General features: G+C 47.0%; 3 protein-coding genes across 3 annotated transcripts; all 3 read left to right on the top strand.

Annotated features, from left to right (window-relative positions):
• The first annotated feature begins 53,533 nt into the window (after positions 1–53,533).
• LOC123049981 (phenolic glucoside malonyltransferase 1-like) lies at positions 53,534–55,320 on the top strand. The gene has a single exon (XM_044472831.1). It carries the CDS (start codon positions 53,671–53,673, stop codon positions 55,222–55,224), a length of 1,554 nt encoding a protein of 517 aa, XP_044328766.1. The 5' UTR covers positions 53,534–53,670; the 3' UTR covers positions 55,225–55,320.
• A 2,090-nt stretch (positions 55,321–57,410) lies between these two features.
• LOC123054523 (phenolic glucoside malonyltransferase 1) lies at positions 57,411–59,219 on the top strand. Its single transcript, XM_044478308.1, has one exon. The coding sequence runs from the start codon at positions 57,709–57,711 to the stop codon at positions 59,047–59,049; it is 1,341 nt and encodes a 446-aa protein (XP_044334243.1). The 5' UTR covers positions 57,411–57,708; the 3' UTR covers positions 59,050–59,219.
• A 4,707-nt stretch (positions 59,220–63,926) lies between these two features.
• Positions 63,927–65,484, top strand: LOC123049980 (anthocyanin 5-aromatic acyltransferase-like). The gene has a single exon (XM_044472830.1). The coding sequence runs from the start codon at positions 64,013–64,015 to the stop codon at positions 65,366–65,368; it is 1,356 nt and encodes a 451-aa protein (XP_044328765.1). The 5' UTR covers positions 63,927–64,012; the 3' UTR covers positions 65,369–65,484.
• Positions 65,485–72,089: the final 6,605 nt, after the last annotated feature.

Raw genomic sequence — 72,089 nt, 5'->3', positions numbered from 1 at the left:
CCGGTCTCTTCCTCGGCCCGCTCCAGGTTCTGCTTCAGTCCGGAGACCTCTGCAGTATGAGCGGCAGCAGCCAGCAGCGATGCCTGCTTATTCACATAGACATCTTATATTAGACTCCTGCGAAAATTATTTTGATCCTCTGTTCGGCTTTTTCTTTCCGAACACCGAACAGAGCATCAGGGGCTACTGTCTACACTGTGATATTCTTTCTACAATTACATTACTTACCTCAAAGCTTGTTAGAAGGCTAGCGCAGGCTTCGGTCAGTCCGCTTTTGGCGGACTGAACCTTCTCGATCACCATACCCATAAGGATACGGTGTTCATCCACAATGGAAGCGCCTCGAAGCGCTTCTAGCAGATTATTCGGTGCCTCTGATTGGATAGAGGTCACTGGCGGAACATGCACACCTCCTCCTTTCGGGGAAGGCTGCTCGCTTGACTCCGGAGCCGTGTAGGTCTCCGGAATGGTATCCGGCTGGGGGCCGAATTGAACCTGGCCCCCATCACCAGTCCCCATGGGAGCCTTTTCCCCTTGTGTCCGGCGGCCGAGGAGTCATCCTTTGGTGCCACCCCGATGGCCTCCGGAACCTCTCCTTGACCTGGGAAGGTCCTTTGGGACACCACCTCGTCATCACCCTTGGCCAAGGGAGAGTGAGCGGGCGGCGGTGACACGCTGGCCATCTCCTTTGAATCTAGCGAACCTCCTGTTGAGGATCGCGGGGAGCTGTCGTGGGCCGGACTGCAATGGCATAATTTAAACATATTAATATTACAAAGCGGAAAGTCCAGACATTTAGACGTGCATAAGGTTTTTGGTACTTACGAGGCGGCACGAGGCTTGGTCCGGGGGGGTCGCTCCAGACTGCTATCGACATCCCACGCGGAGTTATCCGTGAGGGATCCCTTCCCCATCTTGGGCGCCTTCACCTCCAGATTTGTGGAGGCCCCCCTTTTCTTCCTTCCCCCCTCAGGGGGAGTCGCTTTCTTCCTCCTCCTCATCGTTGTCTTCGGTGGCCGAAGAGTGAGTCTCGTCTTCGGACGTCATGTTCGAAGCACCTTTTCGGCGAGGGCCACTCCTGGCCCCCTTGGTCGTTTTCTTGGCCTTCTTCTCCGGCACCACATAAGGCGCCGGAAACAGCATCTTCGTCAGAAGTGGGGTTTCTTGGTCTTCGGGTAGCGGAGCCAGACAGCTAATCCGCCCCGCTATATCGATCCAGGCCTGAAAAAATTGATGGGAAGGCTTAGACCCCTTCCTTAAAATATGCTAGTAAAGGGTATACCTTGAAAACATGAAAGTACTTACCGAATTAGCCTGGCGTTTTAAGCTAAGCCCGCGATCCTCGGTCGTGGGCGGTGGTGTCTCGCCGGCCTTGAAGAGCACTTTCTAGATGTCTTCGTGCGTCGTGCCGAAGAGCTCTAGTAGTGTCTGGTGCTTGGCCGGATCAAACTCCCACAAATAGCAAGTCCGGCGTTGGCACAGAAGGATCCGGCGAATGAGCATAACCTGGATCACGTTGATAAGCTTGATTCTCTTGGTTAATATGTTCTGGACTCACATCTGGAGCCCAATCAGCTCGTTCGAGGAACCCCAGGTTAGGCCCTTCTTTTGCCAGGAGGTGAGCCGCATCGGAACTCCGGATCGGAATTCGGGGGCCGCCGCCCAGCTGGTGTCGCGCGGCTCGGTGATGTAGAACCACCCTGACTGCCACCCCTTCACCGTCTCCACAAAGGAGCCTTCGAGCCAGGTGACATTGGGCATCTTGCCCACCATGGCGCCTCTGCACTCTGCTTGTTGGCCGCTCACCACCTTCGGCTTCACATTGAAGGTCTTCAGCCATAGGCCGAAGTGAGGTGGGATGCGGAGAACACTACAAAAAAATACACTTCCGTGATGATACGTGTTTGTCACAGTAGGTCACGTTTTCTGTCATGCATGTACATCCATGACAAATTTATGAAGAATGAAGATAGTCATACCTGTGCTGTCGTAGAAGTGTTCCATGACATTACCAAAATTATCATCACGGAAGTGTCCACTTCCATGACGATAAATCGCGCGTCATAGAAGTGCTTTCGTCAAGAGTGACCGACACGTGGCATCCACCGTAACGGAACACCGTTAAGCTATCGGGTCCGGTTTTGGATCCGATAACCCGTTAACAGCCCGGACCAATGGGGATTTTCCACGTGTAAAATTCTGATTGGCTGACGGAAACACGTGTCAGCTCCGCGTTGGCACAAGTGTCACTCTTCCAATGGGCGAGATGCGCCTATGATATGTTGACACGTGGACCGGCCCAAAAGTGGCCCATAAAGTTTAAATGGGCCAGCCCAACTAAAGGCCCACAAGATTTTGCGGTCCATAATGGGCCAGCCCAGCAAAAGGCCCGTGAGATTTTGCGGGCCATAATGGGCCGGCCTAGCTAAAGGCCCGTGAGATTTTGCGGGCCATAATGGGCCGGCCCAGCTAAAGGCCCGTGAGATTTTGCGGACCATAATGGGCCGGCCCAGCTAAAGGCCCAACATTCTCAGTTAAGGCCCGTACGGCTAGTGTGAAATTGGCCCGTCAACGGCCTGTCCTAAACTTGTCATCATCGTGGCCCATGGTCACTTCTGGCCCGTTAACAGTCCGCTAAGTGTATGGGCCGAATTACGACCCGGTGTATTTTCGGCCTGTTAAAGGTCCTGCTTCATTTGGGCCCATTTATAGGCCATTGAAACTTTTGGCCCATAAATGACCGTGAAGGATTTGGGTCCTATTCGGCCATATCTGACATTCGGCCTGTTAGAGGCCCACTATAGATTTGGGCCACTTTCGGCCTGTTGTGATTTTCGGCCTGTTGTGATTTTCGGCCTGTTAACGTCGGACGAAATCCATGGGCCATATGTGGCCCAACGTCACATCGGGCCCATTAACGGCCCATATAAAAATGATGATAATCTAGCCCGACCAAACTTCCGGCCTGTTAAAGGCCCGTGTATTAGGTCGGCGCATTTACGGCCCGTCCGAATTTCGGCCTGTGAAAGATCCGCATCGTAAATGGGCCCAATCTCACTTTCGGTCTTTTAAAGGCCCATGTTTTTATGGGCTCGATATATTTACACCTGTAAACGGCCTATTGTTACTGAGGGCCCAAATTATGTTTAGGCCTGTTAAAGGCCCACTATGGGCACAGGCCTACCAGAAAATATGAAATCTTATGCTGATTTAGGCCCAGATATTTTTAGTGGGCTACATGCAAATTTCGGCCCATAATCGTTTTTTGCCCAAATGGAATGGGCCCGACGAATGTTGGCATGTTGGGCTCCTACGAAGCTTTCGGCCAAATACATTACTAAGATAAACCTACACTATACAAAAATAGCGTCGTAATTATTGCAGCCTTTGGCAGCATCATAAATGCTGTAGCACAACAAAAGGCCTGTTGGCATAAAGTTTACAGTCCTTGCAGATAAAAGCACCATCAGATGTATAGAAGCACAGATCATTTGACCTGAGTGCTAATGTTTCAGGATGTAGAATCTGATGGAGCAGCACGATCTTCACCTTTTTCTGCCATTGCTCTTGAACAACGAAGCGAATGTCTGATAGTCAGGTTTCAAAACCATTCATATCTTGACGACATTTGTCAACCACTATTCTTGTTTCCAAAACGACATCCATCAGGGATTGGACTTGTGTCTGGAGCACAGATATATCACTCTGTCTAGCAAGAACATTTTTTTCAGTAGGCGATTTGGACAAGGTTACCTTGACAACCAACCTAGAATTACGCAGGAAGGTGCTTTTTGCACTGTTAGTGGAGAGATACTGACGCACTGCAGCAAGAGGTGACATTGTGCCTGATGCAGCCTCGTCACCTTCAGGTGGTTGTGGTTGTTCAATCATTTTTTCCATAGCTTCCTGAAAGTTTGAACTTGTAGATTACTGTACCATATAAGTTACTAATGAGACAAAAACAAACAAAGTAGGTTACATGTTTATACATAACTTATTTTGGTGAACTACTGTAATACATTAGCACGTATTGTAGTGCCAACTACATAATAAAATCACTTTCAAAAAATATGTCCATGTAGCATGCCTACTGTATTTTCTATTTCCTCACATTCGTTGACATCTAAGGATAAAGAGACATGGTTTAAAGTAGGATGAACATAGTATGACATCATTCATATCATGGGCAAATAGATATAAAACAAACATGCTATTTTATCATTGTGTGCGCACGTGAACATAACAACTAGAATACAGATCAAGACCAAAAGAATATCATTCATCTCTTTTAAACCATGTAAGGTGAAATGATACGTTAAGACAACTGTGTATAAAAGTGAACAGAGTAACTGACATTGGCTGCAAACCAAGTAGTTAAATGAACACATCACAGTACCAATCAGTTCAAAGGTAGGAGGAGTAAGGACTTACAACAACGGCTTGAACTGGTGTGCTCATGCCCTTCATCTTGCTGGTGTGGCAATCCTTGAAGATTTGCACTTCATTCGGTTCAGGTTCTTTTTGGTCCGCACAAGCTTTCCTCTGTATTTGGAACAAGTCAATATAGATACGATAATATGGCACAAAAAAGAAGAAGGAAGTAGCAGCTATTTACAAGAGCCTCGCAGTGTGCAATATAGCTACGAGATCCTGTTGTCTGTTGGAATTTCACTTTGGAACGGTTGGTCTTGTTCTTCAAACAGTTAGCCTAGAAGAAGATACACTTGTAAGGCACATACATAAATACAAGTTCAATATGTGGTCTGATCAAATACATATAGCCTACCTGATACTTTGGATCAGACTAGTGTTTAACGAGGGCTGTCCAGTCTTCATCTGTAATATATTCCACTGGAGATGTTTGGGCGATTTCATTGTTAGCCTTGCCTTCAAAGTGAGATTTTCTAAGGTGGTACCGATACTGTCGCAGAGCAGACTGAAAAACATGAGTGCATGCTTGTTTAGTTGTATCATCTTTCAGATCCAACTTGAACCTCATCTATTGAAAAAAGAATGTGAGTCTTACTAGGAGGAAGCTAGAAAGTATGGGATAGAGCAAGACAATATTACTAATTGCGATGAATAACATTACTTACGGATAAATTGTCAATGAAGGTGTTAAACTGGGTATTGTCTTTCTCATTCCTGTACTGGATCCACGTTGGGAGGATACGTGCATGACACCTAACGGCAACGGGTGCCTCTGATACTAATTTGGATGACTCTGTAGCATCACGTGGCCTTTTTAAACCTGCCTCAAAATAGATCTCCATTCTTCCTCCTTTAGATTTTATTAATCTGTCAAGCATTATCCCTGATGTTTGTTTCTGCTTGCGTCGTGGTGCTAGTTCAACAACGAATATGGAAAGTGTTAGTGTACATCAAACTGTGAGAGTACATATAAAGGAGCATGCAACTGCAACTTTATTAATCTGTCAAGCATTATCCCTGATGTTTGTTTCTGCTTGCGTCGTGGTGCTAGTTCAACAACGAATATGGAAAGTGTTAGTGTACATCAAACTGTGAGAGTACATATAAAGGAGCATGCAACTGCAACTTGACTCGGTCAGGTACCGTCTTGGTGTTGATGCTCATGAGGTTCATCTGATCTTGCCAAGTCCTGTTGTGTCAGCAGTGCTTTGGAAGTAGTGTTAGGTGTGTTAGGTGTTGAGGTTCATCTGGCCAGTTCCGGAGCAAACGAACGAGTAACTCGTTGAGATGCTGGTACAGTTGAAGCGGAGCTGCAGCTCGTGGAGCAGGTGATACTGTGTTTGTAGATTTAGCCGGTGGACTTGGACCTTCTACTGCACTATAAGTACCAGCAGAATCTGGATGGCAGGTCCTTTTCCGTTTCACCCGACGAGTAACACCACTCCCTACTATATTAGTTCCCTTGCTCTTTTTTGACTTTGCCATGTCAAGCCGTACCCACAACACAAAAGAATAAAATCGCTCTTCAGAACTCATTGATGCATGATACAGACAAGCAATATTTTGATGTAAGACAACCATATGAGGATGGAATATGTAAGAAAAACGGGACGACATGACATATTCACAGCTACGATGTGTAAACCAAGTAGAAGGATTTTTAAGAAAATAGAAGTAATGCAAGCTAGACACCATATGAAAGATGCAACCAATATTACTCTGCCAAGTTAAAAGTGTCTTGTCATACGTGGCAATTCGAAAAATTAGAAGCAGTACAACGTAGAAATCAATGCAAGATGCAACCATTATCAAACTGCCATGTTAAAAGTGTCCAATCATGAGTGACTGATGCGGGATGCACACCGGTAGTACTTTGATGTAAGAACATGGTATGATAGATAGATGCAGTGTATTCTAGACACAGAACGCCATGTCATATGCACATGTATAACGTATGAACTCAGCAGGTGCAATTTAATCAAAATAGAAGAAATACAGGCTAGACAACATATGCAACATGAAACCAATTATCACACTGTCAACTTAGAGCAAGCACCTGCGATGGTGGAGTACGGGAGATGAACTCATCATGTAGACTTGGGACTTCAACTTCATTAGCAATAGCAGTGGCAAATCTAGAGGCTCTCTGTTTGCGTCGGTGTGGAGTGCTACCTCTTGAGCACTGCGTTGGTTTTCCCTTGAAGAGAAAGGGTGATGCAGTAAAGCAGCATAAGTATTTCCCTCAGTTTTTGAGAACCAAGGTATCAATCCAGTTGGAGGCCACGCACGAGTCCCTCGCACCAACACAAACGAATAAAATCCTCGCAACCAACACAATAAAGGGGTTGTCAATCCCTGCACGGTCACTTACGAAAGTGAGATCTGATAGATATGATAAGATAATTTTTTTGGTATTTTTATGATAAAGGTGCAAAGTAAAATAGAAGGCAATAAAAATAGCTAAGTGTTGGAAGATTAATATGATGGAAAATAGACTCGGGGGCCATAGGTTTCACTAGTGGCTTCTCTCGAGAGCATAAGTATTACGGTGGGTAAACAAATTACTGTTGAGCAATTGACAGAATTGAGCATAGTTATGAGAATATCTAGGTATGATCATGTATATAGGCATCACGTCCGCGACAAGTAGACCGACTCCTGCCTGCATCTACTACTATTACTCCACACATCGACCTCTATCCAGCATGCATCTAGAGTATTAAGTTCAAAAGAACAGAGTAACGCTTTAAGTAAGATGACATGATGTAGAGGGATAAACTCATGCAATATGATATAAACCCCATCTTGTTATCCTCGATGGCAACAATACAATACGTGCCTTGCTGCCCCTACTGTCACTAGGAAAGAACACCGCAAGATTGAACCCAAAGCTAAGCACTTCTCTCATTGCAAGAAAGATCAATCTAGTAGGCCAAACCAAACTGATAATTCGAAGAAACTTGCAAAGATAACCAATCATATATAAAAGAATTCAGAGAAGATTCAAATATTGTTCATAGATAAACTTGATCATAAACCCACAATTCATCGGTCTCAACAAACACACCGCAAAAGAAGATTACATCGAATAGATCTCCACAAGAGAGGGGGAGAACATTGTATTGAGATTCAAAGAGAGAGAAGAAGCCATCTAGATAATAACTATGGACCCAAAGGTCTGAGGTAAACTACTCACACATCATCGGAGAGGCTATGGTGTTGATGTAGAAGCCCTCCATGATCGATGCCCCCTCCGGCGGAGCTCCGGAAAAGGCCCCAAGATGGGATCTCACGGGTACAGAAGGTTGCGGCGGTGGATTAAGGTTTATGGCTCCGTATCTGGTAGTTTGGGGGTACGTAGGTATATATAGGAGGAAGAAGTACGTCGGTGGAGGGGGGGGGGGGGTAGGCGCGCCCCCTACATCGTGCCTTCCTGGTTGCTTTCTTGACGTAGGGTCCAAGTCCTTTGGATCACGTTCATTCCAAAAATCACGTTTCCGAAGGTTTCATTCCGTTTAGACTCCGTTTGATATTCTTTTTCTGCGGAACTCTGAAATAGGCAAAAAAACAGCAATTCTGGGCTGGGCCTCCGGTTAATAGGTTAGTCCCAAAAATAATATAAAAGTATATAATAAAGCCCAATAATGTCCAAAAAAGGATATAATATAGCATGGAACAATAAAAAATTATAGATACGTTGGAGACGTATCAAGCATCCCCAAGCTTAATTCCTGCTCGTCCTCGAGTAGGTAAATGATAAAACCATAATTTTTGATGTGGAATGCTACTTAGCATAATTTCAATGTAATTCTCTTAATTGTGGTATGAATATTCAGACCCGAAAGATTCAAGACAAAAGTTTAATATTGACATAAAAATAATAATACTTCAAGCATACTAACTAAGCAATTATGTCTTCTCAAAATAACATGGCCAAAGGAAGTTATCCCTACAAAATCATATAGTCTGGCCATGCTCTATCTTCACCACACAAAGTATTTAAATCATGCACAACCCCGATGACAAGCCAAGCAATTTTTTCATACTTTTGATGTTCTCAAACTTTTTCAATCTTCACGCAATACATGAGCGTGAGCCATGGACATAGCACTATATGTGGAATAGAATAGTGGTTGTGGAGAAGACAAAAAGAGGGAGAAGATAGTCTCACATCAACTAGGCGTATCAACGGGCTATGGAGATGCCCATTAATAGATATCAATGTGAGTGACTAGGGATTGCCATGCAACGGATGCACTAGAGCTATAAGTATATGAAAGCTCAACAAAAGAAACTAAGTGGGTGTGCATCCAACTCGCTTGCTCACAAAGACCTAGGGCATTTTGAGGAAGCCCATCATTGGAATATACAAGCCAAGTCCTATAATGAAAAATTCCCACTAGTATATGAAAGTGATATCATAGGAGACTCTCTATCATGAAGATCATGGTGCTACTTTCAAGCACAAGTGTGGTAAAAGGATAGTAACATTGTCCCTTACCTCTTTTTCTCTCATTTTTTGGGCCTTTTCTCTTCTTTTATGGCCTCTTTTTTTTAGTCCGGAGTCTCATCCCAACTTATGGGGGAATAATAGTCTCCATCATCCTTTCCTCACTTGGGTCAATGCTCTAAAAAATGATGATCATCACACTTTTATTTACTTACAACTCAACAATTACAACTCAATACTTAGAACAAATATGACTCTATGTGAATGCCTCCAGCGGTGTACCGGGATATGCAATGAATCAAGAGTGACATGTATGAAAGAATTATGAACAGTGGCTTTACCACAAATACGATGTCAACTACATGATCATGCGAGGCAATATGACAATGATGGAGCGCGTCATAGTAAATGGAACGGTGGTAAGTTGCATGGCAATATATCTCGGAATGGCTATGGAAATGCCATGATAGGTAGGTATGGTGGCTGTTTTGAGAAAGGTATATGGTGGGTGTATGATACTGGCGAAAAGTGCACGGTATTAGAGAGGCTAGCAATGGTGGAAGGAAGAAAAGTGCGTATAATCCATGGACTCAACATTAGTCATAAAGAACTCATATATTTATTGCAAAGATCTACAAGTTATCAAAGCAAAGTATTACGCGCATGCTCCTAGGGGGATAGATTGGTAGGAAAAGACCATCGCTCGTCCCCGACCGCCACTCATACGGAAGACAATCAATAAATAAATCATGCTCCGACTTCATCACATAACGGTTCACCATACGTGCATGCTACGGGAATCACAAACTTTGACACAAGTATTTCTCAAGTCCACAACTACTCAACTAGCATGACTCTAATATCACCATCTCCATATCTCAAAACAATTATCAAGCATCAAACTTCTCATAGTATTCAACACACTCATAAGAATTTTTTTATTAATCTTGAATGCCTATCATAATTAAAGCAAATTACCATGCTGCTTTGTAGGACTCTATAAAATATATAAGTGAAGCATGAGAGAACAATAGTTTCTATAAAACAAAACCACCACCATGCTCTAAAATATATAAGTGAAGCACTAGATCAAAAACTATATAACTTAAAAGATATAAGTGAAGCACATAGAGTATTCTAACAATTTCCGAATCATGTGTGTCTCTCTCAAAAGGTGTGTACATCAAGGATGATTGTGGCAAACTAAAAAATAAAGACTCAAATAATACAAGACGCTCCAAGCAAAACACATATCATGTGGTGAATAAAAATATAGCTCCAAGTAAAGTTACCGATGGAAGTAGACGAAAGAGGGGATGCCTTCCGGGGCATCCCCAAGCTTTGGCTTTTTGGTGTCCTTAGATTATCTTGGGGTGCCATGGGAATCCCCAAGCTTAGGCTCTTGCCACTCCTTGTTCCATAATCCATCAAATCTTTCACCCAAAACTTGAAAACTTCACAACACAAAACTCAGCAGAAAATCTCGTGAGCTCCGTTAGCGAAAGAAAACAAAACACCACTTCAAGGTACTTTAATGAACTCATTATTTATTTATATTGGTGTTAAACCTACTGTATTCCAAATTCTCTATGGTTTATAAACTATTTTAGTAGCCATAGATTCATCAAAATAAGCAAACGACACACAAAAACAGAATCTGTCAAAAACAGAACAGTCTGTAGTAATCTGTAACTAACACAAACTTCTGGAACTCCGAAAATTCAGCCAAAATAGGACGACCTAGAATTTTTTTATTGATCAGAAGCAATTGGAATCAATATTTTATCACGTTCTGGTGATTTTAACAATTATTTTTGTAAGCAGAAAGTTTTTGGAATTTTCAGCAAGATCAAATAACTATCATCCAAGAAGATCCTATAGGTTAAACTTGGCACAAACACTAATTGAAACATAAAAACACATCTAACCAGAGGCTAGATCAAATATTTATTCCTAACAAAAGCAAAAAGCAAAAAACTAAAAAATAAAATTGGGTTGGCTCCCAACAAGCGCTATCGTTTAACGCCCCTAGCTAGGCATAACAGCAAGGATAGATCTAGGTATTGCCATCTTTGGTAGGCAATCCATAAGTGGCTCTCATAATAGATTCATAAGGTAATTTTATTTTCTTTCTAGGGAAGTGTTCCATGCCTTTCCTTAATGGAAATTGGAATCTAATATTCCCTTCCTTCATATCAATAATTGCACCAATCGTTCTGAGGAAAGGTCTACCTAGAATAATAGGACTTGAAGGATTGCAATCTATATCAAGAACAATAAAATATACGGGCACATAATTCCTATTTGCAACAATAAGAACATCATTAATTCTTCCCATAGGTTTCTTAATGGTGGAATCCGCAAGGTGCAAGTTTAAAGAGCAATCATCAAAATCACGGAAACCTAGCAAATCACACAAAGTCTTTGGAATCGTGGAAACACTAGCACCCAAATCACACAAAGCATAGCATTCATGATCTTTAATTTTAATTTTAATAGTAGGTTCCCACTCATCATAAAGTTTTCTAGGGATAGAAACTTCCAACTCAAGTTTTTCTTCATAAGATTGCATCAAAGCATCAACGATATGTTTGGTAAAGGCTTTATTTTGACTATAAGCATGTGGAGAATTAAGCACGGATTGCAACAAGGAAATACAATCTATCAAAGAGCAATTATCATAATTAAATTCCTTGAAATACAAAATAGTGGGTTCATTAATATCTAGAGTTTTGATCTCTTCAATCCCACTTTTACCAATTTTTGCATCAAGATCTAAAAACTCCGAATTTTTGGAACGCCTTCTAGGTAAAGGTGGATCATATTCAGTCCCATCATTATCAAGATTCATATTGCAAAACAAAGATTTAATAGGGGACACATCAATAACTTTTAGATCTTCATCTTTATTTTCCATAAAAATTTCCGGCTTAGCGGCCATCTTATTAACTAAGGTGGCCTGCTTATCCGAAACTTCAGCTATTAACTTCTCAAGCTGAGCAATCTGAGATTTCAAACCATCAAATTCTTTAGACATATCATCGAGCTCTTTATTCATATAACCCATAAAGCTTTTTTGTTCCTTAAGCTTGTTTCTAAAGAAATTATTATGCTCAAATTGTAAGACCATAAAACTCCTAACGTTGCTTTCGATCTCTTCTAACCTTTTAAGGTGAAGATCACCAAATCTAGGTAGAGCCATCATGACAAGCAAGCGATCCAACACACGAGCAAACAAGAAGCACGCGAAAAAGAGGTGAACGGAAAAAAAGAGGGCGAATAAAACGGAAAGGGTGAAGTGGGGGAGAGGAAAACGAGAGGCAAATGGCAAATAATGTAATGCGGGAGATAAGGGTTTGTGATGGGTACTTGGTATGTTGACTTTTGCGTAGACTCCCCGGCAACAGCGCCAGAAATCCTTCTTGCTACCTCTTGAGCACTGCGTTGGTTTTCCCTTGAAGAGGAAAGGGTGATGCAGTAAAGCAGCGTAAGTATTTCCCTCAGTTTTTGAGAACCAAGGTATCAATCCAGTAGGAGGCCACGCACGAGTCCCTCGCACCTACACAAACAATAAAATCCTCGCAACCAACGCAATAAAGGGGTTGTCAATCCCTTCACGGTCACTTACGAAAGTGAGATCTGATAGATATGATAAGATAATATTTTTGGTATTTTTATGATAAAGATGCAAAGTAAAATAAAAGGCAATAAAAATAGCTAAGTGTTAGGAAGATTAATATGATGGAAAATAGACCCGGGGGCCATAGGTTTCACTAGTGGCTTCTCTCGAGAGCATAAGTATTACGGTGGGTAAACAAATTACTGTTGAGCAATTGACAGAATTGAGCATAGTTATGAGAATATCTAGGTATGATCATGTATATAGGCATCACGTCCGCGACAAGTAGACCGACTCCTGCCTGCATCTACTACTATTACTCCACACATCGACCGCTATCCAGCATGCATCTAGAGTATTAAGTTCAAAAGAACAGAGTAACGCTTTAAGTAAGATGACATGATGTAGAGGGATAAACTCATGCAATATGATATAAACCCCATCTTGTTATCCTCGATGGCAACAATACAATACGTGCCTTGCTGCCCCTACTGTCACTGGAAAGGACACCGCAAGATTGAACCCAAAGCTAAGCACTTCTCCCATTGCAAGAAAGATCAATCTAGTAGGCCAACCAAACTGATAATTCGAAGAGACTTGCAAAGATAACCAATCATACATAAAAGAATTCAGAGAAGATTCAAATATTGTTCATAGATAAACTTGATCATAAACCCACAATTCATCGGTCTCAACAAACACACCGCAAAAGAAGATTACATCGAATAGATCTCCACAAGAGAGGGGGAGAACATTGTATTGAGATCCAAAGAGAGAGAAGAAGCCATCTAGATAATAACTATGGACCCAAAGGTCTGAGGTAAACTACTCACACATCATCGGAGAGGCTATGGTGTTGATGTAGAAGCCCTCCGTGATCGATGCCCCCTCCGGCGGAGCTACGGAAAAGGCCCCAAGATGGGATCTCACGGGTACAGAAGGTTGCGGTGGTGGAATTAGGTTTTTGGCTCCGTATCTGGTAGTTTGGGGGTACGTAGGTATATATAGGAGGAAGAAGTACGTTGGTGGAGCAACGTGGGCCCCACGAGGGTGGAGGGCGTGCCTGGGGAGGTAGGCGCGCCCCCCTACCTTGTGCCTTCCTGGTTGCTTTCTTGACGTAGGGTCCAAGTCCTCTGGATCACGTTCGTTCCAAAAATCACGTTCCCGAAGGTTTCATTCCGTTTGGACTCCGTTTGATATTCTTTTTCTGCGAAACTCTGAAATAGGCAAAAAACAGCAATTCTGGGTTGTGCCTCCGGTTAATAGGTTAGTCCCAAAAATAATATAAAAGTATATAATAAAGCCCAATAATGTCCAAAACAGAATATAATATAGCATGGAACAATAAAAAATTATAGATACGTTGGAGACGTATCACGGAGGACCATCAACATCCCCTAACTTACTCTTTTCCTTCCTATTTTCTGATATTGCCTTATGAAGTCAAAACCACAAGAAGATGAATAAAATTAGCTCTGCATAACTGGTTGATGCATGATACAGACGAACACTACTTTGATGTAAGGCAAGCGCAGGATAGGAGGATGGAATATATACAAAAAAAGACAGCGTTTCATATTCACACGTACGATAGGAGGATGGAATATGTATGAAAAACAGTAAGCGGAAGGCATTTCAACAAAATTAGAAGAAATGAAAGCTAGGCACCATATGGACATGCAACCAATATCACTCTATCCGGTAAAAAGTGTCTCGTCGTAAGTGCCATTTCAAGAAATTAGAAGCAGTACAAGCTAGAAGACAATGCAAGATGCAACCTACATCACAGTCCCAAGTTAAATGTGTCTTATGGGTAAGTGATCGTTGCAGGTATAAGTTGTAAGCTACGCAGATGCAATTCAACATAATCAGAAGCAATACAAACTAGACATCATATGGAAAACGCAACCACATATAACAGTTCCAAGTTAGAGCAAGCACCTGTGATGGTGGAGTAGGGGAGATGTGCTCATCATGTACACGTATGTTCTAGAAACAGGAACACGTGTCATATTCACAGGCATTATGTGTAAAGTAAGCAGATGCAATTCAACAAAGTTAGAAGCAATACAAGCTAGACATCATACGCAAGATGCAACCACATATAATAGTGCCAAGTTAGAGCAAGCACCTGTGATGGTGGAGTAGGGGAGATGTGCTCATCATGTACACGTATGTTCTAGAAACAGGAACACGTGTCATATTCACAGGCATTATGTGTAAAATAAGCAGATGCAATTCAACAAAGTTAGAAGCAATACAAGCTAGACATCATACGCAAGATGCAACCACATATAATAGTGCCAAGTTAGAGCAAGCACCTGTGATGGTGGAGTAGGGGAGATGTGCTCATCATCTACACAGCTACGTTGACTGTCTAGCCTTGCATTGTCTTGCGAATCTTGTTGGGAGGATGGCGGAGTAGAATCTGTAGAGAACCTCCGTTTCAGTTGCTCGGAAGGAGCACCATCATCCAATGCCTTGCCAATTTCCTTCAGCTTGATTGATTTTGCATTGTGAGGTCAAACCGACAAGAAAAAGGAATATAATTCGCTCTTCAGAACTCATTCATGCATGATATTGACGAACACTACTCTGATGAAAGGCAAAGACATGATATGAGGATGGAATATGTACGAAAAAATGGACGGCTTGACATATTCACACCTATGATGTGGTAACTAAGCAGAAGGCACTTCAACAAATTAGAAGCACTGCAAACTAGACACCATATGAAAGGTGCAATCAATATCACTCTGCCAAGTTAAAACTGTCTCGTCATAGGTGGCGTTCATCAAACTAGAAGCAATACATGCTAGAAATCATATTCAAGACGCAAACCATTATCACACTGCCAACTTAAAGGTGTTCCATCATAAGTGACTGATGCAGGATACACAAGAAGAGTAGTTTCATGTAAGAACATGGTGTGATAGATAGCTATAGTATGTACCAAAAACAGGAAAGCGTGTCATATTCACACGTATCATGTGTAAGCTAAGCAGATGCAGTTTACACTAATTAGGAGCAATACAAGCTAGACACCATATGCAACATGCAACCAGATATCACACTGCCAAGTTAGAGCAAGCACCTTGGATGGTGGAGTAGGGGAGCGGAGACTTGGACCTTGTAATGCACTATCAGTACAAGGAGAATCGGTACAGATGCTCCGTTTACGTTGCTGCAGAGGACCACCATCATCGCCTTCCTTACTCTTTTCCTTCCTCTTTCTTGATTTTGCCTTGTCAAGTCAAACCCACAAGAAAAAGGAATAAAATTTGCTCTTCAGAACTCATTGATGCATGATACTGACGAACACTACTTTCATGTAAGGCAGCCGCATGATAGGAGGATGGAATATGTATGAAAAACAGGACGGCGTGACATATTGACATGTATGGTGTATAAAGTGTAAACTAAGCACAAGGTGCTTGAACTTGTTAGAATCAATGCAAGCTAGAAACCATATGAAAGATGAAACCAATATCACTCTGCGAAATTAAAAGGGTGCCCTAACAAATGTATTTGACCAAATTAGAAGCAATACATGGCAACAGGCTAGAAATAATATGCAATACGCAACGAATAAAGGTGACTCATCGTAAGTGATTGATGCAGGATACAGAAGAGAGGTAGTTTCATGTAAGAACAAGGTTAACACATAGATGTAGTGTGTACCAAAAATAGGAAGGCATGTCATATTCACAAGTATAATGTGTAAACTAAGCAGATGCAATTTACCCTAATTAGAAGCATTACAAGCTAGACACCGTATGCAACATGCAACCACATATCACACTGCGAAGTTAGAGCAAGCACCTGTGATGGTGGTGTGGGGGAATTGCGGTCATCAACTAGAGAGCTACGTTGACTATCTTCATTTAGCCTTGCTGTTTCTTGAGAATCATGTGGGGAGGATGACACTGCACTCTTTAAACGAGTATAGCGTCTCTCAGTAACCCACCCGGGTGACTGTCTCATCATAAGTGATTGACAAGGGATACAAAAGAGCATTAGTTTGATGTACGAACATGGTTAATAGACATATGTAGTACTCCCTCCGTTCGGAATTACTTGTCACAAAAATGGATGTATCTACAACTAAAATACATCTAGATACATTCATTTCTTGGACGAGTAATTCCGAATGGAGGGAGTATGTATCAAAAACAGGAAGGCATGTCATTATCAAAGGTATAATGTGTAAAGTAGGCAGATACAATTTAACCAAATTGGAAGCAATACAAGCTAGACACCATATGCAACATGCAACCAAATTTGACAGCACGAAGTTAAAGCAAGCACCTGGGATGGTTGTGTGTGGCAATTGAGATCATCAACTACAGAGCTACATTTACTGTCTCCAACTGCTGACACTGCATCCTTTAGAGCGCTGAAACGCTTAGTGCTTATCTTTGAATTACACTGGAGCGACTTCTGTCTTTTCTTTTCAGCATTCATCAACACTGCGCCAGAGTCTGAAATACCCATGCATAAAAAACAATAGTGTGAGTATGGGTGAAGTGTGTGCACAATTAGTACAGTGTAAAGGTAGCAGATAGCAGGTCGGTGAGAAATAAATGACGGGAGACATATGATAGCTCTACAACATGCACGGCACACTAAATTACTACAGGATTCTATGAAAATAACATTCAACTGAAAACAAATAGGTCAGTCCATTTTTTCTACATCGTCCGGTGTACAAAGAACAGGGAGATCGCCTTCATCTACCTCCAGCCAGTCAGTGTTGACGATCTTCCTCGAAATGGCAGCAACCACCGGCCCAGTCCCCTGCCTGCGCCCTTCCCTCGACCTCACCGCACCGCCGTGCTTGGCACCGCCCCTGGCAATCCATTCAAGCCCCGCCGACCTCCAGATCGGGCGCAAGCAGCTCCTGCGGCCCACACCCCTATGATAGACACCAATGCGCCGCTTCCCCGGCGAACAGGCAGACTAGGTGCTCCGTGCGCCTAAGCGGGTGCTGCTTCTTTTAATTGCGGTTCGACTGACCCTGAATTGAAATCCATGTGGGCTACTGACCTCTAGCAAAGGTGAAATAGTAAAGGGAGGAAACCTTGTGCATTTAGTATCACGAAGAAGATGCAGTAAGAAGCGCTCAACTAGTTTCTTTCGTGGGATGAATACGGTGTGAGCAGAGACGTAAGGTTTGCACGAATAAGGGAAGAGGAGTACCTCTTTCTGCTGGCAGTGATGTGTCCTCCTTCTGTGTTTCCAACGATCTTCTTGTGGTTCGCCGGAAACGAGAAGTTGTGGAGGACGGTGCAGCCTTGGACGAACCCATGGCCAAGTTGTTTAGTGTGGTGCGGTGGCCGTCTGTCGGTGGCGGGGAAGCAGATCCGAGGCGGCGAACGACGGCGTTGCGGGAACAGCTCCGGTGCGGTGGACGGTTGCGACAGTGGAGCGGCAGCAGTGAGGCGCAGAACGGCGTGGTCAGAGTGGTTCTGGTACGGCGCACGTCGGCGTCGGCGTCGTGGAGGCAGCTCTACCTCGTCTTCAGCTGCTAAGTCCTTGAGGGCGTTGCGGTTGCGGTTGCGTTGGACGACGACGTCGGGGTACCGGCTCCGGCGTGATGGAGTTGGGCGGCGGTGGATTGGGCGCTATGGGTGAAGGACGGAGGAGGCTGGGGTTTCGCGGCTGGTGGAGAGGGCGTTTTGGTGCCCACGGAGTATGAATGGGGAAACGGAGGGAGGCAGGGAACTAAGGGGGAACAATGTTTCGGTTTGGGACGCGCTTGTTTGAAATTTGGGGAAAGTTACAAACTTTGCCCCCATCTAAAATTTCGGACATATTGCGGGTTGGGGGTAGGACAGTAATATCAGGTGTCCCAAATGTGGGCGGGATAGATTTCGGCCGAGCGCATGGGTGTTTAGGCGCCCACGGCATATGAATGCTTCTCGGAGGCGGTTGAGACTGGCGTCTTGGTGAAGTTACAAACCTACCCCGGTGGACATCGGGCCGATAGGCTACACGGGCCAGAGTCAGGACAGTAATTTCCTACCACCAAACATTAGTCTCGCGTAGTATCGGGTGACCAGAGGCCTATTTGGCGCTTCGTTCAATATTCAGGAGCAGAAGCATTAACGTTTTTGGTTCTCTTGAATTGAATATTCAGGATTTGTCAAACTTCACAAATCTTTACTCTTGAAAATCCTAAAGCTACGATTATTTTGGAATGGAGGTGGTACATTTGAATATACATTGTACACGAGTATATATTAAAAAATATGCAACTTACCTCGGTTCATGCATGGTTCCAGATATAATCTCCTTGGTTGCAAAAAAAAGTTCATCGTATGAATATATATAGCATGTTCAAACGCACAACAAAGATTGATGCCCCCTTTTACATCTGATTTACAAATGCCATTATCTCGGGTTCAAATAGATGAATGCACTTCCTATGAATTCGAATCTTCGAAACCCCCTTTATGTTGAATTCGACATGTATTCTTTTTTGTAGCTAGCAATTTGGAATGTATCCATGCAAGTGACAAATGTATAAAGTGCTTCACACTAACAACATGGAGTGCACTAATTAATGTTTATATATGAATTGCAAAAGCATCCATTGCCTGTATTTCAAACCGCTCTCACTCTATTGATCGATAACATGAAATAAACACATGCACATGCTAGAATTCAATAGAGTATGGGTGTCTGATAGACCGATTTTCGTCCATACGCAATTTGCAAAATTCATGATCTCATCCAAAAATAATAATGCCATTTATATTTTAATTTAATGCATAGAACCGCCTTTTACACATAGATGCACTATGCCTCGGCCCGTTCTCACAAACACGCTATATATCTCTCTATCTACCGCATAAGTGCACACACTTTATATGCATCGGCATTTCTCTTTCACACATGCTCACAATCTCTCTCGGGGTGTCAGGGAGTCTCACACACATGCTCTCTCTGTATCTCTCTCTCTTTCTAACTACTATGTACCACTCTTTTCACTAATCTTAGTTGGAAAACACTATTTCTCTCACATGCATATATACACATGCACGGTCTCTACTAGCCCTCTATAAGCACATATATGTGCCTACGTGTATCCCACACGCACATTATCTTTAGGCCTCTCTTGCACACATTGCCCCCCCCCCCCCAGACACACCTTTCTCTTAGTAGTTGGCAGATATGATTCCATCATATCATTCGGTAGGATATCCCTGACTGTTAGGCTGGATGGTAATACGAGGCAAAGTTTTACCCTAGTTCGGACCCTTGCAGTTGAGGAAAAAGCCTACTCCTGGTACTGTATATTAGTGATAGGGGTGTGTACAAAGTACACGTGAATACCAGGCATTGTGCGTGTGTGTATACTATCGATGAACTAGCCCCCAAGCTTCTATAAAATACTCGAGGCCTAGGGTTACAAATCATATATAGTTGGCTTATCACCAGTGGGGATAGAGTCCTCCGCGACTCTGGTAGCTACCTTCGTGTTGTACGCCGAGTCCTCCACATGGGTCTTCATATAACGCGTCTCGATCCAACCTATGTGCCGCTGGATGGAACCAACCCATGAGTCCTCATGTTGACCCACCACAACTAAAAATGATGTGCCCACCACATCACACACGCAATCGGCCACTAAGAAAATAAGCATATACAATAGTACAATGTTATACATGAAAGTTAATTGCATGGTGCATCCAAAAATATTTGTTCTGCATTATGAATGCTTATATATTCTCCTAAAATATTAGTCACGGGAAAGAGAAAGGAAGGGCATATCTCTCCTTGTCTCCACTGGACATCCCCTCTTTCTACACCACTTTCACGTACGCAACCTCTAAAAGTATGCATGCCCACGACACATTCACGCATGACGGTCACTATATTTCAAGCTAAAGCACTATACAATCACTGGAGTTCAGAATATGCTCATTACGGTCACCGTATACATTCTCGTGGTGATCATACGGTATCTAGCTTACGATACGTCTCCGTATTTTCTTGATGACACTGACAGACTTTGCATTTGATGCGTGCTCCGTATTTTGTTGACGACACTTACGGTCATTGTATTTGAAGCGAAAGCACGATATGGTCACTAGACTTCAGAATAAGCTCATCACGATCACCACATACATTTTGTCGTGCTAACCAACATGTGGTTGGATGGTTAGGAGGATAGTGGTTTCTCGAGCCCACCAAGGTTAAAGTCCCGGTGCTCGCATTTATCCTGGGTTAATTTCAGTATTTTCCGGCGATGTGCGTTCAGTGGGAGGAGACGTTCCACTCGACTACGAGGCACCTATGGTGACTTCATAAAATCTCAAGATCATATGCTGGCCCACTCTCTCGAAGGTGCTCATAGGGGTAGGGTCTGCATGTGTGCGCTTATAGCGGTGAGTGCTTGCGTGTATATATGAGCCCTTGCGTCTGTACCGTGTTAAAAAATACATGTCATGATTATACGGTCACTGGCTCACCCGTACAACTCCGTATTTTGTTGATGACACAATCAATTGACCAGTCAAACGTTCCACGTGGCGCAACTAGTGTTGCACCATCGGGGCGCGTAACCGTGGGGCCCACCTGTCAGCCCGTATATGAAAGAAAGAAATGGTAGTTTGAGTCTGTACTGTGTTAATAAAATACATTTTAGGGTGATCATACGGTCACTGGCTCACCATACAGCTCCGTAATTTGTTGATGACATGATCAATTGACCAGTCAAACGGTCCACATTTAGCAGCGCACATTACCATAGGGCCCACCCGTCAGCGCGTATATGAAGGACAGAAATGGTAATAAATTAGTGGTCGGTGGGTACTTGAAGTCGTGAGACCTCTGGTTGGCAGTCGCCGGCGATCGAGGGGCCGTTGATTGGGCGGTGGGGTGGGGATCGCCGGAGAAAAAGCTCGGTGCGGGGGGGGGCCTAGAGGGATGGCCGGTCCGGCAGCGGACCGGCGGTGAGGAGTGGTTTCGGGGCGAGTGGGGGCCGGCGGTTCGGCCGGTGGTGGCTGGCGGCTCGGGGGGTGGAGTTTGATGATAAACTGCAGGCCCTTGATTTCGTATCCAACGGCTGGAAAATCTAATGACCAGAGATGAAAAAGTCAGTCGACTAACGTGTAGCCTCACCCCGCACGTACACATGCACGTACGCAAGACACACACGCATGCAACACTGACACGGATGCCGGAAAAGGCCCCAAGATGGGATCTCACGGGTACAGAAGGTTGCGGTGGTGGAATTAGGTTTTCGTGGATGCTTCTGTTGGTTTGGGGGTACGTAGGTATATATAGGAGGAAGAAGTACGTCGGTGGAGCAACGTGGGCCCCACGAGGGTGGAGGGCACGCCCAGGGGGGTAGGCGCGCCCCCCTACCTCGTGCTTTCCTGGTTGCTTTCTTGACGTAGGTTCCAAGTCCTCTGGATCACGTTCGTTCCGAAAATCACGTTCCCGAAGGTTTCATTTCGTTTGATATTCTTTTTCTACGAATCACTGAAATAGGCAAAAAACAGTAATTTGGGTTGGGCCTCCGGTTAATAGGTTAGTCCCAAAAATGATATAAAAGTGTATAATAAAGCCCGTTAAACATCCAAAACAGAATATAATATAGCATGAAGCAATAAAAAATTATAGATACGTTGGAGACGTATCAGCTAACACTCACGTGGAAGATTTGTGTGTAGGAGGAGTGGCTGTTATGTTAAATGACTTGGCAAAACTGACACTGTCGGATGCCGATCTAACGGTTCTTACGGCGTTCGTCGGGAAAAGGCTTGTGGCGAACATTTGTCGGATAATGATTTACGGACACATGCATTTCAATGATACGTGCCCCCCTCTCTCTCACGCACACGCACCCTCCCAAGTCCTCTCGCACCCACCATCTATCTGCAGGTAGACGTCACACACATATGTGCTCTTCACACCCTACCCTCAGAACTTCTAAAAAACAAAAGACGTCGCGCACATTTTATGTTAGCTCACACGTCACACACTTATACTATTACTCTTGTCGCGAACGTTCTTTGGGCATAGTATATTGTACTCTCACGAAGAGAAGCGGTGCACGCACGCACTAGTTCTCTCACACCCACTCGCGGGTACACGTAGGAGCGCATTTTTTTGAAGCTGGTACAATAAAATCACTCCACTATATATATAAGCAGGAGCCTTAGCGCTTGCTTTACTAGGGTTCCTCTCGTTCACTCTCTCATGCTCTCCAGATCTAAGCAAGACATAGGTGGCCACACTCTCTCTCAACTCACGGCTGGTCACAAATTCGGCCGGACAACCTCGACCGGGGCAGGGGTGTAGGTGCATCGTTCACGCTGTCGTCGGCGGCGAGGGAGGAGACCAATGGCTGCCCGCGCGTCCCGATCGGCGGCAGTGTCGTTCTCTCCGAGAGAGCGCCGGCTCCGGAGGGCCTCCGACCCCTTCTTCCTCCCTGCGGTATTGTGGCCAAGATGCGGCCTCCCGATGCCGTCTTTGCCACATGCCGACGACCCTCAGGTATATATTCCTTCGAAACCTGCCTTGCTCTACTGCCCCAGCTCCCCACTTGGCTTCGTGTGGATCTTTTTCTACTTCCGTTCGCTGTTCCAAAGCCACCTAGACTTTTACTATTATTAGAGGTAAAGTTAGTTCATACAGTCGACTCTAAGAGTTGGTTCAAACATGGAAGAAAGTGGGAAAGCTGTAGCATGAATCTAGGACTTGGTTCTAAGAGGAAACGGGGGAAAGTAGTAGATACTGGCTACCCAACCGGTCTTTTGGTTGAAAGGACGAAGAAAGCATGGTGGATGGCGAAGGGTGGGGGGAAGTGGACCTATCTGTTGGTTGAAAAAGGAAAGAAAGTGACGGGTGTTGGGGGACAACGCAAATGAGAATGAGCAGGCCTAGATTTCCTGTGCTCACATAGGAAAATGTCACCGAGGAGATAAAAAATGGGACAAATGCAGACATGCTGCCTGAGTATTTGCCGCTCTCGCAACGACATCTGCCTCACCACTTAAATCTCACACCGCTAACATTGCTTCATCCCAGTGGAACTGCACAAATTTGATTGCACATTTACTGACCATGTGCTACTCTCATGACAGTAATACTAATGCTATTGTTCTGCATGTTAATCTAGTGGCAGTGTTGATGTGATGTGATGTGATGCTACTTACGTAAGGACACTTTCATACTGTCAATCTAGTGCCAATTATAACACAATAGATGCTGTTGTTAATCATATGCCACTGCAAATATCTGTCACTGTTTAAATAACCGTATTTCGTATTTGCGCAAACAGGGATGTATGTCTCCATATCGTTTCGGGATGTCTGTCTCCGTATCGTTTCTATCCGCGCAATCAAAAGCACACACCTCAGTTTTCGTAGAACTGCGCAAAATGAGATGGCTATCCCTCGTTGCCATCGTCTAACCACCCGTCTTCCAGGTATTCCTACATTGGTAGTTACTAGGTAGAATGACCAACGCAATATAAAAGAAGTTGATTCGTATGTTTTACTTCCTGATTGCAGTGCAGGGACGAGCAAAAACAACTGCATCCTAGTCCGGAATGCACTTTCTACCAGTTCATCCATGGACCTAGGACTAGCTGGCACGGCTGCACGGCGGGTTTTTGGACAGGTGCGCGGACAAGAGGCATTGTGGCCTGCTTATTTCTGCAAATAGCAGTGCTTAAATTTAGTGGAATGCACAAGAATTTCAGCTGGTCAGTACACTACATGGTTCAGTTCAGCATTCCAGCTGAGAACACAATTATAATTGGTTATTCTGGAATGAGAGAACCTAACCCTGGATGGTGGCAACAAGAAAAAACCAGAGTGAAATCCAGGAAATTTAAGCCTGCCGGGAGGCCCTTTGCTCAGAGAAACCTTGCTTGTTTTTTCCTGATTTGTAAACCTTCTCACAACTTTGTCTTTTGCTGTGAACTAGTATATGTTTGTTATGTTCTATGAATCATTGAGATGTATAAAATTGCTTAACTTATGCCTTTCAAGTTTTTTATGAAGCCGAGTTTAATGTGAGTGTTCCACATGAACGCTGGACTAGCGTGTGAACGTTTGGAATTTACATTGTGGCCTCAGTTAACTGCATGAACCACTGTAACAAGATACATGGTTGCTTATATGTCAGACAACAGATTGTTGATTGTTAGCTGGTCGATAGCCTAGTGTTGAAGCGAGCTGAGCCAATGTGCCGTGTTTTGCACAACTGCTTACAAGTGGGGTAGCACCAACAGTGTTTACAAGTACTTATGTATACGTCAGCGCACAGTTCTCAAACGAGTACTCTATTTCATCAAAACACACACTGCTCGTATGATAAAACTAGTGAGGACGCATCTATTTCGGCAACAAATACGATGATTCACAGGCACATAAAAGTAGCAGCAGTTCCCATAGACGGATTCAAATAGTGTACCAGCCCCAGAGGGCTCGATAATAGGCAAGGTTCGGATAATTAGACAGAATCCAAACTACTATTAAACTCTAGGTGGGGCAAGTATTTCATGCCTCGATCTAATCTGGGCTGGACACAAGACGGACCTTGCCATGAACATCATCAAGGACGTACAGCAGTGATGACTCACAAGTATAGGGGATCTATCGTAGTCCTTTCGATAAGTAAGAGTGTCGAACCGAAAGAGGAGCAGAAGGAAATGATAAGCGGTTTTCAGCAAGGTATTCTCTGCAAGCACTGAAATTATAGGTAACAGATAGTTTTGTGATAAGATAATTTGTAACGAGCAACACGTAACAAAAGTAAATAAAGTGCAGCAAGGTGGCCCAATCCTTTTTGTAGCAAAGGACAAGCCTGGACAAACTCTTATATAAAGGAAAGCGCTCCCGAGGACACATTGGAATTATCGTCAAGCTAGTTTTCATCACGTTCATATGATTCGCGTTCGGTACTTTGATAATTTGATATGTGGGTGGACCGGTGCTTGGGTGTTGTCCTTACTTGGACAAGCATCCCACTTATGATTAACTCCTATTGCAAGCATTCGCAACTACAAAAGAAGTATTAAGGTAAACCTAACCATAGCATGAAACATATGGATCCAAATCAGCCCCTTACAAAGCAACGCATAAACTAGGGTTTAAGCTTCTGTCACTCTAGCAACCCATCATCTACTTATTACTTCCCAATGCCTTCCTCTAGGCCCAAATAATGGTGAAGTGTCATGTAGTCGACGTTCACATAACACCACTAGAGGATAGACAACATACATCTCATCAAAATATCGAACGATACCAAATTCACATGACTACTAATAGCAAGACTTCTCCCATGTCCTCAGGAAAAAACGTAACTACTCACAAAGCATATTCATGTTCATAATCAGAAGAGTATTAATATGCATATAGGATCTGAACATATGATCTTCCACCAAATAAACCAACTAGCATCAACTACAAGGAGTAATCAACACTACTAGCAACCTACAGGTACCAATCCCAGACTTAGAGACAAGAATTGGATACAAGAGATGAACTAGGGTTTGAGAGGAGATGGTGCTGGTGAAGATGTTGATGGAGATTGGCCCCCTCCTGATGAGAGGAGCGGTGGTGATGACGATGGCGATGATTTCCCCCTCCCGGAGGGAAGTTTCCCCGGCAGAACAGCTCCGCCGGAGCCCTAGATTGGTTCTGCCAAGGTTCCTCCTCGTGGTGGCGGAGTCTCGTCCCGAAAGCTTGCTTATGATTTTTTCTCGGACAAAAGACTTCATATAGCAGAAGATGGGCACCGGAGGGCCACCAGGGGGCCCACGAGGCAGGGAGGCGCGCCCAGGTGGGTAGGGCACGCCCCCACCCTCGTGGCCAGGGTGTGGGCCCCCTCTGGTATTTTCTTCGCTCAGTATTTTTTATTATTTCCAAAAACAACTTCCGTGGATTTCCAGGACTTTTGGAGTTGTGCAGAATAGGTCTCTAATATTTGCTCCTTTTCCAGCCCAGAATTCCAGCTGTCGGCATTCTCCCTCTTTATGTAAACCTTGTAAAATAAGAGAGAATAGGCATAAGTATTGTGACATAATGTGTAATAACAACCCATAATGCAATAAATATTGATATAAAAGCATGATGCAAAATGGACATATCAACTCCCCCAAGCTTAGACGTCGCTTGTCCTCAAGCGGAAGCCGATAACGATAAATATGTCCACATGTTTAGAGTTAGAGGTGTCGATAAAATAAAATACGGACATGAGGGCATCATGATCATTCTTATAACAGCAACATATATGGATATTGTCATATGATTTCTTATGCTCAAGTAATAATCTATTCACAATGTCAAGTATGAATCAGAAACTTCATTGAGAACCAACAAACTTATAATCTCAGTCATTGAAGCAATTGCAATTTATCATAACATTAGAAAGAGTCTATGTCAGAGCTTTTCAGCAAGTCCACATACTCAACTATCATTTAGTCTTTCATAATTGCTAACACTCACGCAATACTTGTGGTTATGGAGTTTACAGAGAAAGATAGGGGCTTAGTTTCGCCTCCCAACCTCTTACCTCAAGGGTAATGTCAACAATAATAGTTCATGCTAACTTAAATCCAATTAGATATATATATCAGGATCTTTCCAACACACTGTGCTTGCCAACGGATAAAATGTAAAAAGGAAAGGTGAAAATCACCATGACTCTTGCATAAGGTAGAAGATAAAAGTAAAAGATAGGCCCTTCGCAGAGGGGAGCAGAGGTTGTCATGCGCTTTCAGGGTTGGATGCACAAAATCTTAATGCGAAAGAACGTCACTTTATATTGCCACTTGTGGTATGGACCTTTATTATGCAGTCTGTCGCTTTTATTTCTTCCACATCACAAGATCGTATAAAGCATATTTCCTCCACACTAATCAATCATACATATTTAGAGAGCAATTTTTATTGCTTGCACCGATGACAACTTACTTGAAGGATCTTACTCAATCCATAGGTAGATATGGTGGACTCTCATGGCAAAACTGGGTTTAAGGATATTTGGAAGCACAAGTAGTATCTCTACTTGGTGCAAAGAATTTGGCCAGCATGAGGGGGGAAGGCAAGCTCAACATGTTGGATGATCCATGACAATATACTTTGTTTCAGATATAAGAGAACATAACCCATTACGTTGTCTTCCTTGTCCAACATCAACTCTTTAGCATGTCATATTTTAATGAGTGCTCACAATCATAAAAGATGTCCAAGATAGTATATTTACATGTGAAACCTCTCTTTCTTTATTACTTCCTCTTAATTGCAAGATGACCAAAACTAAATTTGTCAACTCTCAACAACTTTTAATCATCACACTATTTCTATGTGAAGTCATTACTCTCCATAAGATCAATATGATCTCTTGGTTTCTTTTTACTCTTTTCTCTTTTCTTTTATTCACTCAAGATCATAGCAAGATAATCAAGCCCTTGACTCAACACTAATCTTTATTATATAACTCACGGACTCGATTACATAGAGGGATCATAAAGCAAAACTCAAAACTAGATCATACCAAAAAATTTATTCTACTAGATCAAGATATTACTAAAAGGATCGAACTAAGAAAAATGGTACAGATAGAGATGTGATGGTGATACGATACCGGGGCACCTCCCCCAAGCTTGGCAGTTGCCAAGGGGAGTGCCCATACCCATGTTATAGCTCCTTCTTCGGAGGTGGTGGTGTGATATTCTTGGCGATGATACTCCTCAGGATACGATTCTCCTCCTCGAGCTTATTGAGTTACTGCTTGAGATCCAATATCTCCTTACGGAGCTTACTCGTGACGGTAAAAGCTCCTTGTACCCATGGATGTTGCATAGCTGCGGGGGAACAAGTAACACTCTTTTTCATATTCTCGTAAGAAAGAAATCTAACATTGGAAGGGATAACCGAGTTTGGAATAGCCGAGCTCTGTAGTTCCCCCATCATGAATCCAGCTCGGAAGCGAGAAGTGATTTCTTGATCCTCCTCCATGGCATCTATCCTCTTCAAATCAGCCTCCATCTCTTCCTCCGTTGCTGGCCCAAAGTGGTTAGCATCGCTGTTTGTCCTTGATCTTGATGCCGGATGAGACACCCGGCTCTCCCCGACCGACTCTTGAGACGACATCTTGCTCAAATCTGCAGCAACAACAACTCGAAACACAAACAGAGGATATTTGCGTGATACAGGAGTCAAAACCTTCGGGAGATAATATAATGAATTTTTACCGACCAAAATACGTATTGTGCAAGAAAACGGAGTCCGGAGAGCACATGAGGTGCCCACGAGGCAGGGGGGCGCGCCCTCCACCCTCGTGGAGGCCTCGTGTCCTTCCCGGACTGCTTCTTATTTTTCTAAATATTCCAAAACGGAGAAAAATTGCCATTAGAACTGTTTTGGAGTCGGTTTACTTACCGTACCACATACCTATTCCTTTTCGGAGTCTGAAACATTCTGGAAAGTGTCTCTTATGTATTCCTCCGGGGTTACGGTTTCAATAACATTGGTTTCAACATTTATAGGATTACCTGAGATATAATGTTTGATTCTTTGACCGTTCACCACCTTCGGATTTGTGCCCTCGATGTTGTTGATTTTTGTGGCACCAGAACGATAAACCTCCACGATAACGTAAGGACCTTCCCATTTAGAGAGAAGTTTTCCTACAAAATATCTTAAACAAGAGTTGTATAGCAATACATAATCACCTACATTCTCACGCTTTTGTATTCTTTTGTCATGCCATCTTTTAACTTTCTCTTTAAACAGCTTGGCATTTTCATAGGCTTGGGTTCTCCATTCATCAAGTGAGCTAATGTCAAATAACCTCTTCTCACCGGCAAGTTTGAAATCATAATTGAGTTCTTTAATTGCCCAATATGCCTTATGTTCTAGTTCGAGAGGTAGGTGACATGCTTTTCCATAAACCATTTTATACGGAGACATACCCATAGGATTTTTATATGCAGTTCTATAGGCCCATAATGCATCATCAAGTTTCTTGGACCAATTCTTTCTAGACCTATTAACAGTATTTTGCAAAATTAATTTGAGTTCTCTGTTACTCAATTCTACTTGACCACTAGACTGTGGGTGATATGGAGATGCAATTCTATGATTAATGTCATATTTAGCAAGCATTTTACGGAAAGCACCATGAATAAAATGTGAACCACCATTAGTCATTAAATATCTAGGGACTCCAAACCTCGGAAAAATAACTTCTTTAAGCATCTTAATAGAAGTGTTATGATCAGCACTACTAGTTGGAATAGCTTCTACCCACTTAGCAACGTAATCAACAGCAACTAAAATATGAGTATACCCATTAGAGGCAGGAAACGGTCCCATATAATCAAAGCCCCAAACATCAAATGGTTCAATAACAAGTGAATAATTCATAGGCATTTCCTGACGTCTACTAATATTACCAATTCTTTGACATTCATCACAAGATAAGACAAACTTACGGGCATCCTTGAAGAGAGTAGGCCAATAAAAACCGGATTGCAATACCTTATGTGCAGTTCTATCTCCAGCGTGGTGTCCTCCATAAGCCTCGGAGTGACACTTGCGTAGGATCTGTTCCTATTCATGATCAGGTACACAAAGTCTAATGACACCATCTACTCCTTCTTTATAAAGATGTGGGTCATCCCAAAAGTAATGTCTCAAATCATAGAAATACTTTTTCTTTTGTTGGTATGTGAAACTAGGTGGTATAAACTTAGCAACAATGTAATTAGCATAATCGGCATACCATGGAGTAGTACGAGAAGCATTTATGACATTTAATTGTTCATCAGGAAAGTTATCATCAATAGGTAGTGGGTCATCAAGAACATTCTCTAACCTAGACAAGTTGTCTGCAACGGGGTTCTCAGCTCCCTTTCTATCAATAATATGCAAATCAAATTTCTGTAGCAAGAGAACCCATCTAATAAGTCTAGGTTTAGCATCTTTCTTTTCCATAAGATATTTAATAGCAGCATGATCAGTGTGAATAGTTACTTTAGAATCAACAATATAAGGTCTGAACTTATCACAAGCAAATACAACTGCTAAAAATTCTTTTTCAGTAATAGCATAATTTCTCTGGGCCTTGTCTAGAGTTTTACTAGCATATTGAATAACATTTAATTTCTTATCAACTCTTTGCCCTAGAACATCACCTACAGCATAATCACTAGCATCACACATAATTTCAAAGGGTAAATTCCAATCAGGTGGCTGAACGATAGGTGCAGAAATCAATGCTTTCTTAAGTATTTCAAATGCTTCTACACAATCATCATCAAAGACAAATGGTATATCTTTTTGTAATAAATTAGTCAGAGACCGAGAAATTTTTGAGAAGTCCTTAATGAACCTCCTATAAAATCCGGCGTGACCAAGGAAACTTCTTATACCTTTGATGTCCTTAGTAACACCCCGCATGTAACTTGCCATATTTGTAACTCCGACTCTTGCCATTTCCGGCTATGTGTTATGATATTCCCTCCGTGGTCGGGTTTTGTCTTTCGTTTTGCATTTTTTTATGTCATGCATTTTCGTATCATGTCATCATGTGCATTGCATTTGCATACGTGTTCGTCTCATGCATCCGAGCATTTTCCCCGTTGTTCGTTTTGCAATCCGGCGCTCCTATCTCCTCCGGTGCACCCCTCTTGTTTTCTTTCGTGTGCGGGTATCAAACTTTCTCGGAATGGACCGAGGCTTGTCAAGTGGCCTTAATATACCACCCGGAGACCACCAGTCAAGTTTGTTCCATTTGGAGGTCGTTTGGTACTCCAACGGTTAACCGGGCATCCGCAATGTCCATTTGAGTGTCCAGCAAAAACCCCCCTCAAAACCAGCCCAAAACCCACCAAACTCTCTTCCATGCTCTAGGTCGTTCGATCACGATCGTGTGGGCGAAAACCGCACCTCACTTGGAGCCTCCTAGCTCCCTCTAGCTATAAAAGAGCATCCCCTCCCGTATACGAATCGCAGTCCAAACCCTACCTTCTTCCACCTCGCGCCCGGACATTTTTCCCCGCCACCGGACGTGTCTGCCGCCTCCGTCCGACGAATCGGGGGCCGCCACTTGTCGCCGCCGCCCTCTCCACCACGCCGGCCCGCGGAGCCCAGGGAGGGCCCGCGCGAGCCCGCGTCTGCCCCGCCGCCGTCTGCCTCCGCGCCGCCCGAGTCCGGCCGCCGCCGCCGCCGGCAACCCCGCGCCCCGCCGCCTCGACGCCGCACCGCCGCCGCCGGCGCCGCCGCGTCCTCTCCCCGAGGCCGCGCCGCCCGCCACCGTCCTCCTCCACTCTCCCATCGCCGGCCGCCGGCCTCCCCTTCCTCCCGTCGCCGGAGACGAGAGCCCACGGGCCCGAGCCGATCGGATCTGAGATCCACTGTATGCGTTGACTTCTCCCGTGCCTGATTTTTTTCTCTAAGTCCTGGATTTGTTACAGCATATGCTCATGTTCGATAGTGCATAACTCCTTGCATGTAGCTCCGATTCGCGCGTGTAATACGTCAAATTGTTCGTCTCGCGATGCTCTACATTTTGTTCAATTGCACCATGTTCATTAGAGGTCATCTTGATGCCCAAATCTCTGTTGCAAGAGGGCTAGTTGCTGTTATCTGCTGGTTCTTATCAGAACTTGGAGAATTGTCATTTTTGTATCATTTAATCTGTGCATCTTATGGGCATGAGCTCTACATGTGTTTTGTTGTATGACATGTATTTTTGTGATCCCTGTGGTGACTAGCACAAGCATGCAAAGTAGCCTCCGTAATGTTTCTGATTTCAGGGACTTGGTGATTTCTCTAAGTCCTTGTCTGCTGTTATTTTGTTGCCATGTAAACTTGATGCTACAGAGAGATCCATGCATATTTTGGAGATGTTCAGTAAGGATGTTGTGTAGCTATAGTTGTAATTGATCCATTCCTGCCCTTGTTTGCAATTATGGAGTGCCATAGCATGACTCAATCTTGCTCTACTTTTGCTATAAAATATTTCTGACAGATTCTTAACATGATATGCAATCTTGCCAAGCTTATTGTAGTTGATCCGTTCACGCTATGCTTTTGTTATTGCCATGGATAGCTTCATAAACATGCCATATTGCTGTAGGTATGCTTGTTTTGTCATTAATTGCTTTGTGGTGAGTGCATCAAGCTCACAAAGAGGCCTACATATTATTATTTCTGCCATGCTCTGTTAACGAAACTTGTTATGTTTACATGATTGCCATCATATTTTCTTGTCCTTTTTGGCTTATGGTCAGTAAGGGACTTGTGTCATATGCTTTTAGTAGAATACTTTCATGCCAAGTTTTGCCATGTTAAGTTCCTGTAGCATGTTGATTTCGTGCTCTGAACATTGCTACCTGATGCTGTTTTCTGCCATGTCCAGTTTTTCACCAAGTCTGTGATCCTGTTATCTTTTGCACTTTTGCCATGCTTGTTCGAGCTTGATATGTTGTGAACTAGCAGTAGCTCAGTGTTCATCTTTTGTCGAGCATCTCCTGTAGATTACTGTCATATGCTTTGTTGCTATGTTGGAGTGCTGTAGCATTGTTACTTGTTGCATTTTAAGTGCTATCATGCTGTTAATCACAGATTCGTGTCATTCTTGTTTTGCTTGCCATTTGCAAACCGTACATCCGTTTCCGGTGATCTTTATATCAATTTCGACCGAAATCATCTCATCTTTCCAGTGGCATGCTTGGTTTGCCAAGTTACTGCCTTGTTCATCATTTTCCTTCCGGAGCACGCATATGCATCGCATATCATATCTCGCATATCATACATGTGTTGCATCATGTTGCTGGTGCATTTCTCGTGGTTGATTGTGGTTCCGTTTGCTTGTGTTCTTGTTTTGGGTAGAGCCGGGAGACGAGTTCATGAACGAGGAACCTGTTGAGTACGCTTACGAGGATCAAGCTTTCGACAACTCTGAGAACCTTGCAGGCAAGATGACCACCCCTCGAAATCACTTCTATCTTTGCTTTGCTAGTTGTTCGCTCTATTGCCATGCTGCGCTACCTATCACTTGCTATATCATGTCTTCATATTGCCATGTCAGCCCCTAACCATCCTTTCCTAGCAAACCGTTGTTTGCCTAAGTTACCGCTTTTGCTCAGCCCTTCTTATAGCGTTGCTAGTTGCAGGTGAAGTTGAAGTTGGTTCCATGTCGGAACATGGATATGTTGGGATATCACAATATCTCTTATTTAATTAATGCATCTATATATATTTGGTAAAGGGTGGAAGGCTCGGCCTTATGCCTGGTGTTTTGTTCCACTCTTGCCGCCCTAGTTACTGTTATACCGGGATTATGTTCCTTGAGTTTGCGTTCCTTACGCGGTCGGGTGATTTATGGGACCCCCTTGACAGTTCGCCTTGAATAAAACTCCTCCAGCAAGGCCCAACCTTGGTTTACCATTTGCTACCTAAGCCTTTTCCCCCGGGTTTTCGCGAGCCCGAGGGTCATCTTTATTTTAACCCCCCCGGGCCAGTGCTCCTTCGAGTGTTGGTCCGAACTGAGTAGACTGCGGGGCCCCCTCTTAGAAACTCGAGGTCTGGTTTTACTCGTAGGATGTCTCATCCGGTGTGCCCTGAGAACGAGATATGTGCAGCTCCTATCGGGATTTGTCGGCACATTCGGGCGGCTTTGCTGGTCTTGTTTTACCATTGTCGAAATGTCTTGTAAACCAGGATTCCGAGACTGATCGGATCTTTCCGGGAGAAGGTTTATCCTTCGTTGACCGTGAGAGCTTATGATGGGCTAAGTTGGGACACCCCTGCAGGGTATTATCTTTCGAAAGTCGTGCCCGCGGTTACGAGGCAGATGGGAATTTGTTAATGTCCGGTTGTAGAGAACTTGTCACTTGACCCAGTTAAAATACATCAACTGCGTGTGTAGCCGTGATGGTCTCTTCTCGGCGGAGTCCGGGAAGTGAACACGGTTTGAGTTATGTATGACGTAAGTAGGAGTTCAGGATCACTTCTTGGTCATTGCTAGATGACGACCGTTCCGTTGCTTCTCTTCTCTCTCTCATTTGCGCAAGTTAGCCACCATATATGCTTATTGCCGCTGCAGCTCCACCTCATTACACCTTCCTTTCCTATAAGCTTAAGTAGTCTTGATCTCGCGGGTGTGAGATTGCTGAGTCCTCGTGACTCACAGATTCTGCCAAAACAGTTGCAGGTGCCGACGATGCCAGTGCAGATGATGGGGTCGATCTCAAGTGGGAGTTCGACGAGGAACGTGGTCGTTACTATGTGTCTTTTCCTGATGATCAGTAGTGGAGCCCAGTTGGGACGATCGGGGATCTAGCATTTGGGGTTGTCTTATTTTCATCTGGATTTTGACCGTAGTCGGCCTATATGTTTGTATTTTGGATGATGTATGAATTATATTTATGTATTGTGTGAAGTGGCGATTGTAAGCCAACTCTTTATCCCATTCTTGTTCATTACATGGGATTGTGTGAAGATGACCCTTCTTGCGACAAAACCACTATGCGGTTATGCCTCTAAGTCGTGCCTCGACACGTGGGAGATATAGCCGCATCGTGGGCGTTACATCCTTGGGACATGGCATCTTTTCAATAGCATCAACTTTAGCGTTATCAACTTCAATACCTCTTTCAGAAATTTTGTGCCCCAAGACAATACCTTCATTAACCATAAAGTGGCACTTCTCCCAATTCAAGACAAGATTAGTTTCTTCACATCTCTGCAAAATTCGATCAAGGTTGCTCAAGCAATCATCAAAAGAGGATCAATAGACGGAGAAATCGTCCATGAAAACCTCACAAATCTTTACACAAAAATCAGAGAATATAGCCATCATGCATCTTTGAAAGGTAGCACGTGCATTACATAAACCAAAAGGCATACGTCTATAAGCAAAAGTACCGAAAGGACAAGTAAATGTGGTCTTAGCTTGATCATCAGCTGACACAGGTATTTAAGAGAAACCAGAATAACCATCTAGAAAGCAAAAATGTGTGTGTTTGGATAATCTTTCTAGCATTTGATCAATGAATGGCAAGGGGTAATGATCTTTTTAGTAGCTTTATTTAATTTGCGGAAATCAATTACCATCCTATAACCTGTAATAATTCTTTGCGGAATCAATTCATCTTTATCATTAGGAACGACAGTAATACCTCCCTTCTTAGGGACACAATGGACAGGACTTACCCACTGACTATCAGCAACGGGATAGATTATACCTGCCTCAAGGAGCTTTAGTATTTCCTTTCTTACCACTTCTTTCATCTTAGGATTCAGCCGTCATTGATGATCAATAACTGGTTTGGCGTCTTTCTCCAAATTTATTTTGTGTTGACATAGAGTGGGACTAATGCCCTTAAGATCATCAAGAGTATATCCAATAGCAGCACGGTGCTTCTTCAGAGTTTTCAATAATTTTTCTTCCTCCTTCTCTGAAAGGTTAGCACTAATAATAACAGGATATATCTTCTTTTCATCAAGATAAGCATATTTAAGAGTATCAGGTAATGGTTTAAGCTCAAACACGGGATCACCCTTGGGTGGAGGAGGATCCCCTAGGATTTCAACAGGCAAGTTGTGTTTAAGAATAGGTCCCTGTTTAAAGAATACTTCATCTATTTCCCTTCTTTCATTCATAAACATATCATTTTCATGGTCTAGCAAATATTGTTCTAAAGAATCACTAGGAGGTACGGCAATAGAAGCAAGACCAATAATTTCATCTTTACTAGGCAATTCCTCTTCACGGTGTTGTCTACGAAATTTAGAAAAGTTAAACTCATGGGACATATCACCTAGACCAATGGTAACAACATCCTTTTCGCAATCTATCTTAGCATTAACAGTGTTTAAGAAGGGTCTACCAAATATAATGGGACAAAAGCTATCTTGTGGGGAACCAAGAACAAGAAAATCAGCAGGATATTTAGTTTTCCCACACAAGACTTCAACATCTCGAACAATTCCCATTGGTGAAATAGTATCTCTATTGGCAAGCTTAATTGTAACATCAATTTCTTCTAACTCAGTAGGTGCAATATCATGCATAATTTCTTTGTATAAGTCAATAGGTATTGCACTAGCACTAGCACCCATGTCACATAAGCCATGATAACAATGATCTATTTTAACAGAAATAACAGGCATGCCTACCACAGGTCTATGTTTATTTTTAGCACAAGGTTTAGCAATTCTAGCAGTTTCATCACAGAAATAAATAACATGCCCATCAATATTATCAGCCAAGAGATCTTTAACAATAGCAATATTAGGTTCAACTTTAACTTGCTCAGGAGGAGTATAGGTTCTAATATTGCTTTTACGAACCACAGTTGAAGCTTTAGCATGATCCTTTATTCTAACAGGGAAAGGTGGTTTCTCAACATAAGCAGTAGGAACAGTAGGATCATTATAAGTGATAGTCTTTTCTTCAACTTTAATAGGTTCAACTACTTTTACTTCTATGGGAGGATGATATTTAAACCACTTCTCCTTCGGGAGATCAACGTGAGCAGCAAAAGATTCACAAAAAGAAGCTACTATCTCAGAGTCAAGTCCATATTAACATCGGTATCCATCAAAGATTTAACACAATCAAACTTAGGTGTTATACCTGACTCCTTACCTTCGTCGAGGTCCCAATCTTCAGAGTTTCGTTTAATTCTTTCCAATAAATCCCATTTGAATTCAATAGTCTTCATCATAAAAGAACCAGTACAAGAAGTATCAAGCATGGTACGATTGTATTCAGAAAGCCAAGCATAAATTTTTTGAATAATCATTTCTCTTGAGAGCTCATGATTGGGGCATGAATATAACATTGACTTAAGCCTCCCCCAAGCTTGAGCAATGCTTTCTCCTTTGCGAGGCCAAAAATTATATATATAATTACGATCACGATGAACAAGATGCATAGGATAACACTTCTGATGAAATTCCAATTTCAATCGTTTGTAGTTCCATGATCCCATATCATCACATAGCCTATACCATGTCAATGCATCTCCCTTCAAAGATAAAGGGAAGACCTTCTTCTTGATAACATCATCGGGCATTCCTGCAAGCTTAAATAATCCACAAACTTCATCCACATAGATTAGGTGCTCATCAGGATGTAATGTTCCATCACCTGCAAAAGGATTAGCTAGCAGTTTTTCTATCATACCCGAAGGAATTTCAAAGTAGACATTTTCATTTTCAGTAGGTTCAATAGGTTGAGGAGCAACTCTTTGCTCTACTGGTCGGGGTGAAGATACCCCGAACAAGCCCCTCAGATGATTACTTTCCATAGTAACAAGTGACAATAAATTTGAGCACACTATATAAATTTTTCCTTACCAAATTCCACCTACCAAAGGCGCTTCACTCCCCGGCAACGGCGCCAGAAAGAGTCTTGATGACCCACAAGTATAGGGGATCTATCGTAGTCCTTTCGATAAGTAAGAGTGTCGAACCCAACGAGGAGCAGAAGGAAATGATAAGCGGTTTTCAGCAAGGTATTCTCTGCAAGCACTGAAATTATAGGTAACAGATAGTTTTGTGATAAGATAATTTGTAACGAGCAACAAGTAACAAAAGTAAATAAAGTGCAGCAAGGTGGCCCAATCCTTTTTGTAGCAAAGGACAAGCCTGGACAAACTCTTATATAAAGGAAAGCGCTAACGAGGACACATGGGAATTATCGTCAAGCTAGTTTTCATCACGTTCATATGATTCGCGTTCGGTACTTTGATAATTTGATATGCGGGTGGACCAGTGCTTGGGTGCTGTCCTTACTTGGACAAGCATCCCACTTATGATTAACTCCTATTGCAAGCATCCGCAACTACAAAAGAAGTATTAAGGTAAACCTAACCATAGCATGAAACATATGGATCCAAATCAGCCCCTTACAAAGCAACGCATAAACTAGGGTTTAAGCTTCTGTCACTCTAGCAACCCATCATCTACTTATTACTTCCCAATGCCTTCCTCTAGGCCCAAATAATGGTGAAGTTTCATGTAGTTGACGTTCACATAACACCACTAGAGGATAGACAACATACATCTCATCAAAATATCGAACGAATACCAAATTCACATGACTACTAATAGCAAGATTTCTCCCATGTCCTCAGGAACAAACGTAACTACTCACAAAGCATATTCATGTTCATAATAAGAAGAGTATTAATATGCATATAGGATCTGAACATATGATCTTCCACCAAATAAACCAACTAGCATCAACTACAAGGAGTAATCAACACTACTAGCAACCTACAGGTACCAATCCCAGACTTAGAGACAAGAATTGGATACAGGAGATGAACTAGGGTTTGAGAGGAGATGGTGTTGGTGAAGATGTTGATGGAGATTGGCCCCCTCCTGATGAGAGGAGCGTTGGTGATGACCATGGCGATGATTTCCCCCTCCCAGAGGGAAGTTTCCCTGGCAGAACAGCTCCGCCGAAGCCCTAGATTGGTTCCGCCAAGGTTCCGCCTCGTGGCGGCGGAGTCTCGTCCCGAAAGCTTGCTTATGATTTTTTTTTTCTTGGACGAAAGACTTCATATAGCAGAAGATGGGCACCGGAGGGCCACCAGGGGGCCCACGAGGCAGGGGGCGCGCCCAGGGGGTAGGGCGCGCCCCCCACCCTCGTGGCCAGGGTGTGGGCCCCCTCTGGTATTTTCTTCGCTCAGTATTTTTTATTATTTCCAAAAACAACTTCCGTGAAGTTTCAGGACTTTTGGAGTTGTGCAGAATAGGTCTCTAATATTTGCTCCTTTTCCAGCCCAGAATTCCAGCTGCCGGCATTCTCCCTCTTTATGTAAACCTTGTAAAATAAGAGAGAATAGGCATAAGTATTGTGACATAATGTGTAATAACAACCCATAATGCAATAAATATCGATATAAAAGCATGATGCAAAATGGACGTATCAGGCAGGAGCTCAATCCTGTGAACCTTCATGAAGAAAACCTTGTGGCCTTGCCAATCATAAACTTGTTTGTGGAGGCATGCCATGTCATCTTCCTGCGTAAACTTGACAAGAATAGTATGCCTCACAAATGAAGGAGTAGCTTTGAACTTCTTGTGCTTCAGTACACCCTGGACAACACGCCTGACAACAGTGAGGCTGGAATATAACTCTTCATTGGTATAAGCGCAAATGGCTTCCAGGATCCAACAGCCTAAAAACTCTGTTTTCCCAGTGCGTATATTCAGGTCATCCGCCTCATAGCGAGTGACATGTACAACCACACAATCCTTGTTTGGATCAGGGCTCTAATTGAAACAGAAACAAATTCTGAATTACTTTCCAGTATAAGAAACACAAGTTATTTAAACCACTATGTATAGCATGGCATCGAAGCAAATAAAATTTTGCATTACTCATCACCACATACTTAGATGAAAAACCACAATCGAGATCGGCAAAGAAGAAAATCACCTTGAGCAGCTCAGCGGGGGGGAGGGGGGACACATCCTCGAAGGGGGAAAACTGCTCCTGCAGTGCCACGGGGGCTGTAACCTCAAACGGGGCGTTGACCATCTCAGTAGTGGCCGTGAGCGTATCTGGGGTCGGCTCGGTGGCTGCCTCCATCTTCTTGGAGCTCTCTATCTCGTGGGGATCAGCCTCCCGCGTCTGCTCCAATATCGGCAGATCTTTCCCAGGTTCTCCTTGGTCCATCATGAAACTGACGAATACTAGGAGACCACTGAAAGGAAAACAAAATCGCAATGACAATGAAACAAAAAAGAGAGTGAGGATCGGTTAGTGCTTTCCAAAAGTTCTTTTTTTTCTGAACGAAAATATACCAACATCACGGATCCGCTTACCTTCCCTTCGCTGGGAGAGAAGAACAGTGGAAGATGCGAGTGTTGCCTTTCTTGAAGACGGTGAGGGAGAAGGGGATTCGGCGAAGAGTGAAATGATCGTTGTTTCGTCCATCAAACTTAGACTGCGGGGAGGTGGGGTTTTGTGATACGACGGCTCGTTATTGCTGCGCTACGACCGGGGTGACTCTCCGCCTGCATACTGCCTTCTAATTTGGTGGATGGCATTTGGGCCCGCACGCTGCATGGCCCGCATGTCGGTGAACAAAAGTATAACGGCATTCCGTAGAGGGAGACGTTTCGATGACGTAGGAGGAGCCAGAAGCGGTATTGTATCCACTGTACTAGTAGTAATTGTTTTTCTGGGTAGCTGTAGAGTGACTCCACTGTACTAGTAGTAATTGTTTCTCTGGGCCCAAGACAAAACAGCCCATCCACCCTAGTAAATATTAAAATCAATTCAAAAGTCCATATATTTACTGAATGAGAGGCGCTACCCACACCCAGCACACCGCCCGCCAAAAAACCCTGGGTGTTCTTCTTCCTCCTCACTCCCACCCACCTCACGTCAGCTCGCTCCACTCATACCCCCAAATTCCTCACCTCACTCCTACAGAAACCCCAGCTCCCCTTCTTCCTCACTACTACAGAAAAACCCCAGCTCCCCTTCTTCTTCACTCGCACTACAACTAGGCTAGTCATTCGTTACTCTACTCAAATCCGTGAGCGCGACGCGACGCCCTTGAGGAAAATGGAGTCGGCTGACCCCAGCACCAAGAAGATGAGGCTCCCGCCAGCGGCGACACCTGTTGTAGATCCCGCACCCGGCAGCGCGGGGAGAAGCGGCGACCCCGCCCCCACCGGATCCCAGGAACCCGTAGAATCTCGGGTGGACCGCATCAGCGATCTCCCGGACGCCGTCCTTGGGGAGATCATCTCGCTTCTCCCCACCAAGGATTGCTGCCGCACCCAAGTCCTCTCAATTCGGTTGCGCCCTCTATGGCGCACCGTGCCCCTTAATCTCGATTGTCGTCAGCTATCTCTCTTCAATGATTTTGAAATCCCCAGAGCCATCATCTCCTCCCACCAGGGCTCCGTTCAAAGCCTCTGCATCCCGTCATGCTACCTGAGCAAGCATACCATGCCCTGCATGGTGGACGCCCGGCTGAAATCCCCTGAATTCACAGAACTATAGCTTCTTGAGTTCTACTATTCCCCTGGAAATCACCTACCAGATACCGAACGCCATCTACCTGTGCCCTTAGCACCGATGTCCATCTCGCGGTTTTCCTCCTCTCTCCACACCGCCACCTTTGCACTGTGCGACCTACCAGACAATCTAGTACTAAACCTTCGAGAATGGATGGGGAAAGGAAGAGAGAAGGCGTGGGAGAAGAAGGGGGAATCCTTATCCCCTTATAAAGGCAGTGAATACTGAACGCCTCCCCACTCGCCTCAAAACTCGCCTATTCCCAAGGGCTATGTAAATGGTACGGCTGGGTTACCCACACCCGTATTGATGAGAATCTCGCAATAAGGGGACACGATCTCTGCTTTGACAAGACGTGCCAATGGCAACCGCGTCTCGAAACGTGGAGCGGCAGACGAAAAACGGTTCAAAATTATGACCGGGCAGACGTGATGTCATATTACAAAAAGTTGTCAGCAGATTGGACTCGTGGAAAATTATATTCTCTCTGCGGTTGTGTGTGGTGTGTGTGTTACAGGTTCGGACACGTTCAATACCTCCGAAGACTATCTTGGAGTTCGGAAGGAGGAACCCGCCTTGCAATGCCGAAGACAGATCTATGCGCCGGATAACTTGTCATTGAAGCCAGGTTCAGGGGCTACCGAGGGAGTCCTGGACTAAGGGGTCCTCGGGCGTCCGGCCTGTTAGCCATGGGCCGGACTGATGGGCTGTGAAGATACGAAGACCGAAGACTACACCCGTGTCCGGATAGGACTCTCCTTGGCGTGGAAGGCAAGCTTGGCGACCGCATATGTAGATTCCCTTCTTTGTAACCGACCCTGTGTAACCCTAGATCCTCCGGGTGTCTATATAAACCGGAGAGCTTAGTCCGGCGGGAAGACTCATTATCATAGTCATATAGGCTAGACTTCTAGGGTTTAGCCATTACGATCTCATGGTAGATCAACTCTTGTAATACTCATATTCATCAAGATCAATCAAGCAGGAAGTAGGGTATTACCTCCATAGAGAGGGCCCGAACCTGGGTAAACATTGTGTCCCCTGTCTCCTGTTACCATCGACCTTAGACACACAGTTCGGGACCCCCTACCCGAGATCCGCCGGTTTTGACACCGACAACGGCTAAGTAGACAGATGATATGAAATGCATCAATAGAACTTCCTACTAACCTAAACCATGTTTACTACTAACTGATCATTACCTGTTTGACCACATAGTTGGGACCGGCACCCCCACATAGTTGTTCAAGGAATTACTACTTCATTTCTGCCCTTGGCTTTCTTTTTCTTGGATATTGTAGCCTTACTAGGATGGATTAAGAGTGTCATTTGCTTCCTTTCCCTAATCAAATAGGACTTCCAAAATAATGAGACTTGCACTCATTTTTATTTGTTGATCTCTTTAGTTTCTGATTACAACTTATGTTTCACAAATATATGCAGGTTTCTACTCTGTCTTAGTGGTCCTTAGTTGATCTCTTTGATTTCTGATTACAACCTATCTATGTGATTATAAGTGATTTTGGTGTTGTTTGTAGTTGGCACTTCTCATTTTAGAAATCAGTAGTGATCCCGGTATTCAACCATGAGAGTTTAGTGAGAACAACCAAAGGAGGAATAAGCTCAAGACATGTTTAGCAGCTTCTACTAAGTCCCCCTAAACCTTCAAATCCAAATAAAACAAAATTTCAAGAGTATGTTCTCCACATATGAAATAGATAAATGCTGACATGCTTGTTGCATCTGATCAGATTGCGGGTCCAGAAGTTAAAGGACACACTTGTGAATCATGGACAACCTCGGCCTGGTACGGGGGCTCGAGTTTGAGCTCTTGCTTGGCTTTAGGTGCAAACATGGAACTTCAATTCACCTAGAACGAATCGGATCCTTGTGCCAATTATTGTAGTGATTGGAGGCCCATTGCATGTGACCATGATGTAGGCATTCACTCTAGGATCTGAGAATAATTTGTTTATCCTCTTTGGAAGATACTGGTTCAATAGTGATTTTAACCACTTATTTTTTTTCTTTTTTTGTGTTATGTATGGAGATGCAGATAGTGGTTTTAGTTTTGGTAGTTTGAACTGCTATTGATTATGTTATTGCAAGTGGTCCTTGCTCAGCATGGTGACCTCAAGGATGCCTCTTGAAAATTAGCATCCTTATTATGAGATTGAGGCGGTGTAAACTTGAATTCTGAACCAACTTTGTGCTCTTGGTGAAATGTGTACTGAGTTTATTTCTTTTGGATTTGGTGGGTTGGATCAAGGCTCTTGTATTTTATAGGGCAATGCATTATATCACCGATGTTCTGCATATATGATTGGAACCTGTGCTAAACTTGCCTGTCTACTATCGCATTATATGTTTGATCTTTATCCGCATGGCCAAGTTGTTGGGACCGGCACCCTCGCGCCAAGGCGCGCTGCCGATCTAGTAGTAGATAATTTGGTACGTGAGGTCAGGGCCGGTCCACATATATACAGGGCCCGGGGCAGGAAGACAACAAGGGGCCCTTGTTTTTTTTCCTTGACACACATGGATTGAAAATATTTTGTATGTCAAAACCAAAGTAAGTATTCAGTAGATGGAATAGATAGATCCATTATCTTTGATCCATTATCTTTGAATTCTAAAACTAGCTCTACAATTTATTTATCGACCAAGAGAACTTCAAACATTTACTATATATTGCCAGTTGCAGTGATTCCTGAAAGAACTACTCGTCCGGGAAAAAAATGTCAACCGATTTTTTTGGGAATTCTAATTGTTCATCTATACATGTTTTTCCTCATATTTTCATCACTACTACTAGAGAAATGCTTTTGACAAGACCTGTTACCATATAAGGCGTATAAAATATGTTAAATACAGATCAGAAAAGCACCTGGATATCATATGGCATAATGTGAATTTGTACGAATGCCACAATAGTCAGCACAAATGAGAAGGCAACACCATGAATTGAATTAACGTCTCCCCTTCTCATAGTCTCCTTAATGCTTTCTCAGAATCGATGAAGAGCAGAAGATTATAAAAAGACCTATGCAAGTCAGCAGATCTGAAGGAGTTAGAGCCAGAGATGGAGAACAAAGCTATTTGAAATAGAATCATTAAACTAAGGACAAGAATTACAGGGAGGATGCAGATCTCCGTCATTGGAAGGATCCATGATCATCCGTTAATCGCTTGCCGCGCCCTTGGAATCTGAAAGACACCGGAACGGCGGCGTTATTCATGGATTGTGAATTTAGGCAAAGTTGGGAGGAGAGGAGTCACCGAATACGGAGGAGAACAAGGGACTTGTGGATGCAGTGGAAACCGATTTGACTTCTCCATGAGTATTGCTCGTATGTCCACCAGTTTAATGGGCTTTACACTTGCACGGTTGCACCTTGGGCCCATTTATATTTTTTTCTCTAGATTTCTTCGGCTTGAGACAACAACACACTGGGTTCTACTACCTGGGTCGGGGCCCCTACCTCCTGGGGGCCCAGGGCGGGCGCCCCGCTGCCCCGGCCTATGGGCCGGCCCTGCGTGAGGTGCACTCTAAATTTGAGATCATTTGAACATATGAATAGCTCTAAGCAAAAAAAAAAAAGACAAATTGAGTTCAGAATAGTACATTTTTTACAGACCCTAAATTTGTTTTTTTTTATCCCGAACGTTTGTATGTTACGGGGTCGTATTTGAAAGCAAAAAAATACGAATATGCAAACAAAATAGACTGAATCGTGGACGTGCATGTTGGCTTCTCTTGGTCCTACCAGTAGGCATCCCTGTTGGATTTGGCATCTGGGCGAGAGCACCGTGCACTCGATGATGTGTCCTACACGCTGCTGCGACCACAGGCCGACCCACGCGTTGAGCGCACCGACGAAGTGCACCCCGTCGCTCAAAGGCAGCAGTATCCAGCGGCCGTGGAGCGCGCACGCTCGCCGCCTCGTGTCGAAGGAGAAGGCAGCCCCGTTGTGTATGGAGTATGGACAGGATCACAGGAACGTACGTGGTTGCCCCGTCCGGACGCGGGACGTGACGCCGTCCGGCTGGAACACCGGCGCGGCTCGCGGCAGAGCACCTCGAAGTGGCCGCTGTGCTGGGCCTCCCAGCCGCTGTCGAGGGCGTTGACGGTGCCGGCGTGCCGCCGACAGCCCAGACCGCGCCGTGGCTCTTAAAAAAAAGGTTCCCCGCAATATATTATAAAGGAGGTAAATACATCAGAGGTGTCTAAACTTGCCCGGCACGGTCATTTTAGTGCCTAAATTTGTAAAATGTCAAAAACTGATGCCACAACTTGTCCATTTGGTTCATATACGGTGCCTCGCTCGTACGCCGCCGTATTTGCTTGTCGCGTGGCCTGACAGCTGGCGTGTGGCCCACGGGTCAGTGGGTGGGAGTGTAGGAAGAGTTGAGTCGGACGAGACCAGCGGTTATTTTTCAGAAAACCCCCGGAGCTTTTATTAATTATCGCAAAAAAGTCTCTCCAACCGCGGGAACTGATTGCCTGCTATATTTGCGCCTATATTTGTCTCTGCTTTCTCACGATCAATCCGAGGCGAAGGTGGCGGAGGTGGTGCGGCACGGCGATCGGCGGCGGATGCGATGGATGACCCTCGCCGTCGTCTTCCAGGCGAAGCAGCTCCTACGTATGGTAAGTCACACCCTTCCAGTTTTCTCTTCATCCCGATTCTCTAATCTTCGTCCATGCGTATGCGTCGGGTAGGGTTTGCCTGCTCTTTTGCCTTGCTTGATCTTCATCTTTCTTCCATGGTATGCGTGATGTGTATGTGGACTGTTGCGGATCAGATATGGGTGCATTGATCCTGATTTTCGCTAGGATTTAATTGGGGTTTTTGAAAGTAGGCGTCTTTCTTGTCAGCAGTTGCTCATGCTTATGTGCGCAACAAATTAGGCTACAATATTTCTGATCTATGATTATTTGTCTTGTTGGTCATTGGTCACTGCACCTCAGATTTGTAGATTGTTCAAACTAATTTTTTCAGAAGATTTGTAACTGAATTTTGTCTTCAGTTATCGTACAGTAAACTGAATTTTGGTGACACCTAATGTACACTTAAACTGAATTTTGGTGATAGGTTATCTACTGAATGTGTGCACTGCACAAAACTGAACATATGTGCTCAGTTTGTGCTATGCAGTACAGATGTACTGAATGTGTGCAGTTGTATGTAAAGTAGTGAATAATTAAGTGTTTATTAAACCAAATAATCATCTGTTTAGTAAACTAAATATATGGATGTTGACATGTTGTGTACTGAATAGGTAACTAATTCTTTTGTACATAAGTGAAATCTGTGCTGAATATATGTGCAGCATAGTTATCTGAATATTTGTTCTATTTTAATAATGCAGGGCTATTTGATGGTCTGTTCACAGTTGAAATCCATCACAAGGGATTTTTGTGTGGATCTGGTAGCGACATGAAGTATATAGATCATGAAGTGGACTGGTTTGACTACTGTCAGAGTGATACTTGGTCTAATTTATGGATAGATGATTTCCTTCTCCAACTGGGCCATGACAGAGCAAACTCCAAGATGGATGTGCATTGGTGCCAACCCGATAAATCTTTTTGTGATGGGCTTCACCTGATGTCATGTGATGCAGATATAGTGCTCATGATTGCTGCAACAGTAGAACACAAGAACTTGGTCCTGCTGGTAGACCATGGTGACACTCTGCAGTTACTAAACAATGATGATGATGTGTTGCTGCATGGACTGAATGAACCAACTAAAGTAATAACTCAAGTTAAGTCTGAAAAGGGCAAAGAAAATGTTTTCTGGTCTGAAATACCAAAAAGTGCAGGAGATATTAGTTATATCAGAGCAAAGAGTTTCATCCCATTTGGTGAAGGTTGTAGTTCTGGTGTTGGTAATGAAGAATTAGAGGCTGAATTTGACAACTGCGAGAATGGTGACAGTACAAGCTCTGAAGATGATGATGATTTACATCAGAACACAGAAGAAATTGTAACAGACGAGGACTTCTACGAGAGTGATTATGAAGTAGCAGATGGTGATGACGACCTATTTGATAGTAATGTAGATAAAGATGTTGATGATCACAGAGAGAAGGAGATTTTGCCTGATTATGAAGGAGAACTTCCTGAAGATGTCCTAGATGATAGTCACTTGGAACTTTCAAAAGAAGAGAAAGATAAGCTCAAGTATAGGTTCAGCACATTCAATCCATGCACTAATCTTAATGCTCCTGCTTTCAAAGTTGGCATGGTATTTGGTGACATGAAAGAGCTCAGGCTTGCACTGGTTTCCTATAGTGTGAGAAACAGAGTGAAGGTGAAGAAAACAAGGAATACGGCCACTAAATTAGAAGCTATTTGCAAGCCTGGATGTACTTGGTATTTGAAGGCAGGCAAAGATAACAGGAGTAGTAGCATTCAGATCAAGAAATATCTTGATAATCACACATGCACGAAAGCTTGGGACCTTAAAGCTCTCACTGCCCCATTTCTGACTGCAAAATTCAGAGGTGAATTCAGAGATAATGAGAAAATGCCTTTGAGGAAGTTTTCGGAGAAGGTGCAGACAGAATATAACATGATTGCTAAGAGAAGTAAGCTAGGAAGGGCAAGAAGAGCGGCAGTTAGGTCGATCAGAGGATAGGATGATGACCAGTACAAGATGTTGTGGGATTATGGCCAAGAGCTTAGAAGGACTAACCCAGGAAGCAAGTTTTTCTTGTGCACAAAGGAGGTTTTTGACAATAAAACTAAAGAGACAAAAAATCACTTTTCAACACTATATTGGTCATATGATGCGTGTAAGAGAGGGTTCCTTAAGGCTTGTAGACCAATAATTTTCCTTGATGGCTGCCACATTAAAACTAGGTACAAAGGAAATTTGCTTACAGCAGTTGGTGTCGATCCCAATGACTGCATATTCCCCATTGCATTTGGTCTTTGTGAAGTAGAATCGACAAGTAGTTGGGAGTGGTTCTTGGCTTCATTGAAGGATGACCTGAACATTTCCAACTCATCATCTTACACACTAATGAGTGGCAAGCAAAAGGTAAGCATTGTTATCTATATAATTTGGTTCTGATATTGTGATTGCAGAAGTTGGTCTAAGTTGACATGAATTTTGTAGGGTTTGATTGCTGCAGTGCAGAAAGTGTTCCCTCATTCTGAGCACAGACATTGTGTGAGGCACATATATCAGAATTTCCACAAAGTACACAAGGGTGAAACATTGAAGAATGATTTATGGGCAATAGCAAGATCTACAAACAAAATTGCTTACCACAAAAACATGGAGCAAATAAAGGAACACAGTTTAGATGCTTACAAGTGGGTTGAGAAGTTGTCTCCAAGAACATGGATAAAGGCTTTCTTTAACCCTTTCTGCAAATGTGACATCCTCCTCAACAATATGTCTGAGGTGTTCAACAGGTATGCTGCAATTTCTTCTTCTTTTTGTTCTCAACAGCATGCCACTTATACCCTGTCTTTTTACATTGATTGAATTTTCTATGTAGCTATATTCTGGATGGAAGAGATCTGCCAATAAAGTCCATGTTAGATTATATTTTCCATAAACTAGCAAATAGGATAGTTGGCAAACAAAGGGAATCTGAGAAGTGGACTGGCCGGCTGTGCCCCAAAATTCAGAAGAAACTAGACAAATATATAGAATGGGCAAAGAACTACATGGTTACTGAGTATGGGAAAGGTGTTTTCCAGGTTTTGTCTCTGAATAATACATATGTTGTGGATTTGAACATGAACAGTTGTGACTGCAACAGATGGGAACTCTCAGCCATCCCATGCCATCATGCCATTGCATGTTTCAGACATGAAAGGATTGAGCCAGAGAGCATGGTGCATGACTGTTATAGTGTTGAGAACTACAAGAGTTGCTATGGTTGGAACCTTATGCCTATGAGGGACATGAAGCATTGGGAGAAAATGAATGGCATAGATGTATATCCACCTATTTACACAAAAGTCATGGGAAGGCCAAAGAAAAGTAGGAAGAAAGAGCCAGAAGAGAAAAAGGGTAAGGATGGTCTGAAGAAAGTAACAAAACATGGTGTCACTATGCATTGTTCTATATGTGGAGCTGCTGATCACAATAAAAAAGGTCACCACAACCATGTAAATGATGAACCAAAACCAATAGGAGCAGAGGAATCAGAAGAAGAGTATGATGACCCAAGCATCATTGCTGTAATTTACTGCCTTCTACATTCGGCCTTTTACATTCATGACTTAATTTACTTTGCTTCCAATGATCATAGTATCGCTGCATTTGCAGAACATTATGCCACATAGAGTAAATCCCATGCTGGATCCAACAAAAGCTAAAGATTCCATGGTGTTCATGATGCAGGAAAGGGTAATTTTCTTCTGTACTATAAATCATTTCCTTGCAACACTATGAATAATTTGCTTCCAATGCTTTGAATAATCTCCTTCTAATGCTCATTGCTTTACAATGCAGGAGAGGTTTAGGTCACCAACAATTAGAGATTATGGTCCACTACCTGAATCAAGCTTTATTGCTAATGCTAGGGACTCAATCCCAGTAGGTAGAGTGACTACAACAATGACAAGTGGAAGGGTGAGAAGAGCAGAAGGTGTTGCAGCTGAATCTGAGCAAGGAGCTGCACCAAGACCCAGGAAGAAGCAGGCAAGAGGAGGGTCAATTGCTGCAAGGGGAGGGAGAACACCTGCTGCAAGAGGAGGGACAAATGGTGCAAGGGGAGGGCGAACACCTGCTGCAAGAGGAGGGGCAAATGTTACAAGGGGAGGAAGAACACCTGCTGCAAGGGGAGGGAGAACAACTGCTTCAAGGGGTGCAAGAGGAGGGGAAAATGCTGGAAGGGGAGGGAGAACACCTGATGCAACAGGAGATAGCACAAGTGCTCCAAGAGGAGCTAGAGCTACTGCCCCTGGCTCCTACAACCTTCTCTTTGGAAATGATGGAGCAAGTGCACACCAAGCCCCACACTTCATGCAAGCAGAAGAGGAGGTTCTTGTTAGCCAGAATGCACCAAATGGTCTCTATGATGAAGGATGGCCTGATGACCTTCATGATTTTCTCTCACTGTTATAGCCATTTTTCCATCTCACCTAGTTTCCGTTCATGAATGAACTTCTCATGCATCTTAGTTGAGTTCATGAATGAACTGCTCCTTTTGTTCGAGTTAACAGACCAAGATACCAAACAAACCCTTTATGTTTTGCCCTCGTTTCAGATGTACTGGATTTGGTCAAGTTCTGTTTGAAATACTACTATCCATGTTATCACTGGAAATCCTCTTCTCACTGTGAAGTTCTATTTAAAACGCTGTTGTTTATGTTATCACTGTGAAGCTATATTCCAAATGCTGTTGTATATGCTATCACTATGAAATTCTCTGTTCATCTCTGAACATTAAGAATGCTCTTGCCAAGGTCTTATTTATATGTGAATATGTACGCAATCTACAAGCGCATTACAGAGTACAAGTGCATTACAGAGTAATATGCAATCTCTGTGTATTTTATATTTGTTTGAAATCTGTGTGAAATCTATCATGTTGTCAGCAAGGTTTTCGAGTCAAACGAGCCGGCGAGTCGTTCTGGGTCAGCAAGGTTTTATATTTCAGAGTAATATGCAACTGAAAATTCAATTCTCATAAGCCACATTTCAAATAACAGGGTAGTCACATACTTTGCCATTTAAACATAGATCATGTTCAAAATACAATTTCATTTCCTCTTACCAAACTCATCTCTTTACTCAATCTCTTTCTAATTCTTCCCTGCTACTGGTAACAGAATGACACACAAGCCAACACACATACTAATGGCAAGTACCAAAATCCTATGTATGCACATCATTTGCTCCTTATTAATCCTAGCAATGACCTTCTTCTCCCTATCACAATGCTTCTCAGCCTCCTTCTTCTCAAGTTCTTCCTGCAACAGTTTGTTCTTCATAGCCAGATCACAAATGATTGTCTTTGCCCGGCCATCCCATCTTGGATCTATCCACTTCACATATTCGCAAGCCCTGAAATCCTGAAGATGTAAAAAAGTACTCAGTGTGAAAGACAGGAACCTTACATTTGCTCGAAGCCAAATCATACAAGCCTCTGAAATGTACCTCATATTGGCAACCCAACAACCTTCTGCCATAGTCCATGCCTTCATTTGCAACACGGCGAGCAGGGGAGCAGGGGGAACATGGCGAGCAGAAAGAATGGGGATCATCACCTGACCGCTACTTTGCTTCCACTCCTCCTTGATGTGGTTCTGACCACCAGCGCCGGCCATCTCACTGAGCATCAGAGGACAAGGGAGAGCAGAGAAATAACACCGATGGCCTCGCCGCCTACTCTCGGTCAACAGCTCGCCGGCGGCGACAAATCAACTACATCTGTCGTCGCCGCCGGCGACAAATCAACTACATCCGCCGCCACCGGCGACAAATCAACTACATCCTCCCTGCCGCCGCCTACATAGGGTTAGGGATTTGGTTTCGTGTTTTCTGAATCGAGGGCCGGTGGTTTGGGTATGGACGGTTATACAGATCAAGGACTTTTTTGCGATAATTAATAAAAGCTCCGGGGGTTTTCTGGAAAATAACCGCTGGTCTCGTCCGACTCAACTCTTCCTACACTCCCACCCACTGACCCGTGGGCCACACGCCAGCTGTCAGGCCACGTGACAAGCAAATACGGCGGCGTACGAGCAAGGCACCGTATATGAACCAAATGGACAAGTTGTGGCACCAGTTTTTGACATTTTACAAGTTTAGGCACTAAAGTAACCGCGCCGGACATGTTTAGGCACCTCATTATAAAGCATCCAACCGATACATCCAACTCGCTGGGCTGCAGCACAACCAAGCTCAAAAGGAAAAACAAGAGAAAGAAAAGAGAAACAAGTGCCGACATCGGCAGATCAACTAAGCGACAAAGACAGGCAACCGCTGCACCTCCGGAGAAGTACCACCACATTCCTAGCATGCCGGAGCGTCGCGTACCAAGCAACACCTTCAAGAAGGAATGCGACGGAGCCGCCGCTGTTGCCCGAACGGATCCTAGGGTTTCCCCCGGTACGCGGAGGGCAGCGTGGAAGGGGGATACCCGACGCCCTACAGGAAGGTCTGGCGGCGCCCGCAGGCGTCACCGCGTTGGAGCCGGACAAGCCGCCAGGGATTTCTTCCAACCCAAACAACCACCACCACCCCGGACACTCCGTAATGCACCACCCAATCTGCCGCCCACCAGCATGTGCCACCACGATCACCGAACCAACATCGCCGTCTCACTGGGGCCGCCAACACAAGACCTGGGGGGAGGGAAAGGAGAGAACGGTCACGAGGGCAACCGCAACTCAACCGGCGGGAGGGGACAACCTCCATCGCTCGCGCGGAGCCGACCGGACGCGGCGACAGGGACTTGCCAGGCCACGACGGCCCGGCCGGACCCACATGGGTCCGGACAGTCCCTATCCCCACGCTGCAGCACGCCGGCCAACGAAGCCAGCACCGCCCTTAGACCGCCGACACCTCGCCACCACCAGGGAGCAACGCCGCCGCGCCGAGCCGCCGGCCCGCGTCAGTCCAGATCTGGGCCCGTGGGCCCTAACGGGCCCAGATCTGGGCCGAGCGGGCGCCACCAGCCGCCAGCACCACCGCGCCACCCGCGACCAATGGCCGCGTCGTCGTGCCACCGCTGCCGGCCGAGCAGCACCACCGCGGTCAGGGGGCCCCCGCGCCCCCAACGCGCGCGGGGGAAGAAACGGCCCGCCGCCGCCAGCGCCGCGCCGGCAGGGCTCGACGGACCAAGCCGGCGGCGGGAGGGGGGAGGGGGAGGACGGGGAGGAGGGGCGGAGGAGAGGGGAGGAGTGGGGGGTTCGCCCGCCGCCTGCGGGGGGAGAGGGGGGGCGGGCGAGCGAGCGAACGGGGCCGGTGGCGGCGGGAGGAGGCTAGGACGGCGGCGGCGGGGGAAACCCTAGCGGGAGGGAGCGGGAGCGGGTGGATAAACAAAATCTTCCATAACCCGCGCCGTGGCTCTTGGGCGCCCACGAAGGACGGGGGCATGTGAGTGGTGAGACCCAGCGTGTTCGGTGTCCAAGACGAGGTTGGACCCGGCCTTAGATTGGATGGCCGGTAGTAAGATTGCCAGGCCCCGCGCCAGGAGCCACACCCGCATCAGCCACCATAGATGCCGGCCACTCATGCTGGCCAGGTCGGTGGGGTGGCTGTACCTTCGCATTGAATGGATTACGAGAGATCGTGCACCGAGTAGGCAGTACTCCAGTCTCCAGCATCAGACTCCTCGCAGAGCTGCTAGTGCTCCACCGATGGCTCGCGTCCTGCGCACCTCCCTCGTCGCGCCCTCGCCGGCCGGCGCCGCGCTCCACGAGCGCTCTCTCCCGCTCACCTACCTAGATGCGCTGTGGCTCCACGCCACGCCCGTCGAGCGCGTCTTCTTCTACCCCGACGCCACCAGCGACGTCCTCTCCAACCTCACCGACTCCCTGTCCAATGCGCTCGCCGCATTTTACCCTCTTGCCGGCCGACTCCGCCTCACCCCCGGCGCGCACAACCGCTACGAGCTCCACTGCCAGCCGGGCGACGGCGTCACCTTCACCGTCGCCGAGTACCACCACGTCGGCTTCGACGAGCTTGCGACTGACGACCCTACGGAGGTTGCCAAGATCGTGCCGCTTGTGCCGCCGCTGCCCGAAGGCGGCGCGGTGCTCGCCGTGCAGGCCACCGTGCTGCGCGCCGGCCTCGCTATCGGCGTGACCATTCACCACGCCGCCTGCGACGGGGTGTCCTCGACGCACTTCCTCCGCACCTGGGCCTGGGCGGCGGCGCCCTGCAGCGGTGCGAGCGCGCCTGAGCCGCCCTTCGTCGACCGCTCCATCATCCGCGCACGAGACGACCTGTACGACGCTTTCACAGCGCCCAGGCTGTCCAGCAACGACGACGACGGTGGGAATGGGAAACCCCCCAATTCGCCCGTCGTCCAGCAGCTCCTCGCCACGTTCACGCTGTCCAAGGAGCACCTGCAGAGCATCAAAGAAGCGGTCGCCGGCGAGGCGGAACGTCGTGGCGGGCCGCCGCCTCGCGCCACATCGATCATCGCGGCGTTCGGCTTCATCTGGCAATGCTACATCCGAGCTAAAGCAGGCACCGATGGCAAGGCAGCGTCGCCCTGCGGCGGCCGTGCCTACTTCCTCTTACCCGCGGACCACCGGACGAGGCTGGAGCCGCCCGTCCCCGACGAGTACCTGGGGAACTGCCTCGGTCCTTGCATCGCGTCAGCTCCCAGGAAGGATGTCGCTGCCGCCGGCGCGGACGGTCTGTTCACCGCGTGCGCGGCGATCGCCACGGCCATCGACGGAGTGGTGCGCGGTGGAGCCGCCTACTGGGACGGGTGGATGGAGCGCATCATCGAAGCGTACAGCGCAGGCGACTTGCCGCTAACGGTCGCCGGGTCGCCGAGGTTCCGCGTGTACGACACGGACTTTGGGTTCGGGCGGCCGGCAAAGGTGGATGTCGTGTCTGTGGCGAGGACCGGCGCGATGTCCGTGGCAGAGGCGCGCAGCGGCGGTGGCGGGGTGGAGGTGGGCATCTCTTTGCCGGCGGGTGCCATGGAGCGTTTCAACGAGTGCTTTGCCGATGCCGTCGCGTGCCTTTCGTCGTAGGAGCATTTATAATAACGGCATTGTCCTTTTAAGCGCTTTTGCAATAATATGTTTGGTTATGTTCTGTATAATAACTGCTGCTTACAAAGTGAATAAGTGATGTTTCTGTGATGGCGTGATTTGACAGCAAAACGCGTCAGGGGGAAGGAGGAAAGTGGTCGCTTCCATCGCATGGTCTATGAGATAATTGCATCTATAGTCCTGGTACTCGCTGGCGACGTCCACTTCAATCCAGAAACTTTTTTTCGCGGGCAATTCAGAGAGCTTTATTCATAAAATGGTCATCCTATGACAATCAGCCATAAGGCTGGTGACTAAGAAACTAGGAGTCTCATCGAGCCAGCAGTCCGTCACACTTAGTGTGCAAGTATTCTTATCACAGAGATGCGCCGGAACGTTAGCTGCTCGGTTTACATGAACAATATTAAAAAACTGAAAATCTCTAACTAGCTCTCTAATTTCTAACAAAATAGGAGCCGCAACCGAACGAGAATTGTGGCGAGTGTTCTAGAGATTTACCATCTCCAGGCAATCAACTTCTATGATCACTTGCGAGTAGCTGCGAATATAAGCAAAACGCGCACCCTCCCGCATTGACATCGCTTCAGCTATCAGTGGGTCTGTAATACCCATATGTGGTTTACACCAAGCTCCAAGGAGTCCGGTGGAGGACCTAGCCACACCACCAGTGCCACTGCAATTTCCATCAGAGTTTAGAGCGCCATCAGTATTGATTTTAATAACTCCCGGTTCAGGTGGCTTCCACCCATATCCTGGCAACACCTTTGCCATAGTTCTAGGCAAGTCCAGAATCGCCAAAGCTTCTTTTGTCCATTTCATGCATGAGGCAGGGTCCACACCTCCTTCTTCATGCTTTAATCGGTTCCTAGAATGCCAGATCGACCACATGATTGTAATGATAATAGCCCGATCCTTGTCTCTGAATCGATCATCACACAAGATGTCCCACGCCCAAGAATCCGGATGTAATCTTGGTAGACGTACCTCAAACATCGCAAAGGCCTCCTCCCAGTAGCGCTTTGCATGGGAATAATACATGAGTGCATGTTGTAAATCTTCATCCATGGCCAAGCAGATTTTGCAACGACCAATTTCTGCAATGTGCCTTCTCTTTAGTGTGCCTCATCAGGAAGAATCTCTCGAAGAACACGCCATCAAAAAACACGAACTTTTGGTACGACTTTTAACTTCCACAAGGTCTTTCATAACTGTTGATCATCCACTGAAGTCTCAGTAGCCGTCCCTTCCTCTAGAGCAAGACGCTCGGCCTGAGTCACAAGAGCACGGTACACCGTCTTAACATTATAGTTACCCGTTCTGTCAAAAGCCCACGCATAAAAATCATCACCGCCTCCGAAACGGAGCGGTATGTTAAGGATTGCCTCCGCATCCGGGGCAATGAAATTGTTGCGAAACACCTGTTGACGCCACGTCAATTATCTGAATCGATAAGTTCAGAAACTATCTCCACCGAGGCGTTGGCCGGTCTCATTACGGGCATCAATGAGATGGTTCTAGGGATCCACTCCTCGGTCCAAACTGGAATGGTGCTGCCATCACCAACTCTCTTAATCAATCCCAGACGTAAGGCCTCCCTGCCCGCTATGATTGCTCGCCAAGTGGCCGAAGCTGACCTGGTTACTTGCATAAAATTACAATCTGGAAAATATTGACCTTTTAACACTCGAGCACACAAGGAATCTGGCTTCATCATCAGACGCCACCCTTGTTTTCCAAGTAATGCTAGGTTAAATTGATGCATGTCCCGAAAACCCATCCCACCTTGACATTTTGGAGTGGACATTTTTTTCCAAGAAAGCCAGTGCATACCTTTCTTATCAAGGGAACTATTCCTGAAATATTTAGCCATTGGGAAATTAATACTCACAACTCGAGATCCCCTACCCGAAATCCGCCATGTTTAGCACCGACACTCGAGGTGCTCTTTTCTTTTTGTTACATTTTTAATTGTTGTGAACTGGTGATACAACGTCCCTCAGTGGGTCAGCCCATCACAGCTCCGTGCGTGTGAAACAAGGGCAATTTGCATGGAAAAGAATATCTACCTGGCCGCAATCCACAATCTCAGGTTTGACCTGCCACATCAACAGTCTCTGTTTAGGAACACTTTCAAGATTTTAAATAGATCGGGATCATGCAGTTCGGTGTGCTGATCTTGAAAATTAGCAATTCAGGGTTCAATTTTATCTTCAACTAGAATTTCAAAGTTTGTTCTGGACTTTATCCGCTTGCGTGTTCGGTGTCGAAGACGACGTTGGAGTCGGCCTTGGATGGCCGGTAGTAATTGAAGATCGCCGGGCCCCGCGCCTGGACCCCACACCGGCATCAATCCCCATCGATGCCGGCCACTCATGCTGTACCTTCGCATTGAATGGATTAAGAGAGATCGTGTACCAAAGCAGGTACTCCAATCTCCAGGATTGGACTCCTCGCAGACCTGGTATGGCTCGCGTCCTGCGCACCTCCCTCGTCGCGCCCTCGCCGGCCGGCGCCGCGCTCCACGAGCGCTCTCTCCCGCTCACCTACCTGGATGCGCTGTGGCTCCACGCCACGCCCGTCGAGCGCGTCTTCTTCTACCCCGACGCCACCAGCGACGTCCTCTCCAACCTCACGGACTCCCTGTCCAATGCACTCGCCGCATTCTACCCTCTTGCCGGCCGCCTCCGCCTCACCCCCGGTGCGCACAACCGCTACGAGCTCCACTACCAGCCGGGCGACGGCGTCACCTTCACCGTCGCCGAGCACCACCACGTCGGCTTCGGCGAGCTTGCCACGGACGACCCGACGGAGGTCGCCAAGATCGTGCCGCTGGTGCCGCCGCTGCCCGAAGGCGGCGCCGTGCTCGCCGTGCAGGCCACCGTGCTGCGCGGCGGCCTCGCTATCGGCGTGACCGTTCACCACGCCGCCTGCGACGGGGTGTCCTCGACGCACTTCCTCCGCACCTGGGCCTGGGCGGCGGCGGCCTGCAGCGGTGCGAGCGCGCCTGAGCCGCCCTTCGTCGACCGCTCCATCATCCGCCCACGAGACGACCTGTACGACGCTTTCACAGCGCCCAGGCTGTCCAGCAACGACGACGGTGGGAAACCCCCAGATTTGCCCGTCGTCCAGCAGCTCCTCGCCGCGTTCACGCTGTCCAAGGAGCACCTGCAGAGCATCAAAGCCGCGGTCGCCGGCGAGGCGGGATGCCGTGGCGTGCCGCCGCCTCGCGCCACATCGATCATCGCGGCGTTCGGCTTCATCTGGCAATGCTACGTCCGAGCTAAACCAGGAACCGATGGCAAGGCAGCGTCGTCCTGCGGCGGCCGTGCCTACTTCCTCTTGCCCGCGGACCACCGGACGCGGCTGGAGCCGCCCGTCCCCGACGAGTACCTCGGGAACTGCCTCGGGCCGTGCATCGCGTCAGCGCCCAGGAGGGATGTCGCTGCCGCCGGCGCAGACGGGCTGTTCACCGCGTGCGCGGCGATCGCCACGGCCATCGACGGAGTGGTGCGCGATGGAGCCGCCTACTGGGACGGGTGGATGGAGCGCATCATCGAAGCGTACAGCGCGGGCGGCTTGCCGCAGACAGTTGCAGGGTCGCCGAGGTTCCGCGTGTACGACACGGACTTTGGGTTCGGTCGGCCGGCAAAGGTGGATGTCGTGTCGGCGGCGAGGACCGGCTCGATATCCGTGGCGGAGGCGCGCGGCGGCGGCGGCAGCGGGGTGGAGGTGGGGATCTCTTTACCGGCTGGCGGCATGGAGCGTTTCAGCGAGTGCTTTGCCGATGCCATCGCGTGCCTTTAGTCGTAGGTATAACCGTACCTTGTCCTTTTTCTTTAAGTGCGCGTGGAGTCAGCTGTTTGGTTATGTTCTGTAATAACTGCTGCTTACAAAGTGATGCTTCTGTGATGCCGGGATTTGATAGCGAAATGCGTCATGGGGAAGGAGCAGAGTGTTTGCTTGCATCGCATGCTCTATGCTGTGTCTAGAGCAAAAAGTCACTTTGCCGATAAGAGCAACTCCAATGGAGCGACTCATTTCGTCCGTCGCCGTCCGTTTGAGTCGGCGCGGACACAAAAGGCGGCCCAACGCACAGACCTAAATGGGCGCGCGTCCGCTTTTCGTCCACGGGCGACCCATTCCCGGCCCATTTTTGAGCCGGATTTGCGTCTGCGCGGACACGCGACGGACGCGCGCACGCTCGCCTTCTCCTCTCCCCGGGTCCGCTGGTCGGTGACACATTGGCCTCCCCCATCCAACAGCAACCGTCGCCCGCCTCCTTCATCGCCGCTGCCGCCGCCCATTTTTGCCGGCGACTCCAAACCCGCCAAGCAACGCCGCCCACTCCCACGTCGCCCGCCACCGCCGTCTTGCCGCCAGGGAGCCGACTGCTTCCCACCCCCGCGCCCCCACCACACAGCCGCCCCACGACCAAGAAGTCGCCTCGCCGCCCCGGCCAGATCCTCACTGGCACGCTCGTTGGACGCCGGCCCACTCGTCAGACGCCGGCAGGGCAGCTAGCTGGTCCGTGTGCGCCGCGACTCCCTTCGCCGGCCGTCTCCTTCGTCGACGCCCGCAAGCTGTTCGACAGTTTGCCAAGGTACAAAATGGACTCCGCCGACGAGTTCTTTTTTCACAATTTTCTTTGCGACTCCGACGATTCATCGTCCGATTACGAGGAGATATTGGCTGCTGTGTTGGTCCATCACCACCTCAACAGCCAGCGACCGTTGTTCCGTGGCTCCATTCTAGGCCACCTTCCGGCGTTGAATCGCAACCGAGAGAGCGAGCATTTCCTTCTTTGGAAGGACTACTTTGATACAACAAACTCGTTGTTCAAACATCAAAAATTCCGCCGCCGTTTCCGTATGAGTAGGCATCTTTTCAACCGTATTAGAGAGGGGTGGTCGGCTATGATGACTATTTGGAGTGCAAAGAGGATGCCGTTTGCAAGATTGGTTTCTCCTCTTATCAGAAATGCACTGCCGCCATCCGAATGCTTGCATACGGAGTGCCCGATGATCTCATTGACGAGTACGTCTGTATGAGCGAGTCTACATGCCTAGAGTCCCTGTATAAGTTCTGCAAGGGTGTTATTGTTGTGTTTGGCCCTGAGTACTTGAGAGAGCCGACGACTGCTGAAGATACAGCCCGTTTGTTGGCGATGAATGCCAGCAGGGGCTTTCCAGGGATGTTTGGCAGCATAGACTGCATGCACTAGGAGTGGAAGAACTGCCCTTCTGCTTGGCAAGGGCAGTATAAGGGCCATGTTAGGGCTTGCACTGTCATACTAGAGGCCGTGGCGTCTCAAGATCTCTGGATCTGGCACTCTTTCTTTGGCATGGCCGGATTACACAATGATACCAACGTGCTTCAGCGCTCGCCGGTGTTTGCTAGGCTTGCCGAAGGCAACAGTCCACCGGTGAACTTTACTGTCAACGGCCACAACTACGACAAAGGATACTACCTGGGTGACGGTATCTATCCTCAGTGGACCACTATTGTCAAGACAATACGCAACCCTGTCGGAGAGAAGAGGAAAAGACACTAGTAGAAAAGGGCTTAATGTGAATCACATTAGTCCCGGTTTGTAACTGAACCGGCACCAATGTGACCATTAGTGCCGGTTCCAACGGCTAGGCGGGCGGCCCTCATTACTACCGGTTTGTGGTGAACCTTTAGACCGGTTCGTGCCACGAACCGGTAGTAATGAGGTGGTGGCAGGCTTCTGTCAGGCTGGGGTCCGGCCAGAACCTTTAGTACCAGTTCATGCCACGAACCGGGACTAGAGACGAACCTTTAGTCCCGGTTCATATAACCAACCGGTACTAAAGGTCACACTATATATAGTGCTTCGTCCAGCCCGAGCCGAAGCGCTCTGTTTTTTCCCTCTCCTCTATTTTCTTCCTCTTCCTCTCGAGCTCACACTTCATTTTTGCCAAAATTTGTGAAGATTTGAAGGCACCCCATCCATCCAAGTGATCGCAAAGGTTAGCAACTTTGTCCTTTCATCTCTCATTGCTAGATTAGCTCTTGCAATGCTCTATAAATATAGTGATTTGTGGGTTTTTGTCGGTGTACAAAAAGAGGGGTGCGTTTTTGTACCCCTATACCTGTGCACGGGCGGTCGGAGCCGCGTCTACGGTCACGCCGAGCAGAACAGGGGAGGTAAGCCAGGGTAAGATCCAAGCCCAAGATAATAAGAGCAACGGCAAGGCCAAGACCACAAAGAGCAGAGGGACGAAACAGGCTCCCCCGGCAAGACCCTTGCCGGGGCAGCTGGCCCCACACCAACAGAGCGATCCACCCTTGAGCCCACGGTCCCCAACGCCATCATCCACGTGGGGCCAGGGCTCGGGAAGGCACCTCTGTGGTGGCATGCAGATCTTTGTGAAGACATATTCAAGATCAGATAAGGATTAGAAGACGACGATCCTCGCAAGATCCTTGCCGAGTAAGGCCACCTTGCCGGGACGACAGCGCGCCACGGCAAGACCCTTGCCGGGCCACCCGGCAAGGTCCTCGCCAAGGACGCCAGCAGGGCCACCGCCAGGCCCACGCCAACCAAGCTTCCACCACCGTTCACATGCAGCTGCCAGCCCAATCAGCTGGGCGGGCACCTGCGTGGCAACATGCAGCTCCCAGGCCAACTCATTGAGCGCCTGCGTGGCGGCATGCAGATCTTCGTGAAGGCTCCGCCACTGCGCCACCTCAGCTGCCTGCCTGCCTACATGGCACCACGCGCCTCACTGGCCAGGGCGCGTGTCAAAGCGAGGAGGAGCGGCGACGGACGGGACAGGCCTCGCCCCCGTCCCCAATAAAGCAAGGGGACACCTAAGCTACGCATTAAATGCGTCTTGTCCTGTAATACGAGCGATAAGCTCAGTGCACTGTATGCCTTTCCACCTCCTGTGTGCCACTGTGGCAGCCCCTTCCGACTATAAGAGGAGGCCCATGGCATACTGAAGAAGGATTCGGCTCTTTCGGACCACGCACTCATCACAGCTAGTTCGAGAGCTCAAGAACTCTCTGAAATACACCCATCAAAGCAGGACTAGGGTTTTACGCATCCTCGCGGCCCAAACCTGGGTAAACGATTCTTGTGCTGGCTACTGATCCTGCTCTTCTTGCAACCCTGCGCCCCAGCAACCGTAGTAGGGATTCTTGTGATCCCATAGGTGTCGTTCCCCACCGACATCTTTGGCGCGCCAGGTAGGGGGCGCAATTGTGAGAATCTGGTCTAGTAGTTAGCCTAGCGGTTCTTCGTCGCCATGGCTCCCAAGAAGAAGACGACCACGGCGATCGGCTCGTTGTGAGCCGAACGGCCCGTGCCGGTGCGCACGAGCAGTGGACCGGTCGCGGACAGGACCCGGGCCGCGGTCCGCGAGCACCAGCATCGCCCTAGCAGTCAGAGCCTGGCGAGCGGCGTCGTTCGCGCCCCAGTTGACTGACCGCACGTCGCCAGATCCAAAGACGGAGCTGGGCCCCCTGCAGGCGGCGCGGGGCCCTCCAGGGATGTCGTTGTGCCACCTCTGGGCGGCGCAGCGACCTTCAAGACGCCCACGCCGGCGACCACTGCGCGCTTTTCCCATGGTGTGCGCGCCGAGCAGCGTCACCACGCTGGTGACCCTGGGCACCGCCGTGGGAAGAGCCCTGTGCGTCATCCGCGGGATGAAGGGGTTCAGCATGCCCGCCGAAGCGCTGGCGAAAATGGGTGCATGATGACTAGGCACGCACGGAGCTGCAGCGCCAGCGCCTCGCCTTCGAGCGCTTCGAAGCTCGGCGCCGTGGCCGGGACGAGGGAGGCGTCGTCGTCCTCGACGACAAAGACGACGACGCGCCGCCGCCACCGGTCCGCCATGGAGACTCCGGGCAGGGGTCCAGCAGCGGCGTCCGCGCCATCAAGAAGGAGAATGCCGCCGCCGCCGACGAGGACGTCGGCGACTTCGCCGCGCTCAGCGACTTCTTCGTCCCGTAGTTGTTTTTTTAAAATAACTTATGTAGCGCCGAACATGTCCAATATTAATGCCAAGTTTGCCGAATTTAGCCGAACTAAGCCGAATTTGGTTTTTTCAAAATAAAAAACCCGCGTCTGGGGGCGACCCTGGGGCGAGCGCCCCCACGCCGATTTAGCGCCGGCTCGCCCCCAGGGGGCGCATAAAATCGCCGCCTGGGGGGCCAACGGCTGGAGATGCTCTCACAACTCGGGATCCCCTACCCGAGATCCGCCGGGTTTAGCACCGACACTCAAGGTGCTCTTTTCTTTTTGTTACATTTTTAACTGGTGATACAACGCCACTCAGTGGGCCAACCCATCACACCTCCGTGGGTGTGAAACAAGGGCAATTTGCATGGAAAAAAATATCTACCTCAACCGCAACCGACAATCTCAGGTTTGACCTGCCATGTCAACAGACGCTGTTTAGGAAAACTTTCAAGATTTAAAATAGATCCGGATCATGGGGTTCGGTGTGCTGATTTCAAAAATTAGCAATTCAAGGTTCAATTTTATCTTCAACTACAATTTCAAAGTTTGTTCTGGACTTTATCCGCTTGCGTGTTCATTGTCGAAGACGAGGTTGGAGTCGGCCTTGGATGGCCGGTAGTAATTGAAGATCGCCAGGCCCCGCGCCTGGACCCCACACCGGCATCAATCCCCATCGATGCCGGCCACTCATGCTGTACCTTCGCATTGAATGGATTATGAGAGATCGTGTAGCATAGCAAGTACTCCAACCTCCAGGATCGGACTCCTCGTAGACCTGCTATGGCTCGCGTCCTGCGCGCCTCCCACGTTGCGGCCTTGCCGGCCGGCGCCGCGCTCCACGAGCTCTCTCTCCCGCTCACCTACCTAGATGCGGTGTGGCTCCACGCCCCGCTCGTCGAGGGCGTCTTCTTCTACCCCGACGCCACCAGCGACGTCCTCTCCAACCTCACAGACTCCTTGTCCAATGCACTCGGCGCATTTTACCCTCTTGCCGGCCGCCTGCGCCTCACCCCCGGCACGCACAACCCCTACGAACTCCACTACCAGCCGGGCGACGGCGTCACCTTCACCGTCGCCGAGTACGACAATCACCATGTCGGCTTCGAGGAGCTTGCCACTGACGGGCCGACGGAGGTTGCCAAGATCGTGCCGCTGGTGCCGCCGCTGCCCGAAGGCGGCGCCGTGCTCGTCGTGCAGGCCACTGTGCTGCGCGGTGGCCTCGCTATCGGCGTGACCGTTCATCACGCCGCCTACGACGGGGTGTCCTCGACGCACTTCCTCCGCACCTGGGCCTGGGCGGCGGCGGCCTGCAGCGGTGCGAGCGCGCCTGAGCCGCCCTTCGTCGACCGCTCAATCATCCGCGCACGAGACGACCTGTACGACGCTTTCACAGCGCCCAGGCTGTCCAGCAACGACGACGACGGTGGGAAACCCCCCGATTCGCCCGTCGTCCAGCAGCTCCTCGCCACGTTCACGCTGTCCACGGAGTACCTGCAGAGCATCAAAGAAGCGGTCGCCGGCAAGGCGGAACGCCTTGGCGTGCCGCCGCCTCGCGCCACATCGATCATCGCGGCGTTCGGCTTCATCTGGCAATGCTACGTCCGAGCTAAACCAGGCACCGATGGCAAGGCAGCGTCGTCTTGCGGCGGCCGTGCCTACTTCCTCTTACCGGCGGACCACCGGACGAGGCTAGAGCCGCCCGTCCCCGACGAGTACCTCGGCAACTGCCTCAGTCCATGCATCGCGTCAGCACCCAGGAGGGATGTCGCTGCCGCTGGCGTGGACGGTCTGTTCACCGCGTGCGCGGCGATCGCTACGGCCATTGACGGAGTGGTGCGCGGCGGTCCCGGATACTGGGACCGGTGGATGGATTGGATCAGTGGGGCGTACAGCGCGGGCGACGACTTGTCGCTAACGGTCGCAGGGTCGCCGAGGTTCCGCGTGTACGACACAGACTTTGGGTTCGGGCGGCCGGCAAAGGTGGATGTCGTATCGGTGGCGAGGACCGGCGCGATGTCCGTGGCAGAGGCGCGCAGCGGCGGCGGCGGGGTGGAGGTGGGCATCTCTTTGTCGGCGGGTGCCATGGAGCGTTTCAACGACTGCTTTGCCGATGCCATCGCGTGGCTTTCGTGGTAGGAGTATGTTTAATGAGGGCATCCTTCTTTTAAGTGCCTGCTCAATAAGATGTTTGGTTATGCTTTGTAAGAACATCTACAGCCGGACTTGACAAATCCGACCCCCTCAAACGCCTACGCACATGCGTCCGCGGACAGTGACCGGTCATCTCTCAAAAAACGCATTCCATATCTAGATACCACAAATTAAAAACTTCAAATCCATATTATTTCCTCTAAAAAATCCATATTATTACATGCAACATGAAACCTAATCTACGCGAAGCTCGTCCGGTTCCGCTCCCCGCTCGTCCAGCTCCGCGCTGGCCATGTCCGGCAGCCGTCTGCGCTCCTCAGAGTGTTGGTACGGTCGCCGAGAAGGTAGGGTAGGGCATATGACATGAGCTGGCTCACGGGACTCAAGGCCCTGTCGTCTCCCATGCGCTACTCTTCCTCGTCGTAGACCGGAACTTGAACGGTGCCGGTGGATGTCAGATCGATGATGGATCCGTCCGGGGATGAGCTGCCGACGTCCACCACGACGCGGTTACAGCGCTCAGACTGATGCGCCATACGGGGCACCAGAGAATGCGACTCCGCCTCGCCGACGTCCGCCACCTCCCGCGCCCGGTGCCTTGCACAACATGCACGCCGTGCCATGGCCTCGTGGGACGATGGTGCATCCCCAATATCGGCGCACCACTGGAGGGGTTGTGCGTCCGCCAGCGCGTTCGGACGCCAGACGAACCGCACGGCCTCCGGCGAGGCAGCTACGGCCGGCCTAGCGCCGGATCCATGCCCCATTTGGGCTGACGCAATGGATTCCCGACGGATGGAGTCTGAGCATAGCCGTCCACGGGCTTCCTCCCGGGCGTGGAGGAGTGCAAGCCGGATGGCCATCTCCTCCTCGGGGCCGCGCGGGATGAGTTCGGGGTCGACGGATCTGGAGGTGAAGGACTCGGTCCGCTGCCCGCCATGCCGGAGACGACCAGAAGGAGTCGGAGACCAGTTTGGGTGGCGGAGGGAAGTGGAGGGGAGGGGAGTGAAGTGGCTAAGGTTTAGTCCGGCGAGCGGATGGGGAGAATTTTATGTGGGGTCGGATGGGCCAGCGTGGGTCGGGTCCGACGTGGCGGGTGTGCCCGGACGCCTTATATCCGCCACAGGGTTGGAGATGGGGGTGCCAGTCAGCGACGTTTAGGGCCCGTTTGAGGCGTCCGTCTGAGTCAAAAATATATGACCGGTCAGTGACCGGGCGGCCCGCCTGGACATCTGAGGCGGGTTTGAGAGGTCCGACTATAGATGCTTTAATAGCTGCTGCTTACAAAGTCAATAGGTGATGTTTCTGTGATGACGTGATTTGACAGCGAAACGCGTCGTGGGGAAGGAGTAGAGTGGTTGCTTCCATCGCATGGTCTATGCTTTGGCTAGAGCAAAAAGTCACTTTGCCAATAAGCACTTTATTTTGAATAGTTTGAAAATCACATTTCTAAAGTTTCAAGAAATGCTAGAATGAATTTTACATTCTTTGCATATAAAATAAATTCCACAATAGTTATATGTAGGTTGACTGGGTTTACAATTTGGTAAACTGATTTTGTGTGAGAAGGAATGGTTGAAGAGGTTCCGCACCCCTTCGTAATGACTTGGGTGCATAGGAGATAGCCCTCCTCTGCCTCCTGTTTGCGCTCCGGATCTGCCTCATCTCCCATGGGCTTCAGGACATGGTGGATCCAGGCCCTTGCCGCCCCCGCCCCACCCCCATGTTTTTTCTTTATTAGGGTTTGTGTCTTGGTTAGGAAGGCGAGACGTCGACTGCTCCCTGAAGATGGAATAAGGTTCTCGCGCCTAGCCCCGTCCCGGTGGTGTGTCTAGCGTCGCCGGAGGGCATGTGGATGTGTGTCCCCGACGGATCTCACAGGATTCGGTTGATGTTTGTCTTCGATGGATCTGCTTGGATCTATTACTCCTTCATCTGCGTTCGTGTGTCTACAAGTTTCCTTACAATCTACCCTTCTTTTCATTGATGACGGTTGTTGTTCTGGTGCGCTGATCCTGTGAGGTCTTAGCACGATGACTTTTTAACTATCTACTACAACAAGATTTGTATGGCCCGGTGAGGGAGGGCGATGACGGTGACGCGCCATCGGCTCTCTCAAGTGCTTGTAGTAGTTGTTAAGTGGTCTACAGATCATGTAACTTTCGTTACTTCAAGTGTTCTTTGTGCCGCCTTTTACAGTTGATGAATATATTGAAATTTTCCAAAAATAAAAAATGAACGGTTTGGAGAAGAAAAAAAGTTGGACGAAGGAAAAAGAAGAATGGTCGTTGGATCTTAATCTAGTGACGCAAAAAATTAACTTATCCAAAATAATTTTATAGGCGACTTAAGTATAGCCAGTCATTCTACATTGTAATATGTATGTACACTTAAGGCATCTCTAAAGCGAACCCTCAAACCTTATGGAAGCGTCCGGACCGCACTGTTCGGATGCAATTTTTCATCCAACGCAGTCCGGTATCGGTCTACCAACGCGTTTTGACGTTTGTTTTTCCGCAACTGGAACCAAACAAAAAGGAGTTTCGTAGGAGTCCGTGTTGGAAATATGCCCTAAAGGCAATAATAAATGGTTATTATTATATTTCTTTGTTCATGGTAATTGTCTATTATTCATGCTATAATTGTATTGTCCGGAAATCGTAATACATGTGTGAATACATAGACCACAACCTGTCCCTAGTAAGCCTCTAGTTGACTAGCTCGTTGATCAACTGATAGTCATGGTTTCCTGACTATGGACATTGGATGTCATTGATAACGGGATCACATCATTAGGAGAATGATGTGATGGACAAGACCCAATCCTAAGCATAGCATAAAAGATCGTGTAGTTTCGTTTGCTAGAGCTTTTCCAATGTCAAGTATCTTTTCCTTAGACCATGAGATCGTGCAACTCCCGGATTACCGTAGGAGTGCTTTGGGTGTGCCAAACGTCACAACGTAACTGGGTGACTATAAAGGTGCACTACGGGTATCTCCGAAAGTGTCTGTTGGGTTGGCACGGATCGAGACTGGGATTTGTCACTCCGTGTGACGGAGAGGTATCTCTGGGCCCACTCGGTAATGCATCATCATAATGAGCTCAATGTGACTAAGGGCGTTAGTCACGGATCATGCATTGCGGTACGAGTAAGAGACTTGCCGGTAACGAGATTGAACAAGGTATTGGGATACCGACGATTGAATCTCGGGCAAGTAACATACCGTTGACAAAGGGAATTGCATACGGATTGATTGAATCCTCGACACCGTGGTTCATCCGATGAGATCATCGTGGAGCATGTGGGAGCCAACATGGGTATCCAGATCCCGCTGTTGGTTATTGACCGGAGAGGCGTCTCGGTCATGTCTGGCATGTCTCCCGAACCCGTAGGGTCTACACACTTAAGGTCCGGTGACGCTAGGGTTGTAGAGATATATGTATGCGGAAACCCAAAAGTTTTTCGGAGTCCCGGATGAGATCCCGGCGTCACGAGAGGGTTCCGGAATGGTCCGGAGGTGAAGAATTATATATAGGAAGTCAAGTTTCGGCCACCGGGAAAGTTCGGGGGTTACCGGTATTGTACCGGGACCACCGGAAGGGTCCGGGGGTCCACCGGGTGGGCCACCTGTCCCGAAGGGGCCCCGTGGGCTGAAAGTGGAAGGGAACCAGCCCTTAGTGGGCTGGGGCGCCCCCCTTGGGCCTCCCCCCATGCGCCTAGGGTTGGGAACCCTAGGGGGGGAGCTTCCCCCTTGCCTTGGGGGGCAAGGCACCCCTTCCCCCCCACTTGGCCGCCGCCCCCCTTGGAGATCTGATCTCCCATGGGCTGCGCCCCCCCAGGGGTCCTATAAATAGTGGGGGGGGGGGGAGGGAGGGGCAAGCAACACACAGCCTTGGGCGCCTCCCTCCTCCCCTGCAACACCTCTCTCTCTCTCGCAGAAGCTTGGCGAAGCCCTGCCGGAGACCCGCTACATCCACCACCACACCGTCGTGCTGTTGGATCTCCATCAACCTCTCCTTCCCCCTTGCTGGATCAAGAAGGAGGAGACGTCGCTGCACCGTACGTGTGTTGAACGCGGAGGTGCCGTCCGTTCGGCACTCGGTCATCGGTGATTTGGATCACGGCGAGTACGACTCCGTCATCCACGTTCATTGGAACGCTTCCGCTCGCGATCTACAAGGGTATGTAGATGCACTCCCTTCCCCTCGTTGCTAGTAGACTCCATAGATGCATCTTGGTGAGCGTAGGAAAATTTTAAAATTATGCTACGATTCCCAACAGTGGCATCATGAGCCAGGTCTATGCGTAGTTACTATGCACGAGTAGAACACAAAGAAGTTGTGGGGCGTTGAGTTTGCCAATTCTTCTTGCCGCTACTAGTCTTTTCTTGTTTCGGCGGCATTGTAGGGATGAAGCGGCCCTGACCGACCTTACACGTACACTTACGTGAGACAGGTTCCACCGACTGACATGCACAAGTTGCATAAGGTGGCTAGCGGGTGTCTGTCTCTCCTACTTTAGTCGGAACGGATTCGATGAAAAGGGTCCTTATGAAGGTAAATAGAAATTGGCAAATCACGTTGTGGTCATACGTAGGTAAGAAACGTTCTTGCTAGAAACCTACAAACCACGTAAAAACTTGCAACAACAATTAGAGGACGTCTAACTTGTTTTTGCAGCAAGTGCTATGTGATGTGATGAATGATATATGTGATGTATGAGATTGATCATATTCTTGTAATAGGAATCACGACCTACATGTCGATGAGTATGACAACCGGCAGGAGCCATAGGAGTTGTCTTTATTATTTTGTATGACCTGCGTGTCATTGAATAACGCCATGTAAATTACTTTACTTCGTTGCTAAACGCCGTTAGCCATAGAAGTAGAAGTAAATCGTTGGCGTGACGACTTCATGAAGACACAATGATGGAGATCATGATGATGGAGATCATGGTGTCATGCCGGTGACGAAGATGATCATGGTGCCCCGAAGATGGAGATCAAAGGAGCATAATGATATTGGCCATATCATGTCCACTATTTGATTGCATGTGATGTTTATCATGTTTTTGCATCTTATTTGCTTAGAACGACGGTAGTAAGTAAGATGATCCCTTATAATAATTTCAAGAAAGTGTTCACCCTAACTGTGCATCGTTGCGAAGGTTCGTTGTTTCGAAGCACCACGTGATGATCAGGTGTGATAGATTCTAACGTTCGATACAACGGGTGTTGACGAGCCTAGCATGTACAGACATGGCCTTGGAACACACGCAATACACTTAGGTTGACTTGACGAGCCTAGCATGTACAGACATGGCCTCGGAACACGGAGGACCGAAAGGTCGAGCATGAGTCGTATAGAAGATACGATCAACATGAGATGTTCACCGATCTTGACTAGTCCGTCTCACGTGATGATCGGACACGGCCTAGTTAAACTCGGGATCATGTTCACTAGATGACTAGAGGGAGTCTATCTGAGTGGGAGTCATAATCAGATGAACTTCATTATCATGAACATAGTCAAAAGTATTTGCAAATTATGTCATAGCTTGCGCTTTAGTTCTACTGTTAAGATATTTCTAGAGGAAAATTAGTGAAAGATGGTCAGTAGCAATTATACGGACTGGGTCCGTATACTGAGGATTGTCCTCATTGCTGCACAGAGGCTATGTCCTTAATGCACCGCTCGGTGTACTGAACTCAGCGTCGTCTGTAGATGTTACGAAACATCGACATACACGTTTTGATGAACTACGTGATAGTTCAGTGCGGTTTAGAATTGTGGCACCAAAAGACGTTTTGAAACTTCGCAGAACATGTGAGATGTTCCGAAGACTGAAATTGGGATTTTCAGACAGTGCCCACGTCAACAGTATGAGACCTCTGACAATTTCTTAAGCCTGCAAACTAAGGGAGAAAAGCTCAATCGTTGAGCGTGTGCTCAGATTGTCTGAGTGCCACAATCGCTTGAATCGAGTGGGAGTTAATCTCCCAGATGAGATAGTGATAGTTCTCCATAGTCACTGCCACCAAGCTAGTAGAGCTTCGTGATGAACTATAACATATCAAGGATAGTTATGATGATCCTTGAGCTATTCGCGATGTTTGACACCGCAAGAGTAGAAATCAAGAAGGAGCATCAATTGTTGATGGTTAGTAAAACCACTAGTTTAAGAAGGGCAAGAGCAAAAGGGATACTTCATGAAACAGCAAGTCGTTTGCTGCTCTAGTGAAGAATCCCAAGGTTGAACCCAAACCCGAGACTAAGTGCTTCTGTAATGAGAGGAACGGTCACTGAAGCAGTACTACCCTAGATACTTGGTAGATGAGAAGGCAGGCAAGGTCGACAGAAGTATATTGGATATACGTTATATGAATGTGTACTTTACTAGTACTCCTAGCAGCACCAGGGTATTAGATACTGGTTCGGTTGCTAAGTGTTAGTAACTCGAAATAAAAGCTGCGGAATAAACGGAAACTAGCTAAAGGTGAGATGACGATATGTGTTGGAAGTGTTTCCAAGGTTGATGTGATCAAGCATCGCATGCTCCCTCTACCATCGAGATTTGGTGTTTGCGTTGAGCATGATTGGATTATGTTTATCGCAATACGGTTATTCATTTAAGGAGAATAATGGTTACTCTGTTTATTTGAATAATACCTCCAATGGTCTTGCACCTAAAATGAATCTCGA

This window comes from Triticum aestivum, chromosome 2D (assembly GCF_018294505.1).
Source record: "Triticum aestivum cultivar Chinese Spring chromosome 2D, IWGSC CS RefSeq v2.1, whole genome shotgun sequence".
Classification (NCBI taxonomy): Eukaryota; Viridiplantae; Streptophyta; class Magnoliopsida; order Poales; family Poaceae; genus Triticum; species Triticum aestivum.
The sequence above is the reverse complement of the archived record's forward strand: the minus strand, read 5'-3'. Positions and strand labels throughout refer to the sequence as shown.

Excerpts from the sequence above, each read along its gene's own strand:
- LOC123049980 (XM_044472830.1), top strand. The coding sequence starts at position 64,013 with ATGGCTCGCGTCCTGCGCGCCTCCCACGTTGCGGCCTTGCCGGCCGGC.
- LOC123054523 (XM_044478308.1), top strand. The coding sequence starts at position 57,709 with ATGGCTCGCGTCCTGCGCACCTCCCTCGTCGCGCCCTCGCCGGCCGGC.
- LOC123049981 (XM_044472831.1), top strand. The coding sequence starts at position 53,671 with ATGGCCGGTAGTAAGATTGCCAGGCCCCGCGCCAGGAGCCACACCCGC.